Genomic DNA, 52,283 nt, shown 5'->3' on the forward strand with positions numbered 1-52,283 from the left:
AGAAAAACCCAAACATTAAAAAAATATAATGAACGTTACAAATTAATATATGTGTATTAAAATCAAAAAACAACTACGTTAAAATAAAACAAGTTATTACATTATATATAATCTCAAAATTTCAAAAACAAATACCTAATTAAACCATTGTTACACAGGGGACTCAACTAGTACTTTTTATAAAGAGGACAAATTTGATTTGAGTTGAGATTATAATGAAAGAAAGGGCTTTGAATAATTCAACTATAAAATCCGAAACCGCGTGATCTAAACTATATAAGCTACGTTAATGAATCTCTGCATAGATAAAGGACTTTTAGTCATGAGAATATATTAAGATAATATGAAGGTTAGGTTAATTTAGAAACAAAATCAGAAACCAAAATGTACGTTATATGACTTTTATACATTCGGGAAAGAAAATATATATTTTGACTTTAATTTGTATATTATATTCCTAGGTTAAGAACACTATATCTACCAATTTAAATAAAAGAGAATAACCGATAACACATGTCACTTGGAGAATCATCTTAGTCTAAATTTTCAAATTAATCTCTCTTTCAAAACTCCAATGCAAATTGCGTATCTTATTTATATTGATTTTATATATGATTTTCTTTTTTTATGTCATTAATAATGAAAAAATATCTTATGATCTTTTGTTAGAATTATCAATTTCATTAAAAAATATAATTATATCTTATAAAATTATTAAGTGTGTGTTTTTCGTGATTATGAATAAATTGTATGAGAATACACCACGTATTTGTATAAATATTTCATTAGATAATTTGAACTTATATAATCATTTTATTTGATAAATTATAGATTTTTTAAATTCAATTATTTAATTTTTACATCTTAATTTTTTTGTTTTAAGCATCCATGCGTCATACGGTTTTAATGCAAGTATATAATAAAGAAGAGAAAAGAGGTGTGAAAATTTCTAATTTCATTACCTTACTTTTGCTTTTCGGATTATTTTATGTTTGACCAAAATAGCAAAATTCGTGTAAAAAATCATCACAATATGGCTTGTTTTGAAACTTCACAAGGCATCCTGCTATTTATGCTGATTTTACGAATATTTTTTTTTTTCTGTTACCTTAGTTTGGCAAAATATACACATGTGTTTGTAAGCTTGCATTAGCCGTTAGGCTGTTTTTTTTTGTATGAAGTTTGGGTTATTACTGGCTGTTTCCAAGAATCGTTTAAAATTGCTTGCGCCGACAACAAAAATTTTGGACCTTAGACTATCTGCATCAGTTCAGGGCAATTCTTTCTACAAACAGCATATCAGCATGCCACATCAGCTTTCCATTCATTCTTTCCACAAACACTTTTTTCCTACAACAATAACATATTCATTCTTTTCACAGACAACCTCATAATTTCCACATCACCAACATTGGGAACCCACTAACCACCATCTTTCACCATCTTTGAGGAAAGATCTTCAAGGATGGATGACCCTCCACAATACATGTATTTTCCATCCTTCTAACAAATCTCCTCCACATAAGCCATGGATGGCCTTGATGGGGAAGGTCTTATGTAAGGGGGTTTTTTGTTTAGTTTAATGATTGATTTATTATATATATGTATAAATAGGCTTAAATGAAACGAGGAATAGAGGAATTGAGTTTAAACATTAAAAATACACAATTTTCATTAAAATATATATAATTTATTATAAAAAAAACATACGGGCCTACTGGGATGATCAGGCCAGGGTCCGTCGACCACCCTGCCTTTCTTCAACGCCGGCAGTGGTGTATCTTACATTTGTAATGCAAATTTGCATTTTGTAAGGCGTTGTGACACTAATGTCATTGAGCAATGCATTTTAGACTATTAGTTGTGAGGCTTTAACGCAGGTGTCAGCGAAGGGCTTGCTGCCACGCTGGTCGCGAGCACCACAACGACATCAAGCTAGCGAGTGCGTGATAGGCATCAGGTGAGCGGGGTAGCGCCAACAAAGAAGGATTTGGATCTTGTTCATTTAATATGTGTTCACCCCAACTTCCATTCATTTCTTTCGTTTAATAAAAAAAATCAAAAGAAGAAAGATGAAAAATATGCAGTAGCAAGATGATGAAGAAGAAGAATGTGTCTTAATTGTTATAAATATTTCATGGGCTTTTGTTTTATAAACTAAAACCTGGGCTTTTTTATATTTCCTAGCCCAAGTTTAATGTATTTCGTTGGTTGCTATATTTTTAGTTTAATATATTTTTTTCTATTAATATTAGTGTAAAATTTAGAAAAAAAAAGAATATAAAATAGAAAAACTGAAAAATCGTTGAAGCCCCCGAACACCTAAATCGCAACAGACTCACTTGACTTCAGTAGGGGCTTTATCAAGTGCACAGTTAGCGTCATGTGAAACAATATTAGATGATAAATTCAAGAAGTGGTTTTAACCACCACACACAACATTATGTAAATTTAATTTTAGTATTTTTGAAATGTAATGACATTACCCTGAACTATATGACTTTTACTTGTTTTTTTTTTATATTTGTGTTAAGACATGAAGGAAAGACAACTATAATGCATATGAGCTGAAACAAAGAAAATATACACTTCTATGGATTAACTATCGTGTCATGTTTATGAACTATAATTATTATCAATTAGTAACTTATTATTATAAACCTCAAGTCCTCAATTAATAACTCACAATATGTACAAATTTCTATGTTATCGACTTATCTACAATAAGAAAATCTAAAGAAATACTAAAAATGTGTTATAAAACACTTTTAAAAAAATCAGAAACTTTCCAATATAAAGATCCAGAAACACTCAAACACAATGAAAGGGGATGTGGTCCATTGACAAAAGCAAAACCTTTAAACACCTAGGTTTGGAAAGATGAGGCTTTGTGTTCAAGTCCATAGCCAACAATAATTAAAAGTAGTTCAGTGTTAAAAAAAACACTCAAACACATAATTACATCATCATTTATATGAAATTAATCCTTTTTTTTATTACCAAACATTTTATGTAAATAAAAATATATATAAAAGTATATTTAATTGCTTTTGGTTGAAGGAAAATTTAAAGTTTTAAATTAAGGTTTTTATATTAAATGAATTATCAAATCGATATCTTTTGATATTTCTCCAAATCTAGTGAAATTTATATTTATTTTTTATTTGTAATTGTGGAATTTTTTATTAATACTTTATACACTTTTGAAAAATGCACCAATTTATGTATTATGTGGTCCATCTCACAGACAATTTGAAATCTGAAAATATAGTTATTTTTATGGGGAAATTTTGTGTTTTAGTTTTTTTTCTTTTAAATCTTGAATAAAAAATATATTATTAAAACTAGAAAATGAAATTTATAATTAATAAATTTTTAAATAAACATTTAACTGCTGGATGAGCACTCGGAGCATTTAGTGGACCATTAAAGGCCGGGCAATTAATATGAAGAAATACTGCTTGGGCCAAGAGACGGCCCAACTGAGGTTGTGAGCATTGGGGATGTTCCAATTGAAAAGTCACATGACTCCACTGGGCCTAGTTCCGGTTTGGCTAACCTGGCCCAATCACTTACTGTTTTATAATAATGGATGGGAGTAGTGGATTATGATCTTTTAAGAAAAATCTTATTTATGAAAACCAACTTATCAACGGTGGCAAAGTTGAAAATAGTGAATCTCGGTTGCTCTACGAACCTCCAAAGATTCATGCTCCTATTCACCTATTTCGAACCTTAAAAGGATATTTTATGTCAAAAGGTTATGGTGTTAGTTGATGCTTTGACTACCAATGGCTTATCTTAATTTACTAGATTGGGTTAAGGTAAAATGCCCTCCACGAAAACGCCTCCTAGGTAAAACGGCTTATCTTAATTTTTGTTAAAATTGGTGATTTTATCTTAGATCTTGATTTCAAGCTCAGTTTTTGTAAAAATATTAGAGACCAGTGAAAAAAGTATAACAAAGTCGTTAAGTTCATTAAATCCTAGGTATATTATACTTGTGTTTCACGATTCGTATTTCACTATCAAAATATGTATCCGAAACTTCGGATATCGGAACTTTAGATATTCGAAATTTTGTATTTGGATTCAGGTTGAATTTTGAAAAGAAATTATAAAAAAACTAAAATATTTCAAACATCCGAAATATCCAAAAACTATCCGATGTCCGAAAATTATCCGAAATATCCAAAAAGCTGGCTGGAATATCAAAAGTATCTGAAAATTGTCCAAAATATCTGAAAAATTATCCGAAATATCCAAAAGTTATCCGAAATTTATATATAATATTTATTATATGTAAAAAGTATTTCGGATAGCTAAGATATCCGTACTATCCAAAACTTTTTAAAATCACTATCCGATCCGAATTATCCGAAAATTCAGATATCTGATATTCAGATATCCAAATTTTCGAATAATTCGGATTCAGATTCGGATTTTTTTAACACCCTAATTATACTATAACGCTTCCACCAAGAATCACCACCTAACGTGATGAAACCCAAGTTTCTTTCGGTTAATGTAGGATCACCCAAAATCCTTTTCACAATAATGGAGGAAACTAAAAGGTAGTCAACCCATAATATTGCAAAAGTGAAAAAGACATGAAGAACACAAATATATATTTAATACTCTAGGTCTTGAAGCACACAATAACAAGATAATATAAATATATACTCAAACGTTAGAGGTAGCACTTATTAACCCACATTAAATGCTTTTCATTCACTAAACATATATATTCTTTAACCTCCCTAAAGATAATGAAATGTTGATTCTCAATCTAGATTGATCTTCTGTAAAATACTAACACACTATTAACAAAACCCGAAATATCCGTAGGAACTTATCAATGGGGTGAGCATAGGTAAGACCCGCAAGACTCGAACTAACTGAACTTGAATATTTAAACTAAGGTTGAGTCCCGTCAGGTCACACAAGTCAGGCCCATTTGCACACCTTGCTTATTACACACCATATCCTTTCATTTAAAATAAATTACCTGGAAATGATTTTCAATATTCATCATTCATTCGAAGTAGGCAATGACGTTGACGCTTTGTCAGCATTGCATAATGCCAAATTGCCACGTACGCATCCCAATATCACCACCACTAGTTTATATTATTCCTCATTCGACCAAAAAGAAAAGGAAACTTGATGATTCTTTTTGTGATAAAATGTTATCCCAACCTAAACCAACACTTACTTTTCATTATAACTTGATGTCTTGATAGCAACAAAAAGAGTTTACCTATTTATATATATAGGGAATATTAACGTACAATGAAATTAACGTACTAAACGTGAAAATCAAGTTGAGTAATTATATAATTACATCACAGAGTAATTATCATAGAGTAATTACATAATTACTTTACTTATATATATAATTACTCTACTTGATTCTCACCTTTAGCACATTAATTTCATTTGTATTTGATCTAAACCCTATATAAATATATATATATATATATATATATATATATATATATATATATATATATAAGAAAATCATATTTATGTCGTTCTAAAAAAATGATTTGATTTTAAAACTGAAATCTATATTTTATATAAAGCATCAACACATAAGGATCGAGTATATATGATAACAAGCGAAACTACCATCTTACCGTTAGACAGGGGCGAAGCTTCCCCGCCCCGACCCCCTGTTTTTTCGCGCAGTTGTATAAATCGACCCTTATTCCGTCCGAAAATTTGTATACGTAGTTTAAATTTACCCGTTTTATACAGAAAATTTGAGGGCTCCCTAGTTTATGATTTTTATAATACATTTTGAGTCCCCCGACTAACTCGCCCAAGCTTCGCCGCTGCCGTTAGATACTCCTAAAATCCACTAATACCAGTCTGTTACAACATTTGAAAACAAACACAACGTTTTTACTTTTTATATGTTGTACTAGCATTTTTATTTTATTTTTTTGAAAAAACGGTCTAATATTTGTTTTTAAAGAGTTTGTTAGAAATCTGGCTCATTTCCAGCCCCAACCTTCTGCAACCCTACCCTTCACAATTATCTCATTCCACCATTAATAATAATTGATAATAATAATGTGTGTATGGAAAGTGCAAACCCCACACTTGACACTCATCCACTTTTATTATTATTAATATTATTATTATTATTTCCCTGCTGCACAAGCAAAGATTAACTAACCATTTCCTTTACTCATTAATAATTAAAGTAAAGTAAAATGGCAACCGATCTGGAATGCGGTGAGCAATGTTTATCCGATGCGGAGGAAGATGGGTCTTGTTTCTACTCCACCTACGGCGATGATCCTGAAATCGAATGCTCGGTTGGAGACCAGAGCAGTACTAAAGATTGCAGAATTTGTCACCTGAGTCTTGTTGGTGATGATGCTTTTGAATTGGGTTGTTGCTGCAAGAATGATCTGGCTGCTGCCCATAAACATTGTGCTGAGACTTGGTTTAAAATTAAGGGAAATAAGTGAGTCCCTTGATTTATTTTAATTACTTACTTTGTTTTGACTATTCTAGTATTTAATTTTGACTTTTTTAAGATAACAATATCTAATGAAATTAAATATAGTGGGTGAGTAGGGTTGTTTTTTAATTGAATATTAAAAAAATATAAATAACCATGCTTGGTGCTATAAGTATGGTTTTGTTCAAGTATAGTAGCCTGATACCGATCAAATTCGTATCGGTTAGTCGCTGTAACACATGGGTTTTGTTTGTTTTTTTAATATGTTAATTTGTTGTATTTGGCCGTTGGCGAATTTAATTTTTGTGGTTACGGTGTCGTGACCCACTATTGACCGAATTCATGTCAACTCATACCCCGCATCGCGTGGATTTTACCAACTGACTACACGTCGTTTTAAATACGTTTTTTTCATCCTTTTAGGCTTATTGTTGTTACGAACCTAACTGATACTAATCGAGTTAGCGTCGTTGCACTGCTTCAACGTAATGGGTTTTGTTACTTAATTTTAATTAAAAGAAAATTGGTATGTGTGAATATGAAGAAAACTAATTATGAATTTGTGGGTTTTCAGAACATGTGAAATTTGTAATTCAATTGTGAGCAATCTAAATGAGATGCACATGACACCATCAGTTGGAGTGATGGTGGATGTGAATGTGGAAGCAACAACCACACACTCATCTTCAACAGCAAGAGGTGGAGGCCGAGGCGGATTCGGAGGTGGAGGGTGCATCAATGGTCATAGATTGCTCAACTTCATATTGGCATGTTTGGTTTTTGCATTTGTGATATCATGGCTATTTCACTTCAACATACCATCATGATATATTAACTCCATATATTGTTGTTTACATAGAGAGTACAATGCAGTCTTTAAAAAATTTGTTTATATATTGCTCTTCTCTTCTCTGCTAACAGTCACAGAAATATGGTTACTTTCAAATCCAGAATGCAATGAGATTTTCATATCTACTTTGGAATTTGGATTACTAGTCAATAGCAAGCAAATAAGTGTAGCGTGTGTTAGGTTTACGTTGTACCTCTGGACAGATGCAGCTAATTACCAAATAGCAAAGGATGATTGACTAGATAGATGCCCAAATTATGCCTCAAATAAAACAAATTATAGCATTCTCAATCCATCCACCAACTACCGTATTATGTGAATGGGGTGTTTATAATACTGGGAATGATTTATGGTGTTGCGGGTGAAGGAAAAAAAATATTTTGATTTTTTTATATATATGAAAAGTTTCTATATCACTCTATAAATTTTTTTAATATTTTTTAAATATGATTGTGAATAGAGCATAGAAAAAATATAAATAAAAATATAATTTAATTGAAATGAGAGAAAGTGCATTGATTTTTAATATACTTTTTTTATTTAAAGAAGGGGGAAAGAATAAAATGATCTTACACCGTAATATGTAAATAAAAATAGATATATTCTATCTCAAACAAAAAAAATTACTAGTTAATAGCTAACAAATAATGTGACTTGTGTGAGTTATTTATGTTATATAAAGTCACATTAAGTCATAAAAGACAAGTGTATGATGATGCATTTATGGGTGAAGTTGGTGATTTTTTAGTTTATATAAAGTCACATGAAGTCATTATAATGTCAAAGATGTTTATTTAATGATAATACACCAATGGACCTTCTCAAGCCTAGTTAAGTTTTGTAGGATAATAAAGTCACATTAGGTAATTTTGGCTTTTGCATTTATCTATGCACAATTAGATTTACGTACTTTTTTAATAAGTGTTCATTAACCAAGAGATAACTCATATTTTGCGTCTTTATGGTTTCAGGGTGGGCCATATTTGTGCTCCTCAAAGTCAAAATGACACGAGTGAGTCCCCGTGATTTCTTGGCGCGTTGGTTTGCATCCCTTTGTCATCACAATGGTCCAACATAAAACTGAAACGACTATTATGCCCTTTGATCACATTCTTAATATTCAGTTGTGCCCCTTCATCTTCATCACCACCACCACCACCTCCATTGCTACCGAACACCACCTCTATCTTCACGACTTTGTATTTACGTTCTAAGGAACTAGAAATGATTTTTAGGCTAAGAAACGAATGAATCCGATTGAGTTGATTAACTAAAAAATTTGGGAATGAAGATGACGAAGACGTGACCATTCACTGTTTATTCTTTATTCCCCTCCATCTCTATTGGGCTTGGACTTTCCCTCTTGTTTGGGCAGCTCTTATGAGCCCGTCTCTTATGTAGGTTCTTCATGAATCAAACAAAACATTTTGCCTAGCTTCCAAATTGAACAAAACATTTTTCACCAAGACCAAACCGCATTTATTTAAGACCCTCTTATGTCAACAACAATAAAACCTCATCAGCAACCTCATGAACCTTGAAAATCGCAATATACCGGCCAAACCGGCTAACCTAACTGATTCAACCACAATCCATAGAAAGATTAAAAATTTGAACCTTCAATTGACTTTCGGAACCATCATGATCGTAATTAGAGTACATATAGGCATTATTGTAATCGTTTTCCTAGTCAAATTTCTCACCTTCGTCGTTCATCTTCAAACCCCCCAATTTGATCTCACTCATTTCGAAACCAAAAACCCCCCTTTTCGTTATCGCCAAATCCCTAAATTTCCATCCTCCAATCGCAACACAATCCAAATTATTATTATTATTATTATTATTATTATTATTATTATTACTACTACTACTACTACCCAACTTTCCAGCGTCTTTATCTTTGATTCTGGCATCTCGGATTTTGTAAATTTCAACCATGGCCGAACCAGAGATTGAGATTCATAAGTTGTCGAGTTTGGTGGCTTTTGAATCCTTTGAAGTGTATCTCCATTAATGTGGGTTGTTTCTTCGCCGATTATCGTACGCATGTTTATTTGGGATCAAAATTTTGAAGTTGGGATGAAGATGATGAATTGATATGGAGAAGTGTTTTTGTAGCTCAAGGGCGCAAACTATGCAATGGACAAACTGTGTGGGACGCAAACGGTTCGATAAGTTTATATAGGGGTGAAAAGTCGATATTGCCCCTCAAGCTAACACCATTAGTTGACGGAATGACGCAACCGACTCGCTTTGAAACCACAAGGACTTATTTGTGTGATTTTGACTTACAAGTGTGCAAGCGTGGCCCGCCTCGAAACCTCAAGGAAGCAAATAAATATTGTCACATTAATCAAATTATTATTTAGTACATATGACTTTAATATAAAAAAAGTATAACCATATTTTATACATACAATTAATATTTTATGCATAAACTTAATTTAGAAATAAAATCCATTTTCGTCCGTCAAAAAAATCTATTTTAATTTTTAGTAAATATAACACTTAAGGGGTGTTTGGGATTCCTTATTTTGTTTCCTTATAACTTTTCATTAATTTAATAATTATAAAAGTGTAACTTATGGAACTTTTCCTCTCACAATATAAGCAATCCCAAGCACTTTATTACTTTTCAAAAAGTTTATAAATTATAAGTTGGTGAAAATAAGCAATCCCAAACACCCCCTTACTTAACGAGAGACACTATTTGTTCCTCATGTGAGGGGCACATGAAATAGCTAACGGAGACAAATTAGATAAAATTCTTTTAAGTGGCCAAAACCACAAATATTTTAAACGTTAGGGGTTAAATTTGTTATAAGAGTTTACTTTGGGCTGAATGAGCTAAAAAAGATAAACCATATGACGAGAATAACAATTTACTTAAATAATGAAAATAAAATATCTAAAGTGTCCTAAAATTCAAACTACAAATAAAATAACAACAAACAAACTTTAAAATAAATGAAGAATAAAATTATGTTATATGTAATAAGTTAATAACTATATATAATACATGATGAACGTGACTAACACCATGAATGCAATGCTACTAAATGGGAGAATGGTCATGGGTTTCGACAATGTGGGTCAAATCTGTTACCACCTCTGACATTGAGCATCTTTCTCTAGGATCATAGGACAAACAATTTTCCAAAAGCCGGACAATCAAAACCAGTTGAAGAAGATTCACATCATCTTTTATTAATTGGTCAATTAACTCCATGTACACCTTTTCTTCTAATAATGGCCTTGCCTGCACATCCCATTACATATATATATATATACATACATGAGAAGATTTATATGTAATTATCTATTGTTTTATAATTAATTATCAATAATTAATTAATTACCCATCTTAAAAAGCTTTTCCCTCGAGTCTCTTCAATAGTCTTCCTACCGGTTAGTAACTCAAGAAACACCACCCCGAATGAATAGACATCAGTGACGCTTGAATCCGTCCCAGTTTCACAATATTCCGGGGCCAGATACTCAAATGTCTTAAGGACCCTCGTTTCAGACAAGTGATTCAAGTCCTCGTATTGGTTTTTGGTCAAACCAAAGTTGGCAAGCTTCATATATAAAAACGAATTTTAAACGTTTAATTGACCAATTTTATACATGAGACATGAACTAGTTTTTTTATGCACGCGTACCTATGGTTTATAGTCATGTGTGAGAAGAAAGTTTTTGGGTCTCAAGCATCCAAAAATATTGTTAGTATGCAAATATTGCAATCCTTTACATGTTCCTAAGGCAATTTTCAGTCTTCTCTCCCAAGTCAGCTCTTTACATCTTGCTACATAAATATTACAAATTAAACATTAATTTGAACCATGCATGCATGCATATAAGCTTTAGCTAGTAATTCTGAAACATTAGCGATTGATTACCTGATAAGTGTGCGCAAAGTGATTGATGGCAAACATATTCGTACACGAGAAACCTGTGATATCCTTCCGAACAGAACCCAAGCAGTGTTGCTACATTTTCATGCCTAACGTTCCCAAGTGTTAGTGCGAGCGATCTAAACTCGTATTCTTTGATGGTGGCAAAAAATTGTTTTCTTATGACGATCTGCAATCCACTAGGCAAAGTTCCCCTATACACCCTCTTTCGGGACTTGGATAAAACATACTTTTGAGAGAACCCGTATGTGGAAAAAGCAAGCTCTGCGTGACTAAACTGTGTAAAGAAGCCACCGTTCATTAGCCTTTCGTGTCCGCATACTGTACAAATATCCTCATCAAATATCAGCTCCTCTTGCATACCTACATAAACCATCAACTTATAATTTTAAGAAGATGATTTTTTTTAATTAAACCAAATTTACAGCAAAATCTTTGTAAAGAGGATAAAATAATGGAAGATTTTCCAAAATGTCCATTAGACTTTAGCAGAGTCACATTTTGTCCATTTGACTAGTCACCTTTCATGGATGTCCATACAAAACCAGTTGACTAGTCTGGATTCTAATCATTACCCGACTGGATTTTAACCCAAACAGAAAATTCCATGTGTCAAAAAATCCAGATTGGTCGACTAGTTTTCAATGGACATTCTTGAAAGGTGACTAGTCAAATGGACAAATTGTGACTTTATAAAGATCAAATGGGCATTTTGGGAAACTTTTCCTAAAATAATACTCACGTGTAGAAGTTCCAGCATTGTGTGGGTTAATGTCCTCAGGTTTGGGATCTCTTAAAGTTTCTACACGGCCCATACGACTCATTGTCAAGATTGCACACGTAAGATTGTCCATAACGTACTTTTGATCTTCCTTCTTTGGACTGTTTAAGATTGTCAAAGCATTTATTACATAGAAACATAGAGTTTGTGTATTTCCTTGTGTTAATTATAGAGTTGTATATAAGATACATACAATGTTATACTTTAATATAATATGACTAAATACTAAACTTAAATTTTAATTAGTAATATAATATAAATGTTTAGCAAGCAAAATTTTAATTAGTACATATAGAGAGCGCTTTTGATGATGACCTGTCTAGCATAACATAGGTTGCTCCAAAATCCTTAGCAGCTTGGACTGCGAACTCTTTCATGGAGTTCCCAGCCTCCGCCATAGTGTCAAAATCAATCTGTATAGATCATATTAAACTAACTTATTCATACTTCTTACGAGCTTGCATGTTTTGTTTCAAGAATTAGTGTAAAGATGTGGGGATGATCGAGTTATATATGACTATATTAGCTTTGTTTTAAGTTATTAGTTAACCTGTTTAGATTCAGCAAGCCGCATTATATGTTGGATATTGATGTTCGACTGAGACTCATGTTGTTTTTCAATGATTTCTCTTTCTATGTTTTCATGTTTCTTTAAAATGGTCGAACTCGTTTGCAGTTTAGTTCCATTCCCTCCTGATCAAATTGAACACACAAAACATAACTTAAAAAAGGTTAGTCAAGTTAACTAAACACACAAACAGATACACATAGGTAAAATAATAATTAGAAGATGGATCAAATACAAAGTGAAGATTCCGTGCGAATAAAAGAAAGAAAAAAGAGACGTGATGGCAAAATCGTAAATAACTCATCTTGGCTTTTTGTAGCATGACTATATGTATAAGTAAAGTAATTACTCTATTTTATATAACTAAAGTAATTACGTTACTTATAACTAGAGTAACAAAACCACCTTTTTCGTTGCTTGTAGGGTTAGAGAAGCAATTTGAAAGGGGAATTAAGCGTGGTGGACGATGAGACCTGTCGAACGGCCGCACCACTATAAACTGCCTAATCATGTCTCCTTGTTTAAGTGGCAGGTTCAAGAGAGCATATCTCACCAAATCTACACTTAAACCTGATGATGCATACTGAACAATAACCACCCTTTCTACTCTTTCTCTTTCCCTATGGAACATGTTTTAAATCTGATTTTGGATCAGTAATAACGCAATGTTGTGTGCTACTACTTATAAGTTATAACAACTGTTTTCACTTCGGGACCCCTCATGTTTGAGATCTTTCTACTTTAGTCCTCACAATATTATGTTTAGTTTCATGTTTTATGCATGGAGTTACGAGGATTTCTATGAGTAATTTGTGTGTTTCCCCCCAAACAAATCGACCATGTGGCATTACCTAGATAAAACTTCGTCTACATTTACGGCGGCGGCGGCGGCGGCGGCGGCGGCGGCAGCAGCAGCAGTAGTAATAATAATAATAGAAACATCAACCCCCAATCGGTGATTTTATTCTGATAACGGAGCAAAGTTAGCTGTTGTTAGTTATAGCAAGACTTTATAAAACAAACCATTAACGAAACGAACTGAACATAAACAATAAAAGTATAAAATACCATTAACGAAACGAACTGAACATAAACAATAAAAGTATAAAATATAAATGTTAGGTTGGTTATTATTACAACTAAATATAATAAAAATATAAAGCAAACCTTTTAAACACATAAACAAACGAACGTAAACGAACATAAATTAACCACATTACCGAACGTTCACGAACACAAATGAACGAATGCAACCTCTGTTCATGTCCGTTCATTTAACTAAACGAACAAAATTTCTTGTTCGTGTTCGTTCATTTATTAAACGAACGAATGTAAACGAACTTCCCGCCAACAGTACACGAACTGTTCGCTGTTCGGTTCGTTTACAGCCCTAATTCCAGTTATTTACTTGTTTCAATTTACATAACTTTTAATCAAGTTATTCACCATTTTTTGGTTTCCATGGCTGCAGGAACAAGAGGAAATTTGAAGATGAAATTTTGGAGGTTCGTGTCGCGAAACACACCTGTTTGGATATAATAAAAACAGTACGTCTTCAAAAGATAGCAACAGCTTTTCGGAAGATGCAGATTCGGTCATGTCTATGTCTGATGATTTTCTGCTGCACAATGATGCCAGTCGTTCAACGTCATCTTCTGTTAATTGGAGTGGCATTTCTTCTGAGAGACTGGAGACAAAAGCGTGTGACGATGTTTCTGCCGACAATTTGTATGCACTTTTAAGTTCTGAGGATTGTGAGATTAGTAGCTTGGAATATGAATGCAAACAATCAATGGAAGATTTCCTTTGCTCTAATGGAATCATTTCGAATAATTCTGTGCTTTCATCGGGAAGATGGAATGTCAACCAAGGTAAATAAACCATTTACTTATTGTAAATATATGTATTCATGTGTTCTAATTTTATGCCAATTAATGCAGATGCTGAACAAGGAGCTGAGAAGCTCACCATTGATAAAGAATTTGAACAATATTTTTCGATGCTTATGCTATAGGTACCCTTACTTGATGAAGCTTTTAATTGTAACTGATTGCTGTCACTTTTGTTCTGTTTTTTTAGTTTTTGTATAGTTTTAGTGTCTGCTTTTTATTCTCCTTGCATCAAGCCTCCATGCAACAGGCCAAGTGTGTTGTTGATTAATGTGCAATGTAACATGTCTTATTGGTAATTAATATTTGGTTTTAGTAAAAACAATTTTGTGAGGTGAAGTATATTTATGAAGTTAAGCATATTTTATTAACATGACATGAACTCAATACTTGCAACATTAACGAAAGGGGTTTAGCTACAAATACGCGACATGCTTAAATTAGTATAATGGATTAATAGGTGTTTGTTATAGTGTTTCGGATAACTTTTGTACGATAATGCTTGGGTGGAAGAAAGAGCAACATAGCTTGTTTTTCAGATATATGAACCAAGAACAAAACATCTTCTCCATAAAACCTGCACAATCACCAAATCCTTTCAAAGCAAAAACCATGTCTTTCGAAACCAAATGCTATATTCGGTTGTACAGTAATGTTTGTTACGGATTATGCTTTTACCATTTTTAACAGCCTTAATTTAGTTAATGACCAAACAAACCATATCAAGCGAATCTTTTTATTTAAAAGCCAAAGTATTTTCACCTCATTGCTCTAAATTAATCAAATTAAGCCTTCAACTTGGTCATTCCCACTTTGGTGGGGCGGTAAGTTGGTTAATGTGTAGAGCATGAAATCAAGAGTTCAATCCCTATAACCGTCACATGCCTACTAAAACAATAGTATAACTTTTATTACATTTAAACAACCGTACCCTTAAGAATCATTTTTATTCTTTTTAAATCTTCTCTAGAATAAATGATGGTGATTGAAAACTTAAGTGACACTGTTACATATAATATATATATATATATAACTGGTATTTTTATAATTTTTTTTCTACGTTATCTCACTTAAACCCACTTTTGCTTCACATGTAGTGCCGTCGAGAAAAGCCCGCTTTTACCTCATAACATCTGGAGTGTGGACACCCTGTATGAGATGCTTCTTTGATACTTTATTTGCATATATAAATCATCATTCCATTGCATGCAATTGCTGAGATCGATTAATCCATGGAGAATTGGGGACAAGCAATGGCATCCTCTGCGGTGTGGTTACTTGTTATATGTTTCGTTTGCTGTTGCCTTGCTCCCAAACCTCGTCCACACGGAGACACCGGTGCTTGCTCCTGTGATGGTTTTGTTTAATTTTGTATTAGTTTGTTACTTGGTTTTAGTAATCACTTTATTTTTATTATTTTATTAAGCCGATATCGTTTTCGTCCCCTCAAGTGTAATGTGTACTATCAAATATAGTTTAGATGTTCATAGTCACACTTAAGCTTTTTGAATGGCTCATATTTACACGTCAACTCCATAGCAATGCACTTGTACTTTATTCCATCTTAAAGGTTGTACAAGTTGCCATATTCTAATTCTACCCACAACCATTATTATTATCCAAACTTGAAGCCTTTCTAACCAACTCCGAATGTACTATAAATGTGCATGTTTGAATTGCAGAATGCCATAGTCATACTTTTTTCCATTTGGTTAAGAAACTGAGTGAATTAGAATCTAAGCAGAGCTGAAGTTTATTCAACAGCCTATGGGCTGATCTTAACTAAGATTGCTGCACTTGTTAAACATTATGAACCCTTTTCAAATGCATAGAGTTACAATACAACACATAATCAGCACCGACATTTGGGCATCTGTCTGAAACATGTCCAAAGATGATAAGATCCAATTAACCACATAAAACAGAAAAATCATGTATGGCTCCAAGGGCAGTAAAACCACAATTAACTATTGCATCATAAAAAAACACTGTCTACAATCAGCAAACGACCCTGCACAAATCCTGAATACCAAAAACAAAATGAAACTAATACCACCATTCATATTGCAACCAAACTTACTTCAAAGCACTATACAAATAGTGTAAGACACTTCATCGGATAAGAAGTATGGTAACCATGACTTTCATAAACTCAACAGCCTGATTAATAATCAGTTCCTTCAAAAACTAGACTCGATAAGAGCTAACTAATCATATTTGTAAAGAAAACATCCATCCAACAATTTGACAATTACTACCAGATGTCGAATACTAAAAAAGGAAAGGAGAGCATTCATAAACAAGTCCATATCTTACCTACTGCTGCTGTGTAGATTTCATTTCATTTCATTCAAGCTAACAACCATGCCTACAAAGGACAAGTCATATCTCCCCAAGATATATCTGTTTATCACTGCTGCAAGATCCTATGATAGGCTCGGTGGGGTGGAAGACACATTCGTTGACAGATCCAGTGTGGCCAGGAAGCTTATAGAGTATGCGTCTTGAAGTGGTGTCCCAAATATAAACCATCCTATCAGAACTACCAGCGGTAACCTTGCTCCCATCAGGCGACCAGCTACACTTGAGAAGGTTCTGCTCCACATTGTGCTGGTGTCCCTCCATTATTTTCACGCAACGGTTCTGTGGGGCGTACGGACGCATGTCCCATATACGAAGAGTGCAGTCCATCGCATTGGTAAGGAGGTATGAGCCGTCAGGGCTCAGCTGCATGCCCGTTATCATGTTCTGATGGCCTTCAAGTGTCATGGTAACCTCATTTCTCCTGAGGTCCCACACTTTGACAACATTGTCAATTCCACCGCTGTATATCTTGTCTGAAGCATCGGAAAAGCCAACAGCGGTGACCTGGTATTTATCAGGAAAGGTCTGGATGGCACCCCTTTGGCGAAGGTCCCAGAGCTTAGCAGTGCCGTCATCAGATCCACTGACAACAAGAGGTGGACCCCTCCTAGAAGGGGAGCATGAGTTCACAAAAGATGAGTGTTCCGCCATCTTCTTTATCTGCTTCCCTGTCTCTACATCCCATGCCCTCAACGTCTTGTCTGGGCTGGCTGAGATTATCTGGGACCCGTCAGCCGTCCACTGTAGATCCACCACAGCATTCTTGTGGCCTTTGAGAATCATGTAGTTCTTGCATTCGCCAGTGACATGCCAGAGGAAGATTTCTCTGTCATGAGACCCAGAGGCAATCACGGTTCCTGCTGGATTGAACTTCATGGTATAGATGGCACTCTGATGACCAGTCAGCAACATGATAGGTGACAATAAACTTGATGTTCTCTGTTTGCCGTTTGGATTCATATTCTGGTGGCCACTATATGGTAATATATCCATTGGGCGGACACCCATAACAGACAAGGCCCCTTCACCTGCTTGCATTTTGGCTTGTTTGATGTTTACTTCCTGAAGACAAGTATAAGCCATGTCAGTATCATCATTTTTTACTCACTTGCAACAAAGAAAAGTGAACCATAACGACTACATGAGAATGAATCTAGAAACAGAGACCGAGCCTAATTTAGAAGATGCAAGTGTCTACTCCAACACGGAGAACCAGAAATTAGTCGGATAGATTTTGGGATTTCAAGACAGAAGGTGCTACCAAATCACATCTTGAGAACCCATCTAATATGAATCAGAGAAACCAAACACCGGATAGCGCATTAGATATAAGAAAGAACTCTCCTTTATGCTACAGAAAGGCATAATATTTGTGTTACAAGGGCAAGTATAGTCCAAGAAACTCGGATATGGTTGAGAATAATGCTTGCTATACAACCATATATAATCATTTGGTTAAAATAATATTTCTCCCAAGAGTAATGCAATTTGATGACATTTCTCCCTCATTCAAGGACTGGTTCAGATATGAGTACAAGTACATATAGGTTAGTAGCAAAAGACGAAGAGCCTCAAATGAACTTGGGATCTAGATCCAATATATATCAGTTACAAGGTGATACAACACGAGTGTTTTACATAGATTTTCATAAGAAAGTACGCTTAACCAACTTAAAAATTGAGAGAAATTGAGGTGATAGAACACATAAACTAACTGAAATGCATAGCATAATCTAACTAACTTAGCATCCAGAGATTGTAACTATAATAATAATAATAATAATCTTAAGAAAACAACGAATCCTATCAAACAAACAAACGCACTGAAAGGAAAGTAAGTTGTACCGGCGAGCGAGAGTGGTGATATGAATCTCTGTAACTTTGAAATGAATCCTATCGCGATGAAGCCTCTGACTGATCAAGCGTTAGAGCGATGAAGTCAGTCAGGTAGGAGTTCGTGTTCGGATGGAGCCCTAATTTCGATTTGAGTTAAGGGGTGTTTGGCTGAGGCTTATTTTTTTATTTTTTTTATTTTTTGCTTTTTGTTGGGCAAAATGTCCAAAATGCCCCTCCAACCCTCCAAAATTTGGAGGGACATTTTGGACATTTTACCAATCCAAAAAGCAAATAACAAAAAAAATAAGCTCGGTCAAACACCCTCTTACAATATAAGTTATGGGCTAAAAATACATTCTTACGAATTTGGGTGGGGTAAAATTTCAAATACGGGCTAAAATTGTGATTTAACATGTTATGGATTTAGGTTATTCGGCTTGAATAGCAAACCCGAGTACCAAACGCCTACTTTGACAAACCTCTATAAATAGACACATCAACTTCATTAGCACTATAAATAATTCAAATTTTCCTAAAACACCTTAATTTCTTCTCAAAGCAAGAAGCATCCACAAATCCCATTAAAAATAAAATTATATATCTTATCTTAAATGTATATATAAACGAAACATTCTTACATTCTCTCTAGCCATTATATTGTTTTATTTGTAAATGAAGGTTTCTCATGCATTTGACTCGAATTAACGGGTATGGGTCTCACCAAACCTTGATTGTCCTTAAACAGGTTATAACATCTCACCAAACCTTGATTGCCCTTAAACAGGTTATAACATTTAATTAAATTAAATATTAATCTTACCAGATATTTGATATAAAAATCATATAAAATAGAGATATACTAAATATTAATATCTAGTTAAAAAAGATAGTATTTATAATTAAAAAACAATTTTATAGTTAAAAAAATAAATGGGTTATGGGTTTCACTAAACCCATAGCTTTCAAGCCGGGTTATAACATCTCATTTATTTATGAAACTATTTCATCAAAAAACCCTAAATACATTTTTAACTTCCTTATAATAAATATAATTAAAAAATCCCAAAAAAATATATAAAATTATAAACGAATAATGTAAAACAATCCCCGTAATAGGGTGGGATAAAAACTAGTGTGTCTATGTATATAATATCTATGTGTGTAGGTGAGAGGGAATGGCTCATGCCCCCTCACCCACCACCATTATCAGTGTCTACTGTCCGATTAAAGATAAGAAGAATCGCGTGCTCCTAATCGCCTTTACTAGTTAGATCAATTAGGGTCTTGAAATCACGAAGATTTTATGACTGATGCTAACTAAATTAATTTAAGATTAGTTATGACCTTTGCAATTTCACTTAAATGATTGATTTAGAAATGATGAACCAACAAGTTGATTCAATTCAATATTTTTAAAGCATCCATACAACGATTAAGATTCAAAAGTAACTTAACAACAATAGCAATTAGCAAATACAAGGCTGTAAATAATGGTTAAAAGATGGATTATACCCGGGTTTAAAATTTGGTAAAGTAACTAGTAAAATCCCATAACTATGGATTCAAGTTCATATAAACACCTAAATGAATAATTAGGTTTGATGTGATGATCACTAATTTAAGAACATAAACAATCATCTATCAAATAAAGTGAGTGTAGGAACACCGGATGATATTAATTGTTGTACGTAATATAAAATTGGGATAACTAGCAATTAAAATCTATAAATTGTAAAATTGTTTTTTTCTCACAAAACCCACACTATTCATCACTTATTTGGATTTGGTACAACATCAAGCATCCGTTATGCTTACACGTTAGCTCTTGGTACTACATCCACACGTCATCACTTATCTATGCACTTTTTGTAAGGGTTTCAACCAATGTTTTAAAAACCGCATTTTAACTCACGCCGGATTAGGCTAAAAATGGTACCACCACTCAAACCGGGTTGTACCAAGAACTTCAACCGAGTAGAATAATTTATCTTGTAAATTCATATAAATGCAACTTAAGTTAAAAATAACCATATGATTCCATAATAAAGTATAATTCAAAAGTTAATTCATAATAAAGTTAATTCAAAAGTATAATACAAAAGCACTCGATTTTCAAAAGGTAATCAAAAGTTTACTCGTTTCATTACTTTTACACTGCATTCTCGGGTTTAAACTACAAGGAAAAGAAATGATGAGATTGGATAGAGGAAGAAAGGAAAAAAAATTATATACTTAAAAGGCATTCTCGAGTTAAAATAAAAGAAAAGAAAAGAAAGTGTTTATTACATTATTGAGTTAGATTGGAATGAAAAGATAGAAAAACATATTTGTAACTTTACAATTATGTCCTCGTAGCAACATGGAAAAAAAATTAAGATAGAGTGTATTAATAATATGGTAATGAGATATAAACTTTCCTTCACAATCCGGCCATATTTGGCAGGAAAGTTTTGAAGGAAAAAAGGGTTAACTTTTCCTTTCATTCTCTTTCTTTTCTTTTAATGAAAAAACTCAAGAATGAAAAAAGAAAAATTTTCTTATCTTTTTTTTTTTTCAATCTATTAAATAAAAAACTCAAGAATGCAGCGTTAACTCTAAATAATAATTTTAGCCAATATTTTGCATTTTGCTACCACCCAAATTTATACGAATGTTTATTTTAGCCCACCACTTATTTATTTAAGCCAAATACAGAAATACTGTTAAAACAAATCGAAATTAGGGCTGAATCATCATCATCCATCCATCAGACTTTGGAAGGCTTCGGACTTCGCCGGTTACTTGATCACTGCTCTTGCTCTGGTTTTCCCTTCACCTCTGCATATTGATTCAATCAAAGTTACAGAGATTCATTTCATCACTCTCGCTCGCAGCTACAGCTTACTTTCCTTTCGGTTCGTTTGCTTGTTTGTTTGATAGGATTCATTGTTTTCTTAAGATTATTATTATTGTTACAGTATCTGAATGCCAAGTTAATTAGGTTATGCTATGCAATTCAACATCCTTAATTAGTTTGTATGTGTTCTATCAGCTAAATTTCAAGATTCCTGTTAATTGTTAAGTGTTACCAATACTTCCTTCTATGTATGTAAAACACACTTGTAACTGATATCAATGTATCAGATTATTTGCACGACTCTTGTTGAATTTGGGAGAGAATTTCCAAACAAATACTTATGGAATGTGCCAGGAGGATGGAGGAAGTCCATTTAGGATTATATTCGGTTGACTAGCATTATCTTCAACCATATCCGAGTTTCTTGGACTAATGGGACCTTGTAACAATAATTTATGTGCCGTGTTGTAGTATATAGAAGGCTTCTTTTTATATCAATATCTAATAAGATGCCAGTGCTAGCTGTTGTTTGGTTTTCTGATTCATAATCTTCTTATGAAGCAATCTTTATCTGACTAATTTGTGGCGCTCCATGTTGGAGCATCTTCTAAAAGTATAGCCAGTCAACCGAATGCCCTCTGCTTGTGGCTTCATTACATATTTAAGCTTTCGTTTTTCTTCATTGCAAGTAAAAAAATGATGATACTGACATGGCTTATATTTTTTATTTTTCAGTTGTTTCTGTTATCAAACACGTCAAAATGCAAGCAGGCGAAGGGGCTCTGTCTGTTATGGGTGTCCGCCCAATGGATATATCACCATATAATAGTCACCAGAATATGAACCCAAACGGTAAACAGAGAACATCAAGTTTATTGTCACCCATCATGTTGCTGACTGGTCATCAGAGTGCCATATATACCCTGAAGTTCAATCCAGCAGGAACCGTGATTGCCTCTGGGTCTCATGACAGAGAAATCTTCCTCTGGCATGTCACTGGCGAATGCAAGAACTACATGGTTCTGAAAGGCCACAAGAATGCTGTGTTGGATCTGCAGTGGACGGCTGATGGATCCCAGATAATCTCAGCCAGTCCAGACAAGACGCTGAGGGCATGGGATGTAGAGACAGGGAAGCAGATAAAGAAGATGGCGGAACACTCATCTTTTGTGAACTCATGCTCTCCTTCTAGGAGGGGTCCACCTCTTGTTGTCAGTGGATCTGATGACGGCACTGCTAAGCTCTGGGACCTTCGCCAAAGGGGTGCCATCCAGACCTTTCCTGATAAATACCAGGTCACCGCTGTTGGCTTTTCCGATGCTTCAGACAAGATATACAGCGGTGGAATTGACAATGTTGTCAAAGTGTGGGACCTCAGGAGAAATGAGGTTACCATGACACTTGAAGGCCATCAGAACATGATAACGGGCATGCAGCTGAGCCCTGACGGCTCATACCTCCTTACCAATGCGATGGACTGCACTCTTCGTATATGGGACATGCGTCCGTACGCCCCACAGAACCGTTGCGTGAAAATAATGGAGGGACACCAGCACAATGTGGAGCAGAACCTTCTCAAGTGTAGCTGGTCGCCTGATGGGAGCAAGGTTACCGCTGGTAGTTCTGATAGGATGGTTTATATTTGGGACACCACTTCAAGACGCATACTCTATAAGCTTCCTGGCCACACTGGATCTGTCAACGAATGTGTCTTCCACCCCACCGAGCCTATCATAGGATCTTGCAGCAGTGATAAACAGATATATCTTGGGGAGATATGACTTACCCTTTGCAGGCATGGTTGTTAGCTTGAATGAAATGAAATGAGATTTACACAGCAGCAGTAAAGGTGAGATATGGACTTTGTTTGTGAATGATATCTCCTTTTTTTTAGTATTGGACATTTGGTAGTAGTTGTCAAAATGATGGATGGATGTTTTCTTTAAAATATGATTAGTTAGCTCCTAAGCGAGTCTGGTTTTTGAAGGAACTGATTAGTAATCAGATTGTTGAGTTTATTAAACTCAATGATACTGTGTAGTGGTCTTTGTTTCTGGTATTCGGAGCTGTTGCAGGGTCGTTTGCTGATTACAGGATACAATAGTTCATTGTGGTTTTACTGCCCCTTAGAACTGAACCATACATTGATTTTCTGCTTTTATTTTCCCCTAGAATTCTGTTTTACGTGGTTACGAACAAGTCCTGTCCTATCATATAGTGGAATGTGTTTTGGATTTTTTTTTTATATTAACAAGTGCATCAGTCTTTATGAAGGTCATTGGATGGTAGTTGAACAAGTTTAGCTTATTCATTCAATTCTCACATCTTTTGACAAAATTAAATTCCCGGTGAATCATAGATTTCAGTTTGGATATAACTAGGGCTATAACATTTTATACAATCATTGCATTTTGGATTATATGATTTTCATATAATCCAAAATGCAATGGAAAACACTTGTGTGTTGCTAGACGGAAAGACAAAATGCTTGCCGACGGACTCTGCCAGTTGGATCTGACGGAGCCAGCCCATCAAAATTAACCAGGCCCATTGGCTACTAGAGAGCCCAAATTAAGCATCCTAATTTTGCAACATATCAAGTTATTAACCCTTAAAGCAAAGATTTGGTTTTACTATAATTCATTCATATAATTCAGTAGTTAATCAACTTTTTTTTTCCTTTCAATCTTTCCCTTAAAAGTGAAACTTGTACTACAGACGTTTGCTCGTAATAACCAACCCACTGTAAGTTAGGGATGAGCTCAGGATGGTACTGGTACCGATCCCGAAAATTTAAAGTATTTGGTACTGGTACCGGTATTTCATGCAAAATTTGAAAAATACCGGTATCATACCGAACTGTACTGTTACCGTACGAATACCAAAAACTAAAAATTTGATACCGATTCGGTACCGTATGAATACCAAAAACTAAAAACTTGATACCAATTTGGTACCGTATGATATTAGTTTTTATATTAAATATAAACATGGTGAATTGTTTAAAAATGCGGTGAATCTTATTTTTAATGTCGCTTCATGCTATTATGGAGAAAATTACCAAAACAACCCTTTTAATGAGAGAGAAAACACCAAATAGCCCGTGAGATTTGAATTTCCCAAAATAGCTCTTCAAATCTCATGTCCACGTTAGTTTGTGATATTCCTCGTGAGTTTTCGTGGTCGAATCAAATTCTGCCATGTGTTTTCCATTCCCACATACCACGCTATTTTTCATCCCAAATCTGTCGGAAACTTAACTTTTGACATCAAATATAACCTGAAGAAAACCAATTGTAACGTGATGTTTCAAGCTGTTTTCATCGACAACGTGAGTTTTCAAATAAGATGATTTTTGAGTTATTTTGAAATTAATCTCTTAAGATGAATTTCGTCTTTAAAAAAATCATATTCATCTTCTTCATCAAACCTCCACCATTTCCTCCGCCACCTAATGCTACCGGACACCACCACCAACCACCCACCACCACCATATTGACACTCTCAAACCAAACCCTCATCACCAACCAAACCCATGTCTGAACCAAACCCATATCGACACTCTCAAACCAAACCCTCATCACCAACCAAACCCATGCCTGAACCAAACCCATATCGACACTCAAACCACGGTGAAAATAGGCAGATGAGGAGGTATTATTTAATGTTACTTGTTGGTATTTGCTCAAGCGAATGAGGCTCCGGACAAGCCGATGATTTCGATGCCGATTTGTTCTAACCATGGTTACTCTACTTCTGTATGACTGTCTCTTTATATTCATACATACATAAACACACTCCAAAGTCAAAACATATATATATATATATATATATGTATATGCTTGATCTTGTTTTATGTTTACGAATGAGGCTGTGATGATGAAATGAATTTTGAGCAACACAAACTCTCTCCCGCCGTTACCGTTGACTTCAGACCTAACTCCGTCGCCGTGCCGGAAACCGAAATCGAAACCTCAAATCCGTCTAGAAAACGACGGTTTGAGGCGGTGGAGACGAGCGCGTGCACCAGTCCTAAGCGGCGCGTGGTGAACCAGTGCTTAAGTTGCAAATGGAAGGTCGGATTGATCGGATTCCGGTGCCGGTGCGGCGATAGGGATGCAAGGGACTGGTCACTTACTCCCATTATTAAAGCTTGGAGTTTGATGAAGAATGATGAATATGATTTTTTTTAAAGATGAAATTCATATGAAATTCGTCTTAGAAGATGAATTTCAAAATAACTTAAAAATCATCTTATTTGAAAACTCACGTTGCCGATGAAAACAGCTTGAAACATCACGTTACAGTTGGTTTTCTTCAGGTTATATTTGATGTCAAAAGTTACGTTTCCGACAGATTTGGGATGAAAAATAGCGTGGTAGGTGGGAATGGAAAACACATGGCAGAATTTGATTCGACCACGAAAACTCACGGGGAATATCACAAACTAACGTAGACGTGAGATTTGAAGGGCTATTTTGGGAAATTCAAATCTCACGGGCTATTTGGTGTTTTCTCTCTTGTTTTGGTAATTTTCTCTTATTATTTTGTTTTGTATTATGCAATGTGTATTAACGTTTTTTATTATTGTATTAAATTTTAATGTACTTTAATTGTTAAATCATATTAATATTATTGTCATAACTTTCTATGCCAATAATTTATATTAATAAACTACTATCGAGCCGGGGGTCTCATCAGAAGCAGCCTCTCTATCCCTATAGGGTAGAGGTAAGACTGTCTACATCTTACCATTCTCAGACCCTACTATAGCTTTGGTATTGGTGAGACATACTGAGTACGATGATGATGATGATGATATTTTTAATAAAATTATTTACCGATAGAAATACATACTTTACGATTTAATAATATACACATATATATTTTTGTTTTTGTAGTACACATGTCAATAACCTAGTTGATATTAGTAGAACGGTAACATAACATTAGGATTAAGCATATTCTCTCAAACCCGATTCTTATTCTGTGAAACCGGTTGTGCATTTAACCCATAAAGAACCTAGCTAATCATAGTTTAACGGTCTTATCCAATCCCCAACCGCACATCATCCATCTACCATCTCTTATCCACCAATCCCACATTTCATCTATCTTCATCTACTCAAACCATTAACTACTTTAGCTCAGCTCAAGCTCACCGTCACCGGTCGATCATCAATGGCTTCCGCAGCATCGGCCACATTTCGCCTCACTCAACCCTCCAATCCTCTCAAATCCAAACCACCCCATATCACCACCACCACCACCACCACCACCTTTTATCCTTTCAAACCACACACCTTTCAACACAAACACAAACTCCAACTCATCATCACTAAATCCACCGATGTCTCCAAAGAAGACATACCCGAATCACCAACCGAAACAAAAACAACAGAAATAACAGAAACAACAGAAATAACAGAAACAACAGAAACAGAACAGTTTGATCCACGTAGACTAGAGGAGAAGTTTGCAGTCTTAAACACCGGAATCTACGAGTGCCGGTCGTGTGGGTACTTGTATAATGAGGCTGCGGGTGACCCGTCTTACCCGATAGCGCCCGGGTTGCCGTTTGATAAAGTCCCGGACGATTGGAGGTGTCCCACCTGTGGTGCTGCCAAAACCTTCTTTGCCAGTAAGAGTGTGGAGATTGCTGGGTTCGCTCAGAACCAGCAGTTTGGGCTTGGCGGGAACGCGCTGACTTCAGGCCAGAAGGCGATTCTTATCTACGGTAGTCTTTTATTTTTCTTTGCATTGTTCTTGTCGGGTTATTTTCTTCAATGACATTCATGACATTACATGTGGTATAGTTTTGATGAGTTTTTGTAATGTGTATGTATGTATGTATACCCTTCCCTTTACTTGAATAAGTTTTTAATTCGTTGTTCGGATCATATGTTGTTATATATGTAATGTATATACAAGTTGCTAGGATTATTGATTCAATACTCTCAAATGAATAATAGTTGCTCAATTAGAAGCCAAAAAACCAATTGGTATAGCGGTAGCCCTGTGACTTTTCTAATGGTAGGTCATGGGTTGGAGTCTCGCCTGGACCATTTTGTTTCGGGTTGAGCTAAGGAGTTTTCCAGGATATGGGTTTCCTCCTAGATAGATGGGCTGGGTCATCAAGTTATATTCATCGGGCGAAAGCGTGATTCATTTGCTAAGGGTGATCCCAGGTGTCCAAGCCTTTGCTGGCGAAAGCGTGATTCATTTGCTAAGGCTGATCCCAGATGACCAAGCCTTTGTTGTTAAAAAAGAAATTGTTGAATTAGAAACATGTCCTTCATTCGTTCCTTGTAAATACGATTAGATAGTTAGAACTTAGAAGGTTGCATTCATAAGAATGTATATAGGCTGCAGCATTTTGTCAATCCAACTGTGCAAGCAGAAGACAGTCTCTTGTTTAAGTTTTAAGCTCTCCGGTTTGTTTTGGAAGACATGGATTCGTATACTATCTGCAGACACATACCAGTACATGATGAGAATTTGAAACTGAGATTATGGTGACCTTTTGAAATTTTTATCAGTCAGGTATGTTTGAATATCAGAAATTTCAGTCATGTTATTCTCTTTATCTTTATGTGAATTTCATATAACCTAGAAATTCATTTGTGCAGTTGGGAGGATAGATATATAGATAGATATATTATTCGCAAAAAAAGCCCTTGCTACTTGCTAGGCATGTGTATACGGTCTGTTTAATTGTAATACCAAACTGTTGTTGGCTTTCGGGGTGGATCAAGTTAGATTGCCATGGGCACTTTAACTCATCCTTTCGTTAGAAGAAAGAGGATCATTCTACTTAATGCTTCAAAAGCGTAAGAAACAGTCGATATTTGTAGACTAAAGAGCAAAAGAATCATATTTCTCTTCTTTTATCCGGCACTGGATAAAGAGCCAAAAGCGCATTCTTCATAAGGCAATGGCCAAGGTTCGTTTTCTTGCCTGTTACAGCCGAGCTTCTAGATGAAAGATTCCCATCAAGAGTCATATCCTTTTTTCTACATGCCATCTGTTGTTTCGGGTTTTATTGCATAATTAATGTGAAGGAAGATTAGAGAAACCATATGGCTATATGTTTTGTTGGCAATGGGGAATTTGTCCCCGGAGCAGGCAATTCAAGACTCCAACCATCCACTAAAATCTCTACTGGATTGGATCTTTGAGACGAAGCATTACAGATTTGGCTTCGGTTATCATCGGCTTTTGCTAGTCTAGGGAGGGTCGATGTTCTTAGGAGCGCTTCTTAATGCACCTAAATGTGCACGAGTAATGGACCAATCTTCCGTATACAACTTAGTTCAAATTTCACCTTTTTAAATTACACTCTTGCCCAGCTTTAAACCTTGGTAATGGCAAATCTGAAACATGATAATGAATTTTAGTACACTGTAACATGTTAATAATGAATTACAAAATTCTTTCGAGTACTCGACTAAATCAGTAACTAGTAAATAGGACCGTGCATTGTCGCAGTACAACACGAATAAATATATAAAATGTGTTCATGTTGGACAACTTAACCCACAAACGTGAGACCTGTCATTCTATAACCAGACATGATTGGCATCCCTTGTAATAAAAAGTATTCTTCAACTAGACACGATTGCATCCAATATTATATAAAGTATATAACCTATTATTGATGTAAAACAAGTAAATAAATAATTTTTTTACTTCCATCATACAAAAGTTTTTCACCACTAGAAGTTTGTTTGTTGAAACAAACTCTATAATTTATGACATTTTAGAATAGACTATCTGTATGGAATATAATTTAACGAATGAGAACATAGGAAAAACATAGGCCATGTGTGCAGACATGGGTAAAGAACTTGACCATGATGTGTCACTTTCTTAGCATCCTTCATCAGAAATCCAAATCACATAATTCATCAAAACATTCTCCAAGTTATTTGAAAAACAGAAGAATTCTTAAGTTGTGCTAGTTGAATAGACTAATCCAACAACACAGTAAGCAACAATATAATTACCAAGTCATAAGTTTAGGCTGACAATTTGTGTCTTCTTAACAGGTTTAACAGGTAAGAAGCGACACGCGTAACACAAATATCAAACTTGAATACGACTCATTTAATTACTTTATATGTCATGACTATAAGACAATTTTAAGTTTTGTGTACCAATAAGAGAAAATGATGGAGTCTATCATACTAATTTCAATTATTTAAGCAACTAAAAAAATCACATACCACACTTTTTTTATTAATAGGTCTTATCGTGTCTTAAACGGGGTACCTAACTACCAGCCTACATAAATTCACTATGATATCGTACGCAATCATATCAAATTAACAACTTGTATGTATATAGTGCACACACACAGCATATACACACATTTAGAGTGATTTGAGTTTATCTAAATGATACATCATGTTTGACCTAAACTTACATACCGCTGTCAAAAGCCTATGTTTTTATCCGTAACCCAACCAACCTTTTTCTATAATTTCATATTTTATTGGCCGATAAATATCTCACATTTATAAATAACTACTAACGGCCCAACCTTTCAACTTTTTTTTTGTCTCAATGGACCTCCGTTAAAAAACACTTAGCATTGTTAAGTTTTTTTTCCCGAGTTTCAATCCGATGTTTTAGGGCTTTTGATTTGAAGAAAGATACGGGTCGATTGATGTAAAACTTATCTCGAAACAGTGATTCAAATTACTTGATTTTTGTTAATTGGAAATTCAAACACCTGAATTAAAACACTGTTTCGTCATTTAGATCACCGTTTTGAGGTAAGTTTTACATTAGTCGACTCGTATCCTTTCTCCAATCAAAAACCTTAAAACATTGGATTGAAACTCGAAAAAAAGCTTAACGAAATTAAGTGTTTTATAACGAAGGTCCATTAAAATAAAAATAGTTAAAAGATTGGACCGTTGATATTGGTTTTTAAATGTAAGATTATTGACCAATAACACATAAGATTATTTATTTTCAATTAGTCTTCTTTTTATTATTTAGTTATCATTTTAACTTTCTTTCGATTTTTAAATGCTTTATCATAATGTTCCAGTGATTTAAAACTTAATGTAGCTATAATAATTTAACAAGCTTCTTTTTTCTTTTTTTTTTTTTAATTATGATATTTTAATTTAATTACTTTACCAAATGACATCATTCGGCCAATGAAATATTTTTATTTTTACCAAATAACATCATTCCGCCAATGATATATTTATTAATTTTAGGGAAATTAATTTCCGGTGATAGTGTGTGTGTGTGTGTGTGTATAAGTTGCAGTTGTGAACGAGATCTGATTCCTCTCATCCTCCTTATCACTGACTCATCTAATCTAATCGGATCGGATCTCCACTTTTCTCGATCCATTTCCGCCACCAGATCTCTCGTCAGGTATATCTATCTCTTTCTCATTCTCATCCTGCTTCTATTCAATTTTATCATATCGACTAGCTTAGGTCTTTTATTATGCATTTGTACTGTTGATCTGCTATATGTGTTTCATGACGCTTCGTTTATTCTTTCAGATCTAATTCATTTTAATTGAAACGAATATGTTAGTTATATCTTGCAATGACCTAGCTACAGTATTATTCTTCTTTTCTTCCAATTTAATTTTCCTGCTGTTATTATCTGCTGCCTCCATTACATAGAAATATATACATACGCATATCTGTTTTTAGGGCTGTAAACGAACCGAACGAACACGAATCATGTTCGTTTGTTAAGGAGATAATGTGTTCATGGACGAGATTTTATGTTCGTATTTGTTCATTAAGGAAATGAATGTGTTCACGATTCACAAACACAAATAAAATCTGCAGAGCCTTGTGATTGAGACCGATGTATTCATCAATGTGAATAATGAAATTCTGTAAACGAATCGAACGGACACGAACAAGGGCATGTTCGTGTTCGTTCATTTAACGTTAAATGAGCATGCACACTTAATCGAACAAATATTTATGTTCCTGCTCGTTTATTTAAAACATGAACATTTGTGTTCGTTTGTTTAAAATCATAGCGAACATGAACAAAGATAAATGAACATAAAATTAACATATGTAAATGAACACAAACAGACATAAACGAGCATAAATGAAAACACTTAAATGAACACAAATTAACAAACGTAAAACCTTTTATGTAGATGACTCATCCAAATAATATTTAATTATTTTCTCTTAATGCATAAATGAACGAATGGAACATGTGCTCATGTTCATTCGTTTAATTAAACGAACACAAATTTTTTGTTCATGTTCGTTTGTTTATTAAATAAATGAATATAAACAAAATTCCCGCCGAACAGTTCACCAAACGTTTGGTTCGTTTACATGCCTAACTGTTTTGTGCTTCCGGTTTCTGAAATGTAATCTTGTGTTATTAATATGAAGGTTTTAGATCTAACTACCAGGGATGGAGAAAACGTGTTCTCTACTCGTCCACTTTGACAAAGGAACCCCCGCACTCGCCAATGAGATCAAGGAAGCTCTTGAAGGCCATGACGACGTCGCAAAGGTCGACGCCATGAAGAAAGCCGTTATGCTTTTGCTCAACGGGGAAACACTGCCACAACTTTTTATCACAATCGTCCGATATGTTCTCCCGTCAGAGGACCACACTGTTCAGAAGCTGCTGCTTCTTTATCTAGAGATTATTGATAAAACCGACTCAAAGGGAAAGATATTGCCTGAAATGATTTTGATCTGTCAGAATTTGAGAAACAATCTGCAACATCCGAATGAGTACATTCGTGGTGTTACGTTACGGTTTCTTTGTCGTCTGAACGAGGCGGAGATTATTGAGCCGTTGATTCCGTCTATACTGGCTAATCTTGAACACCGGCATCCGTATATAAGAAGGAATGCGGTACTTGCTGTAATGGCGATTTACAAGCTTCCACAAGGCGAGCAGCTTCTGGTTGACGCTCCCGAGATGATTGAGAAACTTCTTACAACAGAAGCGGATCCATCTGCAAAAAGAAATGCTTTTCTCATGCTTTTCACATGTGCACAGGAGCGTGCAGTTAATTACCTTTTGACCCATGTTGACCGAGTCTCTGAATGGGGAGAACTGCTGCAAATGGTTGTGTTGGAGTTGATTCGTAAAGTGTGCAGAGCTAACAAAGGGGAGAAGGGCAAGTATATAAAGATTATTATATCACTATTAAGCGTTCCTTCGGCAGCTGTTATTTATGAATGTGCTGGCACACTCGTGTCATTGTCATCTGCTCCTACTGCAATTAAGGCTGCAGCCAATACCTATTGCCAGCTGCTGCTATCTCAAAGTGACAATAACGTGAAACTTATTGTTCTTGATCGGCTAAATGAACTCAAAGTTTCTCACAAGGAGATTATGGTTGATATGATAATGGATATACTCAGGGCTCTTTCAAGCCCTAATCATGATATTAGAAGAAAAACACTCGATATTGTTCTTGATTTGATCACTCCACGTAACATCAATGAAGTTGTTCTGACTTTGAAGAAAGAAGTTGTGAAAACTCAGAGTGGAGAGTTAGAAAAAGACGGTGAGTATCGCCAAATGCTCATTCAAGCAATCCATTCGTGTGCTATTAAGTTCCCTGAAGTTGCAAGCACAGTTGTGCATTTGTTAATGGATTTCTTGGGTGATAGCAATGTTGCTTCTGCCATGGATGTAGCTGTTTTTGTACGGGAAATTATTGAAACAAATCCTAAGTTAAGGGTTTCAATTATAACAAGGTTATTAGACACTTTTTATCAAATTCGATCTGCACGTGTTTGTTCTTGTGCGCTTTGGATCATTAGTGAGTACTGTCTTTCACTATCAGAAGTTGAAAGTGGAATTTCAACGATAAAACAGTGTCTTGGAGACTTGCCATTTTACATGGCTTCAGAAGAAGGGGATGCTAATGATTCTTCAAAGAAATCTCAGCAAGTTAACTCGATTACTGTTTCATCTAAAAGGCCAGCTATTCTTGCTGATGGCACTTATGCAACTCAAAGTGCAGCTTCTGAAACTGCTTTTTCACCACTTACTGTGGTCAGCACAACTTTGACTTCAGGGAATTTGAGATCTCTTCTTCTAACTGGTGATTTCTTCCTTGGGGCAGTTGTAGCTTGCACATTGACAAAACTTGTGCTGCGTTTGGCGGAGGTACAACCGTCGAAAAGTGAAGTTAATAAAGCAACAACTCAAGTTTTGCTGATTATTGTTTCAATGCTACAACTTGGGCAGTCTTCATTTCTTCCGCACCCGATTGATAATGACTCTAATGACCGAATTGTTCTTTGCATAAGGCTGCTTTGTAACCCAGGCGAAGAACTCAAGAAAATATGGCTGCAATCTTGCCGTGAAAGTTTTGTTCAAATGCTTGCTGATAAACAACTGAGGGAAACAGAGGAACTTAAAGCCAAGGCTCAGGTGTCACATGCACAACCTGATGATCTCATTGACTTTTACCATTTGAAGAGCAGGAAGGTAAGATTATTCTTGCTATTCATTGTTTATTTCTGTTCTTGCAATTTATGAAGATCTGACCACTATCTAGTAATGTATTAGTTCTTTTTTTTTTAGTTTTTGGCAAGGCTGAGGCCAGTAACAGCTTTAATTTGAGTGAACACAATTTTATGGATTACATGAATTAGTTGACCTGATCATTATAGACTTGTAGTCATTTTCAACTTCATTGTATGCTTGTAGAAGTTGTCTCTCTTAATTCATATGGTGTTGTGACTGTTGTCTACTCATTACCAGTTTGCTATTTATAGTTTAACTATGATTATGGAAGTCATTTTTTGAGTTTCAAGTTTTATGCTGAACTTATGTTGGAGTATTGTTCTGTTATGGCAGTTTCATACTCTACAGTTTTGTTAATTACTGGAATCTTGATGTTTTGTCATTCAAGTTCATGTTAACACAGATGCTTTATACTATAAGATCAAGAGGCCATTTTTGTATTAAAATGAATGTGTTTCTTCTTGTGTGAGATTATTAGTTGCTGTTTGTACACTGCCTATTGCAAGTTGTTTTTTAAAACTCTAGACAATGTATTAAGGAGTGTTATCTTTTTTAAATTAAGGCTACCCAACTATTGAAGTGATAATACCTATCATATAATTATGCTCGATTTATATTTGCACTCACTTATGAAATCACACATTTGTTTTATGGATGAATTTTTGTAGGGTATGAGCCAGCTGGAGTTGGAGGATGAGGTTCAAGATGATCTAAAGCGGGCGACTGGGGAGTTTACCAAGGAAGGAGATGATGCCAATAAACTGAACCGTATTCTTCAGCTAACCGGTTTCAGTGATCCAGTGTATGCTGAAGCTTATGTTACTGTGAATCACTATGATATTGTGCTTGATGTAACTGTTATCAACCGAACCAAAGAAACCCTGCAGAATCTTTGTTTGGAGTTGGCCACAATGGGTGACCTTAAACTTGTGGAACGTCCACAGAACTATACACTTGCCCCTGAATCAAGCAAGCAGATAAAAGCCAACATTAAGGTGTCATCAACCGAGACTGGGGTCATTTTTGGGAACATTGTGTATGAAACTTCAAATGTGTTGGAGCGCACTGTCATTGTCCTCAATGATATTCATATTGACATCATGGATTATATATCTCCAGCTGTCTGTAGTGATGCGGCTTTTAGAACTATGTGGGCTGAGTTTGAGTGGGAAAATAAGGTAATAATACTTTCTCTTTATATTCTAGTAAGATTTTAAAGGTGGCAAAATGGACTTGGTTTGCGCTTTGGGTAACTGGTGAAAAAGAACAGGCAATTTTTAGTACAGGTTGTAAATCAAATGGTATGGCAAAAGTAAATGAAGAATAATTGAATGTGAGAAACCAGAAGCACTAGACGAACCTTTCTTGGGCCCACTGAGCTAAATACAAATAATCTCGCATATTAAACTATAAATAACATAGCTCCATATGCATATGTCAGACCCTGTACTAAAACATTACATGTTATGTTATAAATGCTAATTGGTCATATGTTTTAATTACCAGGTTGCCGTGAACACTGTGATTCAAGATGAGAAAGAATTCCTTGACCATATTATAAAATCCACCAACATGAAGTGTCTCACTGCACCGTAAGTACAACTTTATTTATATGTGAGTTTTTTTCTTTATTAAATAATAACAATAATTTGAATTTATGGGATAGGTCTGCACTGGAAGGTGATTGTGGGTTCCTGGCTGCCAACTTGTATGCGAAGAGTGTTTTTGGAGAGGACGCGTTGGTTAATTTGAGCACTGAGAAGCAAGGAGATGGTAAGCTTAGTGGATATATACGTATTAGGAGCAAAACACAGGGGATAGCTCTAAGCTTGGGAGACAAAATCACTCTTAAGCAGAAGGGAGGAGCTGCCTGATTAAATTCATTTGGTAAAAAAAAAATAAACCTAAATATACTAATTGTCAAATCAACAAATTGTCTCTCAAAACTTATGTCCTTTTCCACCTTGGGAGGTTTGGTGGAAGATAGTAAGAGGATGTGACATACAGAATGATATATTTTTGGATTCGGACTTGTTTAAGGTTACTATTTGTTGCGGCTGTAGATTTATAACTCTCCATTTTTTGTTTGCTTATCATATTGCTGTTTCTGTTTGATGTAAGAAGCTTATGTTGTTACTTGTTTTGTTACTACTATATATACGATTCATTCCATATGCGGATATGCTACAAAGAAAAACCTTGTCCATTTGTTCTATCAAAAATATATACTTGAAACAAAAATGATGGATCTGTTTCAAAATAGAAATTATTAGAAAGCATTTAGTTTTTATAAAAAAATTTTATCAATCCAAAAGCAATGAATGATTCGGAAGAAATTTAGCGTTGCAAGTTGCAACAACAGGAGCGATTCTAATGATACTCATTGAGTGGTTTGATAGTTGGAAATGATTTTGTGGCCTGGGAATTTTAAAATGAGTTTTAAAAATTTGTTCAGAAGCTGAGTGAAATGGATAATGATACTATCATTTCATGTGAATAATGAAGGAATATGAAAAAAAAAGGTAATCAAAAAAGCTAATGGACAAACGCACACGGTAAATGGTTTAAAGAGTATGAAGGATTTGTTTGCCAAGTAGCAGAAAAGATTAGGCATTGTAACTGTCTGTTTTGGATGATTGTTAGGGCACAGTGACCTTTGGAACTGATGATAACTGAAGACGAGCGTGGTAATGAGCCGCTAGTGCTTGGGGTGCTGTCGTGCTGACATCATTGTTGCGACTAAAGGGTTCAGGATAAATCTTTGCTTTGTTTATGGATACTTGTAATCGTGTCTTTAGATATAGACTAGGGTAAATATGTATGCAAGTATATGCAGTCTTTGTCGAAACACCTCTTTGATATAATACCTTCAACAAATTGTTCTTATTCCATAACTATTCTGCATTTTTTATTGCATCAAAAATCATTAGTTAACTAAGTTTAATTCCACTCCATGAGTCCAAGATGCTTTATAATTAAGTATATAACCCCGATCCTGACAAAGACCAACAGCGCAAAAAGAATATCATATTTAGGGAGAGGTAAACTTGCCAGCGACCTCGTGGTTAATGGAGACAATATAAACCAGGCACGAGCATGGATTACCCAAAAACTCTTCGAAACTACTTGAGTTTTGACAAGAAAATGAACAACAGACTTTCCAACCAGAAGAAATAACAAAAGAAAATCCCCCATTTTTAAAGGTTGAAGTTAACATAGATAACAACAAGGGAAAAGAATGGGAGATGGGTCCCTCTCTAGTTTTCCTGACATATCAACAACAAGCTTCTTCATCTTTTCTTCACTCCAAAACAAGTGCTCTTTGGTGATCTTCACCATCCTCAGCACCCTGCTCATCACCTTCACATCTATCAGTCCGAGTAGCACCTCCACCTCCTCTTCCGTTGCAGGCCATTCGTTCTTTTTCCCGCCTTTCCTCTTCTTCCACAGCTCCTTCAACTTCACCTTCCTCTGCATCCATCAGTAACCAATTAATTAATTAATTAATAATACCGACTTCAAACAGCTTGGGGGTCGTTTTTCTTACCTTGTCGAGTGAATACTGAACCTGCTGAAGAGGGGTAGCCATCTGGTTCTGGCCTTGCCCTCCAAACAGATTCCGGACACCGTTTGACTTCTTATTCTTGTCCATCTTTATAAACATCTGGAAAGTAAGAATTGAGCTCTCGATTATCCTGAGAAGATCGGGAGCGCGGACCAACATATCCGCTTCCTCTTCTGCCATCTCTTGACCTTAACAAGAACAATATATGTAAAGCCAGGAAGAGTATAATTTAATTTTGAAAAAGAATGTCTCACCTGATATATTTGGAACCTGCAGAAGTTTGGGAAACGAGTTTCTGGTGTTGGCGTAAATTTCAGGCCTGAGGCCAGGCTCGAATGGTTCGTTTTCAATGAAGCGTTGCAGCAAAACCTGAAACTGCTGGAACTGCTGTGCACTGTGGTTGTAACATTTGGAAGTTTCGGTTTGACATGTCATTAGCTGCGTGTACTGGCAGTGGAGTGCCTCCCAAGTCAAGCACATTTGAGAAACGTATGATGTCTCGAGATCCAGATACGGATCGTTGAGGTCTTCGTCTTCAGGAGGTTGTGTCTTCTTCAAGGACAGACATCGAAACTTTTTGGACACAGACCTTGGTGAGGAACCTGATCCAAACAAAAAAATCATTCACAGTCACTAGAGTTGTAAGTGAACCGATCGTTCGGCAAACTGTTCGTGAACTGTTTGGCGGGAAGTTCGTTTATGTTTGTTCGTTTAATAAATGAAAGAACATGAACATGGTTTAAAAAGTCTTTCTGAGGCGCGCCTCGAGGCTTACGCCTCGGCAGCCTCGGTGGAAGAACGCATAAGAGGCTTAGCCTCATTAGGGTTTACTGAAACCTAAGCCTCGACCTTGTGAGGCGGTCCGAGGCGGTGAGGCTTAAGCCTCACTAGAAGTAGTGAAATACTCAAATATGCCAATTTTTTTTATTTTCTGGATTTTTTTTGTTTACCCATTTAGTGCTTAGTGGACTTAATTAGTGGGCCAGCCCAGCATTTAGTGTTAGTAGACTTAAAAAACATCATCGTTTAACTGTATAATGGTTAGGGTTTAATTGGCGTGCCTCCTTTCACAACAACAAGCAACAGCAACATAGACACAACAACAAAAAACTACTTTATGATGTTTGTTTTGTATTAAATTAGTGGTTGAAGTTTTTTATGATGTTTGTTTTATTACTAAATAAGGTTTTATAATATTCATAGTGTTTATTATATGTTAAAAGTGTGATTTTTATAGATTATATATATATTTTTAATATTTTTTAATAATGTTTCGAGGCTTACGCCTTGGTCCGCCTCGAGGCTCGTTTCCGCCTTTTTAAACCTTGAACATGAACAGAGGCCATGCTCGTTCAATTGTGTTCATGAACGCTCGATAATGTGTTCGTTAATTTTTTTGTTAATGCTTGTTCACTAAAGGTTTTTTAATATTTCTTAATGACATTTTTTATCTCATCGTATAGCTTTAAGTAAATAAACTTAAATGTTAAATAAAACACCAACTGAACCATTGACAGTGACCATTGTTTGTGTTCAATGGCACCGGACCAAACCATTCCCAATTAGTCAAATCAAATAAAACATAGTGTATGTTCATTCGTTTTTGTTCGTTCACAAACATGTTCATTTGCTTATGAACAAACACGGACAATAAGTTGCGTTCACTTATCTTCATTAACATTCAGTTTGTTGAATAAAAGCTTAACAGAAGAACATGTGGTAAAAAACAATTACCAATTTGTTTGAGCAGCTGGGTATTAAGGCGATCAAAGAGCAGCATTCGGTCGCAATACTTATCATAAAAAGCCCCAAAACAGGACCACAACTGGTGCCCCTCTTCTTCCACGTCTCTCCATTCGTTGGAACTCTCGGTTTCGGCACATGTTTCCTCTTCAGGAATGAGCACCATAAAACTGTTCCTTCTGAGCTCTTTCAGCCTCCTCTTCACTTCGTTCATGATAAAATCATCATCATCAACTTCAACCATTGTCTTCTTCAGCAGCATTAGCATTATTATTCTGTTTGCTGATGATCTCATTGACCAAAGGTGTGTTCTCAGCTACTGCTGGGTTTGGGTTTGGGTTTGGTTTAAGGGTTTTTTTTCTTAACTTAAGAAACTCCATAACTAGATATGGTGTAAAAAGACACAGATCAGTACAATGCGGAGAAAGAAATGAAATGAAACCCTAGCTAGGATGAAGTAAGTCGATCGATCTTTCAAGTGTACTTATAATTGATTCAGCAGCATTAGATGGATTCTAGTGTAGTGAAGGTGAGAGGAAATAGAAAATAATAATAATAATAATAATAAAAATGAAAGAACAAAGAGGAGAGAGAAATAGGGAATATTGTCAGGAAAACCCACTACCCTCTTTACTATGCTATTATACGGAAGCGAGGAGAGGAGAGGAGAGGAGAGGAGAGGGCACCAGCTCCAATGCCCACAACACAACACAACACAACCGCCAAATTATGTTACACTGTTTTTTTTTTAAGTTTTCATTTTCTTTTCTTGGAATACCCACTTTCATTTTACATGTGGATGGACGTTGCGCCTTAAAAGTATCTATGTGGAAATTAAATCTTGGTTGCTCCCACGACCATGTTATATGTAGTGGAAACAAAATGAACTCTTGTTTTATTATTATTATTATTTTGGTCAACCCTCAATTAATTCCAAAAAGTCATGGATGTGGGTGGTCTAAGGAAGTGAGTTGCTCATCTAGTCTTTGTCCTTGATTAGAACTAATACCCTAAAACGACGGTGGCTAAAACTATATCAACAAAACCAAATATTTGAAGAAACACTAAGTGACCCCGGCATATTATGGATAATCTTAGGGTTAAGTAGATGTTTCCCACGAGGGTTAGGTCCGGCAAAGATGGTTATTCTTCTTGACCTGCAAAACAGACACCGTGAGCTCGTCACTGATAAGGGGGGGGGGGGTTCCTCCTTGTGACCACCCTCCGGCGTGAGAATCAGACTAGATTGCTCTGAATATAAGTGTATATAGAGAGAAATAGCTAAAGATAAGATTATATGAGATGCCGATACCGTTCCAAGGTGTTGGAGTATTTATAGCCGAAGGTAGGTTTCCAAGCAGGTACGGCCAGCTGTATAATATTCCTTTTCCACCAACTATGGGCTATGTACGTGCCACGATGGGAGTTGGTGGGTAGGCAGCGACTGATAGTGACATTTTGTACTAGAGCGTGCTCCTCCTCGTACTATTGTCGGTGAGCTGTCACCCTGTGATTGGTTCATGGGCTGCTTTGGTCAGATCTTGTCTATTTTGTCCATACCTTGGCAGGTATAGTACAAAAAGATCTTCCAGAAGCGTACGGACTGGCTCTTTTGGGCGGGAATATTCCCGCCTTGGTCATTCCTTCAGGTGACATTGCTGAAGTTAAGAGTTAGTGCCTTATGCGTGTAGCCTTACCGTTAGTGCGGGTAGCCTTCCTTCTTGGCTTGTACCCATAGCTGCGGGAACAGGCAGGGTACTATACCAAGGGAGGCTTTCCTGCGGGAACAGCTGGCTTACTGCGTGTAAGGTCTTCATCTTTGAGCATGGTGGGTCCTGCGGGACCAGTTAGTCTTTGCGCAGATGTACCTCTTCAAGGTGTGTCTTGCGGGTCCAACTGGGCTTTACGAGGGGACCTACCTCTTCAAATATGTAGAATTCCTATCTTGTCGAAAACATGTCTTCATTACAATTAGTGGCGTAATGCCCATTACCTTTTCGATTCAATTTTAGTAAGTCTTATGCGCATATAACAATCTTGGATGCTCATTGGAATTTTATGGTTTATTCTCTGAAGCTTCTCACCCTATTTTGGGTCAACGTACATATATGTATATAGTTGAAAGATAATATATTACTAATCTATCACTTATCTTCTAGAGCTAAAATAAGTGGTGATAAGAGTTATAATGTACGGCATCATTCGTTACTAGTTAACATGATTTGACTTGATACAAAATTAAACATGTTAACAAGTAATCGAACCCGCGCGTTGCTGCGGGCCGAGTTGATGCTATGCTTAGTTTGTGTTAGAGGTGTTCATATAGTCATTTGTTTATTGGAGCAGCCATGTCAGTAAGTTGGCCGGAACTTAGTTTTATATATACATACTTACCTACAATGTTAAGTGCAAATTCAGTAGTGATCTTAATTTGCATCATATATATATATTCATGGTTAGCCAAATTGTATGTTTTTTCAAAAACAGGTGTGACTTCATTCGATGGTTAAAAGGCCCTTGGGTTTTTTTACCATCCATATAGAAATCCGCCGCCGACATTCACAGCCGGAAGAGTTGCGGGCAACAACCGTGATGGAAAACCCTCTATCCTTCAGCGATTACTACTTAGGTAGATGAAGCTAAAGAGCTTCAAACCCTAGCAATCAGATGAAATAAAAACCACAGAGACGATCGACGGGTTATTTTTATATGTTATATTAATGAGAAGGAGAAAGAGACACGCGTCGGTCGTTGGATGAGTAGCGATACCTGAGCTTCCAAACAGTAACTTATATAATCCCCAAAGTTACCCGCAAAAAAATCAGAGGAAGATTGGACCGATGTATATCTCATGTCTGTTTCTCAGGTAGAAGATGGAAAAGGAAGGCAATGAAAATTGACGATGATGTTGAGATATGTGGTGGTGATAGCTTACGTGGGTAAAGAGTATGCTGTATAGAGTAAATGGTACAACCTGCTTAATAATATGTACATTTAACTACACTTGTTTTACACTTACAATACCCAGATGCATTTTAAATATATATATATAATATCTTATGTAAATGGATTTGGATTATAAACGGGTTTAAATTTTAATGACATAAATAAAAATGTCAAAAGGGTTCATCTCGCATAACCCATATGCGACAATAATCATAACACGTTTAGCTTATCGTGTTGTTAGGTTAATAGTTCGACAAGACATGTTTATCGCTAACATATCATAATCAAATATGAATTATAATTTTTAAAACTTTTGCTTTATCGAATTAACTATGCCTTATTATTTAACGAGTCTTGTCAATAATATCGTCAAACATGTCTTGTACCTCGAGCTACTGAAAATGCTTGTATTTGATTGCGTTACTTGTCGTGTCATTCGAGCTATTAAAATGTTTTTATAGTTATTTTAAACATATCATGTCATACCAATATCATATTGTTAAATCCGTTAATTAACCTAACCCAATTTGATAAAAGATATAAAAAATTCAAATGGTAAAAATAAAAGTTTATAATAATTGGTGAAGATGGATAAAGACAAATTGTTTTTATTTTATTATGTTGATGAAAACTGATAATAATAATAATAATAATAATAATAATAATCTAGCTCTCTCTTTCCCCAATTTTCACCGGCCGCCAATCTTCAAGACTTCCTTTCGCTTCTCCAATGCCGTCAACACGGTTCGTTATCGCTTCATCAAATCCCTATTTTTTATATTTTCTTTCCTTTTTCCTCATTATATTATAATTAAACCCCTACATATACATATTTGTATCGCAATTATTCATTGCATAAACATTTTGAATTGTAACCAATTACTGTTTTCTGATCCCATCTCATCTTCATACTCTACTGTGCTGCTATAATAATAATAATAATAATAATAATAATAATAATAATAATATGTTGGAACTTATTATAGGGCTGATTTCTGAGATGCTTTATTTAAATACATATGTTGCATACTATTTAGGGTTTATTAGTTTAGCATCCACGGGCCGGTTCATCTCTATATATTGTATACGTTTCAATAATGTTGTTGTTATGTTACTGTAGTTAGGTTTATGTAGAGAATAAAACACATCAATGTTGAACCTTATTATTTATACAAAACAATGTATCAAGGATCCAGTGGGACTGTAACGTGTTTTTTATTTACGTGTTGAATCTTGTTTCAACAACCTAACGTTGACCTATTTGTCGCTGAAGAAATGTTTTCTGACAGTCACAACTTTCAACCTATTTTTCTCCCGCAGTCTCATACTACCTGAAAAATGGGAAATTGATTGCTAGAGGAAAATAGGTTGAAAGCTGGGACCGTCGGTTTTTTTTTCAGTTGGTATTAATCTTGGCCAAGCGCCCTGTTTGCAGTGTGCGTATATAATGTATATATGTGTGGGCTCTCGGGGGCAACAGTGAAATTGCACTAATTTTGACGTTATTTTACTAATAGCGTGAAAATAACGTTAAAAGTGGCGGAAGGTTAATCAGGCATCATGTGGTGGCGTTGATAGCCGAAAGACAAGGGTACATGCACTAATCGGCCGATGGTTGAGTGTTATGTGCCTTATGTCCTAGGCTTGATGCAAAACTACTATCGAGCCGGGGGTCTCACCGGAAGCAGCCTCTCTATTTCTATGGGGTAGAGGTAAGACTGTCTACATCTTACCCTCCTCAGACCCTACCATAGCTTTTCTATTGATGGGATTTACTGAGTACGACGGTGATGATGTATTAATCTTGGCCAATAACTCAATAAGTCAAAGTTGGGATTATTAAAATCCAATAACCCTTTATGTTATTACCATTGTAGTAAACCATTTAGTTTATTACATGATTCTTTCTACTATGCAACTCAAAAAGATGGTAATTTAGTTTATTGCACAAAAGCAAACCATGACCATGACAAGTGATTTTATTTTTCTTCATTAAGTTTCAAGATTAAGTAACATTTTTTGCATTGCTGAGTCTGTTTCTTTAGTCTTGCAGGATTTGAAATGGTACATAGGAGAAACTCGTTTGCAAGCTGTTGTAGTTTCTCAAGATGCCACTAATGTCATCAAATGACAGTCCAAGAGAAGGCTCTTCAGAGTCAGAACCCATCTTAAACGAGTCTAAAAGTGTTGAAGGCTGTTCATCTACCTTTGAAATAAGAAGTGATTGTTCCATAGCCGTTGAGACTCCTGATTCTAATGAAAATAGCAGTCTGGTAACTCCAGACCAACCACAGTGCCGCATATGCCTTGATACTGAAGGTCCGATGACCGTTTATTATAACACTTCAGATATCTATTTCTGTATAATATTGAGATCCTCTTTTAGCTCATTTTTAAATGATGTACAGGGGAAGACTTGATTGCACCATGCCATTGTCGAGGCACCCAAAAATATGTTCACAGGTCATGTCTTGACAATTGGAGGTCAACCAGGGTAAGTTAGTCCTAAAGTAGCCGTCATAAATATATTAGTTTTTGCACTTAACAATAAATTACTTGCTGGTGCAGGAGGGGTTTGCTTTTTCTCACTGCACAGAATGTAGGGCGGTGTTTATACTACGTGCAAACGTCCCACCTGATCGCTGGTGGTTGAGGTTGAAATTCCAGTTGCTGGTTGCAAGAGATCATGCATTCATTTTCATCATTGTTCAACTGGTATGATCAACATAACAATTGCCATAGATGAGTGTCTTGTTTGTCACATACATAAACATAAGGGCGGCATAATATTCTTGAGGCATATCATAATAGCTGATATAGTAGGCATGACACTGGTTCAGCTGACTGTTTGTGCCCTTGTTGGCTATGTAGATTTCTATATTATCAACCAGATAATAATTGATTGTGAGATAGTTTTCTGAGTGTATATGAATACTTGTTATGATACAACTCTGAATTCTTATTAAAATGCCGGCCTGTGCATGTATGCTGACCAGTTACATGAATCCTTGTTCTTTCAATCTATCAACTTATTGTTAGCAGCTGTAATATAGCATGTAACAAGAATTTTGTTTGGTTACTTTCAATAGATTGTGGCGTTCTTAGGTGTGTTGGTTTACAAATTTTATGGAGATGAACTGAGAGAAATGTTTGGATATGAAGAACACCCATATGGGTTTTACACGATGGCTGGTAAGCTCGATTCTATCTGAACTGAATTTAAGCATTCATTACCTGTTAAGTTGTAACATGCCATCTTTTATTTCTTTTCTAATTTCAGTATTAGCAATAGTGTTGGTGGGCTTGCTCTACGGTTTCTTTATAGCCATAATATGTGGACAGCGAATTAATGAGCGCCACTATCACATTCTTGCCAAACAGGAACTCACAAAGGTTAGCCCTTTTACAAAAATGATTTATTGATAGGAGTTGAAGAGCATGCCCATGCAAGTTATTATGTAACATCTATTGGTAAATCTAAGGATAAAGTAAACTACTTATTTAAAATCTGGACTCTCCAGTTACTGACATTGTTAAGGCTAGAAATGGATGGAAACATGGCTGAGAAAATGCTTATTTATCTTTGACATGTATTTAGTCAGTTATAATCTTCTTCAAGTTCATATTTAAGGAGCTATTTCACTTTATAAAGGTTATGCGTTATGACCAATTTTATAAAGTTAAAAGCAATTACATATGAAGTGGGTTTCACATGACAATTCTGCCTCTCATAGTGAATTCATTTATTTTCCAAAATTGGTCCAAACTTTTCAAATTTTAATAGCTATACTTTACATGTAAGGTGGTGTACAGGGGGTGACCTAATGTAGTTATATTACATAATGACCAAACAAATACATGATTTATTAAATTTATCCCGAGGCTCATTGCTCCTTTTTAACTCGTTTTGGTGCTGTACGTGAACAAATACACCACGACACCTTAGCAAAGCTAACTGAATACATATATGGTTCACTTTTAGAGCTAAATTGAAATTAAAAAAAAAAACTGTATGTAACATTTCATCACATTGAATTTCAGTTCAAGGGACACTGTTTTGTGACTTGTCTTTCACATAGCCATGTGGCATGAAAATGCCAAATTGACCAAAACTCAGTTTATTAACGGCACTGCTATGTATTTGAGATCACATAGCTGTGTAACTCACTGTCAAAATTTGGGCATTTTATTTTAATAGTGTCATTTCCAGAATATTTACCCAATCCAAAATCAATGTACCCCATGTATTTCTGTATATATTCGAAGCATATTGTGAATCAAAGTCACTAAAATATCGAATCTAAGATTAATAAGGGAAGCTACTAAGATAAACTGCACCTCAAACACAATATTTCTAGTATCTTTAAATCTTCTAATCAATGAATGGACTATGGAGATCAAGTCCTTGCAACGGAGGATTAAATCATCCCAAATGTAGCCATGCGGAAGTAAGAAATCGAAAATCAAATTCTTCTTGACTGGCTTTACGGAGGCAAGTGCCTGCAATTCGAGAATAAGTGTTTCTTAAGCAATAACGTTGAAGCAAGACCTCAAACCGAGAGTCAAGTACTTCCTGTTTAGTCTTAGCTCGTAAGCCTAAACACAACCTAGCCTACGTTTCGAACAAATAAGGTCTAGAACTAGTGTGCTACACAATATACTAAACATATTTGCTTTTTTAATGATTTTAATCCAACAAACCACTCATACACTTGCAGCTCACTTGCGCGCAAATTTTTTTACATTGGGTTGTTTAAACACATTTATCTAATACTCAAGTCAATTTTTTAAAAATCTCCAAAATTAGGGTTAATGACCTTGCGCATCAGTTTTTAAGTTTGAAAACACTTAAGGAAACATAATTGGTCATTCAAAAATATAATTGGCCAATTTTTAAAATTGCCCACATTGGGTCATTTTTAGTCAAAATCACTATCTTTGCCAAAAATCACACCTTTTGTAATTAAACATTTGATTATCATGCAATTCAATTCAAATAATGATTTTATATAATTTCAGTCAACTTGTTTGATTATACAGTTTTAGAGAAAACTCTACTCTAGCCACATACCCTTCATTATCTGTTTTTCTCCAGCCAACCTCAAGTGAATCCAGATATTTCATGCTTCACAAAATATCTCCTTAAGTGCCATTTGTACTACGAACACGAGTTATATCTCCTTAAGTGTCATTCGTACTATGAACACGAGTTATATCTCCTTAAGTGTCATTTGTACTAGAAATGAGATATTCCCAATGTGACACATTGAAGATTCAGGATAGATATTCATGTGGAAGCTCTTGACATTTATTTGTTCTATATGTTTCATATAAGTCTTTAGAGTTAATATTGATGAAAGGTACGTGCAGGAGTATATTGTAGAAGACAGAGAAGTGAACAATGATGCTGTTGGACTTGACCCCAACCATGTCACAGAGCTAAGAATGTTGGGTCTCTATTGAACCACAAACGCCTTACCTTCACTTATTATTATTTCACGGTAACCACAGACATCTTGCTCCTAGTTTATTATTTGCTACCAGTTGTTCTGACCAACACACATGAATCCAGGTCTTGCAGTTGATTCTTCAGGAGTGAGGGTGTTGTTACTTTGAACAAATATTATTTCTTGATTGGCTGACAACTGGCTTTGAGTTTCTATCTTGTGTTGTAAATGTATTCTTTACATGTACACGTACACGTACAGATGGTTCATTCATCCTCATATATGGATGTAGGCATCCCACGTCCGTTATACAAGATTAGTCATTTTATCTCTTCTCATGCCCTGCCCTTGTTTTTTATGCGTTGATTGGAGTTTGTTTTTAGGACGTGAGTTTTGGTGGTAATGCGTTTTCACAGATTTGAATTAAAAGCAATCTGGCAACTAGGCAAAAGATATTAAAGAAATCAATTTAATGATGCCTTTGATCTTGATTTGGGTGAATGACAAAAAGGAGAAATAGAAAACATGTTTCTGCTAAAATGTTATGTGGGACAAACCAGTATGCTGTATCATAGTTGTTAAAGACGCTCTTAAGGTGCAAAGGGTGAGCCTTAGGCGCCAGGCCCTCGAAAGGCAAGGGCAAGGCGCGTAGCATAAACATTAATTATTTGGGGGGGGGGGGGGGGGTGGGGGTGAGGTTTAGACATTTTTAGGATTGCTTAAGGCTAATTTAGGATGGTTCCAGGCCATTGTTAGATATTTTTGACCAGTTTGCCCGGAATTTGCAATATTACCTTAACTTTTAAGATTTGGCCGGAATCTCGCCAACTTCTGACCATAATCTCGTCTGAATCTCGCCTGAAGGTCGCTGGAGGATCTGGCTAGCCGCAAGGCGCTTTTTCTACACCTCGCCTGAGTGCCTAGGCGCGTGCCTGAAGGGCTTTGGACAACACAGTGCTGCAAATCTGTTGGAATGGCCTAAATATGGGTTTGTTTGGACTCCCTATATAGAAAGAGTACGGGTCAGATTTGGTTTCCCTATTTTCTCATCAAAAGAACGCATCTGCAGTGTCTGGTCAGATATTATCTTCCAAATCACGAAATCAGGTTCGAGTTTCATCGTTTGTTGCAAGCACAATTGCTTCTTCGCTGTTTTTGATATCTTGGTTACGGTTTCTTTGTTTGTTTTAAGCACGATTGCTTCCTCTTCTTCATAGCTGCTTCTAACCTTTAAATTTCATGGCAAGTTGGGTATTTAAATATCACAGCTTGATGTTTTCTAGTTCTGTTTTTGAGTGATTCTTTACTTATTCTTGTTTTGTTAGTTTCAGTATAGGTTACAGTTTGTGCCTATTTTTTTTAGTTTGTAGTGGAACATCAAAATTCTACGGACGGTGAAGAGAGAAGGAATTTGTCCCCAGATAAGACTGTCATGGACGAGTTAGATTTCACTCCTTTGCAATGTTTAAAAATCCAACCATGTTGTAGATTTGTCAATTAACTATCATTACAAAGCTATTTGAAGTATTCACTCATATACTATATCACATGTAAAGAATTTGTGCCATATGCATTGGTTGCAGTTTCAGTAGTCAATGATATAAATGGACCCTGGAATTTGTTGAAACATTTTTCGAGTGGCCAATGCATAAAAACAAATTTCTGCAAACTGCTACTTTTTTCTTCAAGGAGCTTTCTTAGGTATGTATTTGCGGTTGAGTGAACATGTAAAACTTTAAACTATATTCAAGACTTAAGTGTGTTGATCGCTTGTTACATATAGATGGATTTCCAAATCATAAGTGATACGAACCAGTGAGCCACTACCATAAGAAATAACTGAGTATTGATTTATTGTTTGGTGCACATATTGCACGCTCTATATTATTTCTGTATCGTCTGTTTTCCGTCAAAAGTATTGATTCATTGTTTGCAAATGCATGGAACATAAGGTCTGCCATTGATATCCTAGGTAAGATTCTGTTAAACCACTAACCCAAAATTGATTCAACTTCACTAACCCAAAATTGATTCAACTTCACCCAGGTAATTTTGATAATATATTATTGAAATTCCTATTCTTTAAATGATTTTAATTTCTAGATTTTATTGTTCCTCAATTTATAATTATTTAAGGGAACAGCAATATTAATAATTCAACCCCGGGAATCTGTATTTGCATTGAAACCAGGCACATGATTCCAACACACTTTTGTCTTATATAATACAAAACCATATTTATTATTTATTCCTTTAATATATAAACAATAAAAAAATCAACATCAGTAGGTACCATAAACATCCATCTGTTTGACAATGGTTGGTCCATCACCATCCACCTTCTTTGACATTTCTTGATCTACCATTCTACCTTTAGAATAGTTGTTGTAGTAAACTTTACTTCATCCCCTGCCTCCTTTCTTTTTTTCATTTTTTTTATATAATTTTTGGTTAATTCAGTTATAGTAAACAAACCAAGATCATGAAACTCCCCAAGCTTCAATCTTTTATTGTTTCCAGTAACACCCACCTCAAGTTTCTAGCTCTTGTTACTTTATTACTGCTTCTTGGAGCATCATATTTCCACTCAACTGGAGGCACAACATTAACATTAAAAAGTCCATATGACCCTCCAGGAAGAAACATAAACAGAGCAAAAGTGGTGCCATCAAAGAGGCCAGGTGACCCTCCAGTGTTAGCATACTGGATATATGGATCCACTGGTGATGGACAGAGGATACTGAGGGTTTTGAAGGCTGTTTATCATCCTAGGAATCAGTACCTTTTGTTGCTGGATGCGTCCTCTTCGTTAGACGAGAGGACGGATCTGGCACTCTCTGTCCAATCACATCCCGTGTTCAGTGCGTTTGACAATGTGGATGTGATTGGACGGAGTTACGCTGTCAACCAGATGGGAGGATCTGGACTCGCTGCGTTGCTCCATGCATCCGCATTGCTGCTTCAATTAAGTACAACGTGGGATTGGTTCGTCCCGCTTAGTGCTTCGGATTACCCGCTCTTCACTCAGGATGGTATAGTACATTGTTTTCGAATTCCAACATTTAAGGATTGATCATATTAAGTTAGTTAGAACAAATTCGAATTCCAGCTTTACTTTACCTTGTCTTGTAAGATAGCTATTATTCTAGATTCCGATTCGGTTGAACGAATATTGATTATTATTATTATTATTAAATGCAGATATCCTCCACGCTTTTACATCGTTGCCAAGGGATCTTAACTTTGTGCAGTTCGCAAACACCAGCACCTCTGATGAGTAAGTCAACATCTTACTTTTCATATTTTAATGACAAGTAGCATAAGCGGAATCGTATATATGCGATGCAGGGATGGAAGGGTTAAGCAAGTGGTCGTGGACCCTAGCATCTATGAAAGAAAAGGCACTCCAATTTTCTACGGTAAAGAAGGCAGAAATGTACCCAATACGTTTAAGATCTTAGCGGGTTCGCCTTGGGTGATCCTGAGCCGATCGTTTATAGAATTTTGTGTAGAAGGATGGGACAACTTCCCTAGGAAATTGCTTATGTACATGAGCAACTTAGTGTCGCCTCTCGAATTCTATTTCCAAACAATCATATGTAACACGCCCGCATTTCATAACACCACAGTCGACAATGATTTAAGATATCATATTATGAGTAGAAACGATAGCCTAAGCGAAATGGGAGAGACGGTGATTGCTGCAAGGGCTTTAGATGATGCCCTGCTGCAGGAGATTGACAACAATGTATTAAACCGGTCCGCAAACGGGGTTGTGCCTGGAAAATGGTGTTTGGCACAACAAGCAAATGTGACTCGAAATGATGAAACAAAAGATAAACAGATTTGGGGAGATATTAACTCGGTTGAGGCAAGTCCCAGAGGCGTAAAGCTGGGGCTAACACTTTCCCAGCTTGCTAATCAGAGAGTTGATGTGTGCGCAAACTTAAACGGAAGTTAAAGTTGAAAAAGTATTTGGAAAAGGATCATAATATAAGATTTTTGAAACATATGTATTCATACAAGAAAAGAGTAGAGTAAGAAACAATCTTTGTATATTAATTTTAATTCATTTTCTCCATTCAATTCTAACCCACACAATTTACTTTCTATTTTTTCATTGTTACATTTGTGAATAGTGGCATATAACATGCATATAATATGATTTATCACTCTTGAATCTTGCTACAAAACCAATCTTGAATACTGTTACATGCATCATTGATCATATACTTATTACTAGCATTCCGCCCAGCTCTCCTCCTTGTGTTGGTGTTGGCGTTGGCGTCGGTGTTTCAACATTCCTACAAGTTTTAATTGTTCGACGACTATTGACTTAGCCGGCACCCCGGATATCTCCTCTAGTCTCTTGAGTAGAGTCCGTGTTATTTTTATCTTCTTCGTGTCCTTTGTGAATGCCAACCAAAGAGAAGCCGCCAAACCAACCCGATATGGCCATTCGGACCTGTTCGCCCACCACACTTGAAAAACATGTCTAGCCACATCTACCACCTTGCTACTAACCCCAAGCCTTGAACACCAACTCACCAACACGTCTCTCG

The 52,283-nt window shown here is 35.6% G+C and overlaps 6 protein-coding genes, 1 long non-coding RNA gene and 2 pseudogenes across 9 annotated transcripts; 6 read left to right on the top strand and 3 right to left on the bottom strand.

Annotated features, from left to right (window-relative positions):
- Positions 1 to 10,383: 10,383 nt before the first annotated feature.
- LOC143533632 (uncharacterized) lies at positions 10,384 to 13,021 on the bottom strand. Its single transcript, XR_013135393.1, has 7 exons — positions 12,994 to 13,021; positions 12,571 to 12,713; positions 12,336 to 12,433; positions 11,225 to 11,602; positions 10,988 to 11,130; positions 10,685 to 10,903; positions 10,384 to 10,584 (listed from the first exon to the last, which is right to left on the bottom strand). It is a non-coding gene; the product is annotated as an uncharacterized LOC143533632 (long non-coding RNA).
- A 1,064-nt stretch (positions 13,022 to 14,085) lies between these two features.
- On the top strand, positions 14,086 to 14,814 carry LOC143533633 (uncharacterized). The gene is made up of 2 exons (XM_077028345.1): positions 14,086 to 14,459; positions 14,529 to 14,814. The coding sequence occupies exons 1-2, from the start codon at positions 14,186 to 14,188 to the stop codon at positions 14,600 to 14,602; spliced, it is 348 nt and encodes a 115-aa protein (XP_076884460.1). The 5' UTR covers positions 14,086 to 14,185; the 3' UTR covers positions 14,603 to 14,814.
- Positions 14,815 to 16,604: 1,790 nt separating this feature from the next.
- Positions 16,605 to 18,830, bottom strand: LOC143533672 (uncharacterized; annotated as a pseudogene). Its single transcript, XR_013135400.1, has 2 exons — positions 18,687 to 18,830; positions 16,605 to 17,903 (listed from the first exon to the last, which is right to left on the bottom strand). The product of XR_013135400.1 is annotated as an uncharacterized LOC143533672 (transcript).
- A 2,599-nt stretch (positions 18,831 to 21,429) lies between these two features.
- LOC143533634 (uncharacterized) lies at positions 21,430 to 23,634 on the top strand (annotated as a pseudogene). Its single transcript, XR_013135394.1, has 2 exons — positions 21,430 to 21,571; positions 22,249 to 23,634. The product of XR_013135394.1 is annotated as an uncharacterized LOC143533634 (transcript).
- A 2,847-nt stretch (positions 23,635 to 26,481) lies between these two features.
- Positions 26,482 to 27,351, top strand: LOC143533635 (uncharacterized). Its single transcript, XM_077028346.1, has one exon. The coding sequence runs from the start codon at positions 26,695 to 26,697 to the stop codon at positions 27,301 to 27,303; it is 609 nt and encodes a 202-aa protein (XP_076884461.1). The 5' UTR covers positions 26,482 to 26,694; the 3' UTR covers positions 27,304 to 27,351.
- Positions 27,352 to 31,895: 4,544 nt separating this feature from the next.
- On the top strand, positions 31,896 to 36,200 carry LOC143533673 (coatomer subunit beta-1-like). Its single transcript, XM_077028373.1, has 5 exons — positions 31,896 to 33,981; positions 34,689 to 35,198; positions 35,527 to 35,612; positions 35,687 to 35,907; positions 35,992 to 36,200. Exons 1-4 carry the CDS (start codon positions 31,936 to 31,938, stop codon positions 35,892 to 35,894), a joined length of 2,850 nt encoding a protein of 949 aa, XP_076884488.1. The 5' UTR covers positions 31,896 to 31,935; the 3' UTR covers positions 35,895 to 35,907; positions 35,992 to 36,200.
- Positions 36,201 to 36,844: 644 nt separating this feature from the next.
- On the bottom strand, positions 36,845 to 39,572 carry LOC143533670 (uncharacterized). The gene is made up of 4 exons (XM_077028372.1): positions 39,320 to 39,572; positions 37,840 to 38,187; positions 37,568 to 37,773; positions 36,845 to 37,491 (listed from the first exon to the last, which is right to left on the bottom strand). The coding sequence occupies exons 1-4, from the start codon at positions 39,570 to 39,572 to the stop codon at positions 37,231 to 37,233; spliced, it is 1,068 nt and encodes a 355-aa protein (XP_076884487.1). The 3' UTR covers positions 36,845 to 37,230.
- A 3,353-nt stretch (positions 39,573 to 42,925) lies between these two features.
- Positions 42,926 to 48,106, top strand: LOC143533636 (uncharacterized). The gene is made up of 8 exons (XM_077028347.1): positions 42,926 to 43,018; positions 44,328 to 44,593; positions 44,683 to 44,768; positions 44,843 to 44,989; positions 45,364 to 45,466; positions 45,555 to 45,667; positions 47,645 to 47,775; positions 47,847 to 48,106. The coding sequence occupies exons 2-7, from the start codon at positions 44,383 to 44,385 to the stop codon at positions 47,735 to 47,737; spliced, it is 753 nt and encodes a 250-aa protein (XP_076884462.1). The 5' UTR covers positions 42,926 to 43,018; positions 44,328 to 44,382; the 3' UTR covers positions 47,738 to 47,775; positions 47,847 to 48,106.
- A 1,784-nt stretch (positions 48,107 to 49,890) lies between these two features.
- Positions 49,891 to 51,850, top strand: LOC143533637 (beta-glucuronosyltransferase GlcAT14B-like). Its single transcript, XM_077028348.1, has 3 exons — positions 49,891 to 50,753; positions 50,923 to 50,998; positions 51,070 to 51,850. The coding sequence occupies exons 1-3, from the start codon at positions 50,204 to 50,206 to the stop codon at positions 51,680 to 51,682; spliced, it is 1,239 nt and encodes a 412-aa protein (XP_076884463.1). The 5' UTR covers positions 49,891 to 50,203; the 3' UTR covers positions 51,683 to 51,850.
- The last annotated feature ends 433 nt before the right edge of the window (positions 51,851 to 52,283 follow it).

The sequence above is a fragment of the Bidens hawaiensis genome, unplaced genomic scaffold (assembly GCF_021521415.1).
Source record: "Bidens hawaiensis isolate Kalapana, Puna unplaced genomic scaffold, B.hawaiensis_p1.1 tig00009828_1, whole genome shotgun sequence".
NCBI lineage: Eukaryota > Viridiplantae > Streptophyta > Magnoliopsida > Asterales > Asteraceae > Bidens > Bidens hawaiensis.

What these genes read in the sequence shown, in the direction of transcription:
- LOC143533633 (XM_077028345.1), top strand. Translation starts at nt 14,186, where the DNA reads ATGTCTATGTCTGATGATTTTCTGCTGCACAATGATGCCAGTCGTTCA. An exon ending in AAGATGGAATGTCAACCAAG is followed by an intron (nt 14,460 to 14,528) that starts GTAAATAAACCA and finishes CAATTAATGCAG; the next exon opens with ATGCTGAACAAGGAGCTGAG.
- LOC143533635 (XM_077028346.1), top strand. Translation starts at nt 26,695, where the DNA reads ATGGCTTCCGCAGCATCGGCCACATTTCGCCTCACTCAACCCTCCAAT.
- LOC143533673 (XM_077028373.1), top strand. Translation starts at nt 31,936, where the DNA reads ATGGAGAAAACGTGTTCTCTACTCGTCCACTTTGACAAAGGAACCCCC. An exon ending in AGTTTGAGTGGGAAAATAAG is followed by an intron (nt 35,199 to 35,526) that starts GTAATAATACTT and finishes TTTAATTACCAG; the next exon opens with GTTGCCGTGAACACTGTGAT. An exon ending in ATGAAGTGTCTCACTGCACC is followed by an intron (nt 35,613 to 35,686) that starts GTAAGTACAACT and finishes TTTATGGGATAG; the next exon opens with GTCTGCACTGGAAGGTGATT.
- LOC143533670 (XM_077028372.1), bottom strand. Translation starts at nt 39,572, where the DNA reads ATGGTTGAAGTTGATGATGATGATTTTATCATGAACGAAGTGAAGAGG. An exon ending in CCAGCTGCTCAAACAAATTG is followed by an intron (nt 38,188 to 39,319) that starts GTAATTGTTTTT and finishes TGTTTGGATCAG; the next exon opens with GTTCCTCACCAAGGTCTGTG. An exon ending in GCAGGTTCCAAATATATCAG is followed by an intron (nt 37,774 to 37,839) that starts GTGAGACATTCT and finishes GTTCTTGTTAAG; the next exon opens with GTCAAGAGATGGCAGAAGAG.
- LOC143533636 (XM_077028347.1), top strand. Translation starts at nt 44,383, where the DNA reads ATGCCACTAATGTCATCAAATGACAGTCCAAGAGAAGGCTCTTCAGAG. An exon ending in CATATGCCTTGATACTGAAG is followed by an intron (nt 44,594 to 44,682) that starts GTCCGATGACCG and finishes AATGATGTACAG; the next exon opens with GGGAAGACTTGATTGCACCA. An exon ending in TGGGTTTTACACGATGGCTG is followed by an intron (nt 45,467 to 45,554) that starts GTAAGCTCGATT and finishes TTCTAATTTCAG; the next exon opens with TATTAGCAATAGTGTTGGTG.
- LOC143533637 (XM_077028348.1), top strand. Translation starts at nt 50,204, where the DNA reads ATGAAACTCCCCAAGCTTCAATCTTTTATTGTTTCCAGTAACACCCAC. An exon ending in CCCGCTCTTCACTCAGGATG is followed by an intron (nt 50,754 to 50,922) that starts GTATAGTACATT and finishes TATTAAATGCAG; the next exon opens with ATATCCTCCACGCTTTTACA. An exon ending in AACACCAGCACCTCTGATGA is followed by an intron (nt 50,999 to 51,069) that starts GTAAGTCAACAT and finishes TATGCGATGCAG; the next exon opens with GGATGGAAGGGTTAAGCAAG.